General features: G+C 45.5%; 1 protein-coding gene and 2 long non-coding RNA genes across 3 annotated transcripts; all 3 read right to left on the bottom strand.

The window, feature by feature from the left end:
- Window positions 1-30,583: 30,583 nt before the first annotated feature.
- Window positions 30,584-34,666, bottom strand: LOC114675997 (uncharacterized). The gene is made up of 3 exons (XR_003726827.2): window positions 34,167-34,666; window positions 32,358-32,541; window positions 30,584-31,699 (listed from the first exon to the last, which is right to left on the bottom strand). It is a non-coding gene; the product is annotated as an uncharacterized LOC114675997 (long non-coding RNA).
- A 791-nt stretch (window positions 34,667-35,457) lies between these two features.
- On the bottom strand, window positions 35,458-61,032 carry LOC100423288 (centromere protein I). Its single transcript, XM_077971030.1, is given in 11 exon segments — window positions 35,458-35,579; window positions 35,928-36,141; window positions 45,027-45,087; window positions 45,089-45,111; window positions 45,113-45,244; window positions 45,377-45,390; window positions 45,393-45,424; window positions 47,222-47,346; window positions 48,297-48,430; window positions 55,865-55,982; window positions 60,946-61,032. Coding segments are annotated over 11 exon segments (1,062 nt in total).
- A 1,650-nt stretch (window positions 61,033-62,682) lies between these two features.
- Window positions 62,683-66,934, bottom strand: LOC106995682 (uncharacterized). The gene is made up of 3 exons (XR_003726829.2): window positions 66,788-66,934; window positions 66,205-66,352; window positions 62,683-62,797 (listed from the first exon to the last, which is right to left on the bottom strand). It is a non-coding gene; the product is annotated as an uncharacterized LOC106995682 (long non-coding RNA).
- Window positions 66,935-72,089: the final 5,155 nt, after the last annotated feature.

The raw sequence follows: 72,089 nt of genomic DNA, 5'->3' as shown, positions 1-72,089 counted from the left end.
AGCAGCCTGGCCAACATGGTTAAACCCCCTGTCTACTAAAAATACAAAAACTGGCCAGGTGTGGTGGCGGGCGCCTGTAATCCCAGCTACTCAGAAGGCTGAAGCAGGAGAACACTTGAACTCGGGAGGCGGGGGTTGCAGTGAGCCGAGATCGCGCCATTACACTCCAGCCTGGGGAACAGAGTGTGACGCCTTCTCAAAACAAAACAAAACAACAAAAAAGCCTATTCCAAAAGAAAAATAATGAAAATATTTATTTCTTCAGATGCTTCTTTTATCCGGGTCAGGTTCCACCCAGATTCACCTCCTACTGGCTCTGAGAATGCACTGACTCCAACCTTGGCCTCAGGTCACAGGCCCAAGCCGGTAGCTGACCTGCGCATGCCTACTCCTAGGCCCCGGCGGCCACTCCCTGAAGTCTCAGGAGCTCGGGCAGTGGGCGGGGCGCGTGGTCCTCAGGGTCACCGGGTTATTTCTTGTAGGTTTTTAGGACTCTGAACTTCACTTCTCACATGTATCTGCGGTCCTGACTGTTCCGTCTTGGACTGCATATTCCACCGGCGACGGAGAAATCTTGGACCTCTGGCTCCCTCTCCAGGACCTCTGGTGACCTGGTCCCACCTGAGGAAGAAGGCGGTGCGAGTAGCCCAGGGAGCTTCTGCAGCCCCAGCCAGCAGCCCGCCTGGGACCCTGCTTGGCGGTGAGAGTGGAGCTGCAGGAGACGCTCAGAGAGTGGAGGCCTCGGGCGCAGGCCGAGGTTTTCTCCCGCCTCCTCAGGTCCAGGGGTGTTGGAGCTGCGGAGGAGGGTGCTCATCTCTAGGGAGACAGGCGGGGAATGTCTCCTTTGTGACGTGGGGACTGAGAAGGGTGCGTGAGTATCTTGTGTGACCGGGACATAGAGTGAGTGTCCTTTGCAAAGCCTGCTTTGCTGTAGCTCTGTGGTGTCACTGACCCGTGGGTCCAGAGTCTCAGTTTCCCTGTCTCCTCTGAGCCTAATATGACTGCCACAGAGAAATGATGGAAGCGGGAAATGAGATATTGAGCCTTAGATGAAGGTTCCCAGGGAGGAGAAACAGATAGGATGGGAAGCTTAGAGCAGGAATTGCCCTAAAAACGATGTGATAGACTCTGTTAAAGAAAAAAATGTTCAGTCACACTTGTTAAAGCATGCAAAGGAAGACTTGATTCAGGATCATCATGATAGGTATTGAAAGCACAGCAGTGAGATTTTGCAATGGGTACAAGAGATTGGGTTCAACTCCAAATTGAGCATGAACCAGTGGGAATTTATAGTCAAGGAGCAGGTTAGGGATCACTGAAGGACGAAATACTGAGAGGAAATGTCTGGGATAAGTAGGATTCTGGATAAACGCACCTGTTGGGATTCTTTCTGGAGAGAGAGACCTGGGTGATAAGACATCATCACCTGGGGGATGGTGGGGGATGAAGATATGGGGGCAGAGGGTGCCTGCTAAACTGGCTTAGAAGGGGTCTTTGCTATTGTTGGATTTTACAATGAAGTGTACAGATTGGCCCAGGAGAAGGTGTAAGAGCCTGAGTAAAGTTTGGTCAAGCAGAGTTTGTGTAGGATTCCTTCCTGGAAGGGTTGTACAGTCTGCCGCCATCTCCCGGTTCTTGGAGTTTCATTTCCGTGTTTAAGAAACCGGCCTTCTTGAATTCTGACCCCAGGAACCTGCAGTGACAGAGGATTGGAGATTCCACCCACCATACTTACTTCTGGTTATGTGTATGAAATTATGCACCTGTAGTCTTGGAGGGGGAAACAGAAACACTATTTTAAGGCGTTTTTGATCATTCCGTTTTGGACTTCTTTAGATCAAAAGCAACAGGAATATGAACTCTTTGTGATGTGTCCTTGCAAACGAAGGAAGTGAGCCAGAATTTAAGTGTTCTAAAATAGGAGTTCTTAGTCAACGGGTCCATTGTCTGTTTTTATGGGCATACAGGGCACAACAATCCCCCTGAAACTCTATATATACATGTTTGTTAATTTCCATTTTTCCAGGGTTCCATTGCCCAAATTATTTAGACTTGAGCTTTAGATCTGGAATTAGAGTGTTATACCTTTGAATGGTTTTGCAGAAAACTAATGATCAAGATTATGAGAATGGTTAAGAAAATCATACAACATCCATGGGATTGGACATTATATTGATAATAAAATTTACATTTATAAAATATTTGTGAATAGCTGCATACCAGGTATCAGGAAAACAAAACATAATAAGAATTTGTCATTAATGGAAAAATGCCTATGATCTTCATAGTTGTACGTGGCAGTTCTCAAAATGTATTCAGCCCATTTTTAAAAAATGGAAGTTTAGAAAACCTTTTGCAAGGATTGTATGTAATATGACCATTTTATTGGTTTTTCAGAAAAGAATAGAAGGGGAGAGGCCACATTTATTGAACATCTAATGTATACACAAAATCATGTGGTCTGTTTTCTGTATCTTTTCTCATTAAATGTGCAAAGGCCATTTCCCTGTTAATTAAGGGAAGTATCTTTATAGTGAAATGTTTCTAATTATGTAGAAGTGGCACAGCTAAAGGCTATTCAAGAAAACACAATGTTACATGTTTCCATCACATTGATATTTTTTAATTCTAGGCCTAGTATTTAGGTTTCTTTTAGTGACAAAAATGTACCCTCGTCCCATAATGATAGTTTTAAATGTTTAATACTTCGAAATGTATTGATATTCTATTTGTAATGATGGAATTAAGGCAGACTCATTGCAAAAATGTCATTACCTAAGGAAGTTATGAAGAAGAAAGATCAACTCCAAATCCCCCCGCCCATAGAAAATCACTTAAAAAATTTTTGTGTATCTGTTTCTAATTTTCATGTATGAGCATTTGTGTGTAGTTTTGTCACTGCAGAAGAGAATTAATAGAGACACAAAGACTCCAACTGTTAGTTTGAAAATGGAATCTACCTTAATTGTTTCTGTTAAACCAAAATTATGGTATGGTATTGCTTTGGACTGAGCTTCTGCACTAGGCTTCAACACACCAGACCAAACCAAAATGAAGTCACTCATGCTAAATGCCACATTATCACACTGAAACTTTAAGGGGGCAGATAAATCTCAAAGTGAGTCTATTTTTCCTGAAAATAGGAGATTCCAGTCTAAATAACTTGATGTTCACCAATCCTTTCTTATTTTTATTTTTATTTAAAAAAATTTTTTAAGTGTTCCTCTTGCCTCAGCCTCCCACATAGCTGGGACTACAGACATGCACCACCAGGCCTCAGTTCATTTTTCTCTAGTTCTGTTATTTGTTCCTACCTTACACAAAACCCACTGCATTGCAGAAGGGCTCTCATTCTGTTTTATACAATGGAGGCTGCTTTGTTTGTGAATCCCAAATAAAAGTTCATGACATCTATAAGTCAATTTATTGTAACTGTGTCTTTTGACATGGGTTTCCGTATATCTATGCATCTTAGGAGGAGAGGGAAGTACCAGGGACCACCTGAGGTGAAAAACAAGCATGTATTTACATATTTTAGATATTGAAAATGTCATTTAACACTCCAAGAGGGCACAAATTAGGAAGTAAGATATCCTCTCAAAATTAATATTTTATGCTGGGCTTATGTTTGTAAAATCCCAGCACTTTGGGAGGCTGAGGTGAGTGGATAGCTTGTGGCTGGAGTACAGTGGTGTAATCTCAGCTCACTGCAGTCTCCATCATCCTCCCAAGTAGCTGGGATTACAGGCACCCACCACCATGCCTGGCTAATTTTTGTGCTTTTAGTAGAAACAGGGTTTCACCAGGTTGGCCACGCTGGTCTTAAACTCCTGAACTCTGGTGATCCGCTCACCTCGGCCACCCAAAGTGCTGGGATTAGAGGCGTGAGTCACTGTGCCTGGCCCAGTGATGTCTTTTGAACTCTTTTTCTGAGTCATTACACTATATATTTGTGGTGAGCTTTATTTACTTATTTTTTAGTTTTATTTAGTATTTATTTTTTGAGAAGGCTGGAGTGCAGTGGTGTGATCTCGGCTTACTGCAACAGGAGACAGAGTAGCTGGGACCACAGACATGCACCACCACACCTGGCTAACTTCTGTGTATTTAGTAGAGATGGGATTTCACCATTGGCCAGGCTGCTCTCAAATTCCTGGCCTTAAGTTATCTGCTTGTCTTAGCCTCCCAAAATGCTAGGATTACAGGCTTGATCCACTGCACTCAGCCCTATTTACTGTTTTGAGACAGAATCTTACCTGTCACCCAGGCTGGAGTGCAGTGTGGTGATCACAGCTGTTCACTAAAAGTACAAAAATTGGCAGGGCATGGTGACCCATGCCTGTAATCCAGCACTTTGGGAGGCCAAGGCATGCGGATCAGCTGAGGTCAGGAGTTTGACACCAGCCTGGCAAACATGGCAAAAGCCCGTTTCTACTACAGATACAAAAAGTAGCTGAGTATGGTGGCAGGCACCTGTAATCCTAGCTACTCAGGGGGCTGAGGCAGGAGAATCACTGGAAACCAGGAGGTGGAGGTTGCAGTGACCTGATATCATGCCACTGCACTCCAGCCTGGGTGACAGCACAAGACTCTGTCTCAATAAATAAATAAATAAATGACAAGATCATACAAATTCTAGGCCTTACAGGTCACATGACCTCTGTCACACCTACCACACTCTGCTGTTGGATAGCAAAATCAATCTGCAAATGAAGGGGTGTGGTGACTGTGTTCAGACAAAACCTTACAAAATTAGGTGGCTAGTTCGGCAGTTGTGCTAACCCCTGAGGGTGAGGAAGAGACACCCAGGATAGGAAATCCCAGTCAGAGCCGACTGCAGTGGTCTCCCCCAAGAGGCGGTGGGGGTCTGAGCCAGAGGCAGCAGGGAGCCAGAGCTAGCAGGGAACAGCACAAGGATGCACAGGTCCAACAGAGAGATGCCACAAGATTTAGTAACCAGCTGTTGATAAAGCTGAAAAGGGACAGCAAGGTTTCTTTTGTGTCAGTGGAAAGTGGGGAGAGATTTTGTGTCTGAGGCAAACCCAGGCCAACGTTACTCGGCTTTCCAGGAGAGAAATAAAGATGTTACTGGTTTTTGTTTATTTGTTTGTTTGTTTTTGGACAGGGTCTCACTCTGTCACCCAGGCAGTGGTGGGATCTTGGCTCATTGTAACCTCTGCTCTCCAAGCTCAAGCAATCCTCCCACCTCAGCCTCCTGAGTAGTTGGGACCACAGGTGCACGCCACCATGTCCAGCTAATTTTTTTGTATTTCTGGTACAGACAGGGTCTTGCCACATTGCCCAGGCTGGTCTCAAACTCCTGAGTTCAAGAAATCTGCCTTGAGCTCCCAAAGAACTGGGATAACGGGTGTTATCCCAAAGAACTGGGATAACGGGTGTTATCCCAAAGAACTGGGATAACGGCCACCACATCTGTTGCTGTTTTGATCACAAAAATTCATTCTTTAAATCAAACACTCCATGAGACAGTGGAGTGAAGAACGTAGTGAAGCAGTTTATAGTAATGCCCAAGTTAAAATAAAATATATACACCACCTACAGGATTCCTCAGAATGTCCATAAAATTCCTACTACATTCAACCTACCTTTTCCACATGAATTCTACCACCCAAGAAAGGGGCACAAAAATCCTTTAGAAAATACCTTAAACAAACAAACAAACAAAAAAATGTTGGGCATGCTGTCTCATTCCTGTAATCCTAGCACTTGGGGAGGCTGGGCGGGTGGATCGATTAAGCCCAGGAGTTTGAGGCCAGCCTGGGCAACATGGGTTGTCTGGAACTGTCACCCTGCCTGGCACAGAGAAGGGCCTAGTGACATTTGTGGCATGAACTGAGAATTCTCCTGTTCACTTACAGGGTGTCTTCCGTTTGAGGAAAAGTAGCCACTATTCCCAGGTTTGATATAGGCTTCATGGACTGCCTTCTTCCCCTTCTCTGGCAGGTGGGCATTAACTACCAGCTCCCCACGGGGGTCCCTGGGGAAGACTTGGCCGAGGTACAGTGGGCTGTGTGCATGCTGAACAACACTACGGCCATCACAGAGGCCTGGGATGCCTGGACCATAAGTTTGATCTCATGTATGCCAAGCAGGCCTTTGTGCACCGGTATGTGTGAGAAGGTATGGGAGAAGGGGACTTCTCTGAGGCCCGTGAGGACCTGGAAGCTCTGGAGAAGGATTATTAAGAGGTGGGCATGGATTCCGTGGAAGCTGAGGCTGAAGAACGTGAAGAATACTGAGAGGAGGGTGTGATGGGCCCTCGCCTGCCATCCCCAGGATGGCTGCATTCAGGATGTTTGCAATTAAAGGTTCTGTATAAAACCAAGACCTCTGTGCGGTGCTGCTTCGCCCTACCTGCAGGAGCAAGTGGGATCCCAGACCCTGCATGGACAGTGGTGGGGTGCCGGCCTGCCATGCTGGTGTGTGGTGGGGTGCAGCAGGACGGTACATAATTAAGGAGCTGCCATGGAAGTAACTTGATATGGAGAAAACTGTTTCTTCAAAGCCAAGTGTTCAGTGTATAGATTTCCTAAATTCTAGGAAAGCAGAGTCAGGGTTTCAACTGAAATTGCAATTTTGGGGCCTTCTCTATTGATGGGCAATGCTGGCTAAAAAGAGGAGCCTAGAAGTGGAGTGTTTAAATCTGAGGTCTGTAGATGGGGCTTGTCCATGAAATCCCTAAAGCTGTGGGTCAAATGTGAAAGGTCAGAACATTTTAGAAGGAGGAAAAATGTTACTGTGTTCTGCACAGCATTTGTGACCCACGAAAGGTCATAACACACCCATCCTTCCACGGTAAGCTGGAAGACAACATTTGCCCTCTGTGCACACACACGGGCACTCTGCCCCTCAGCACTGTCAAATCAACGGTATTGGTAGGAAACCTCCCACTTTCACTTCAAGTGAAGCTTGCTGATGTCTTTATAAAAGACCTGGCAATCCAGATGCCTTTTCTCAGAACCCATATTAGGTCCAGGAAGTTGACCCATGGTGAAGGGACCTGGTTAGTTTGGCTGTGGCAAAACCAGGAATGGCACAAAAACCTCATTCTAAATCTGTGCCTTAATATTATCAAAAAACAGTAGAGAACGTCTGACCTGGACCCTCTGCATCTCAGAAAGATTTATTATCAACCAAAGGAAATAACACATAGCCTTTGCTGGGGTAAGTGATGTGACAAGGCTCTGCCCCATCCTAGGAGCTGCCCCATGTAGGGTTCTTCCCACACCTGCCCCCACTTGGGCAGCCTGGGAGCACTGGGCTGATACGGCATCCTCTGGCTGGATCCTTTATGGCTGCTGCATTCTGCCAGGGCCAGCCCTCCCCTGAGAGCAGTGCTGTCTTTTTCTCTCTCTGAGGAGACACAAAGCACAATGATTAGGAATGGGCGAGCCCCATAACTGCAGCACCTGCTGTACTCGTGTTCCTTGAGTAACAGTTGTGTCTACACATTTCCATCAAGGCTGCTTCATTTAGAGGCCCTGCATCAGACCCGAGTCCTGAGGCTCAGAACCACTAAAGACAGGTCATGCTCCAGAAGCCCCTGGCAGTGTGCAGGGGATCCTTTAGGATGCGTCCCAGGAATGATGGCATGCAAGGAGCACACTGCCAATGGAATGGTTTGAAAGGACACATGCCATGGGTCTATTTAGGGAAAGATAGGCATGGCTGGTCCATACCTCGCATGGACAGCAAACCTGGTCTGCCCTGACGGTGCCAGCAGTAGCAGGGGCTCGCCGACTCATCCTCCAGGTGTGTTCACGCTGGACCATACATCTGAGCTGCCCCAGATGGTGACAGGAAGTATTGCAGTCACCAAGTCCTGGAATTGGGATTCTGATTTTGATTTTGGAAGCTTTTACATTGTTTCCTACCTACCTGGGTGTTATGCCAATAGTGGTCAAGTCTCTTGCTCTTGGGTTTAACTGCCAATTCCATGACTGGGTTCCTGCCATAGTCTGAGTGCTTGAGACTTTCCTTATGACCACAAGAGTCTCATTTGGATGAAGGCCACTTGTTCGGAGTTTCCTTGATTTGTAATTTGTTTATTTTATTCTTTTTTGTGAAAAGAATGATCTGCAACCACACTTGGGCCAGCGCTTTGCTTTAATGGGATGGATTTCCCTGGGCTCAGGGTGATTCCCCTAGCATGGCTACTTTCAAGTTGGTTGCAGTTAAAGGTTCTGTATAAAACCAAGACCTCTCCCGGCACTTTGGGAGACCAAGGCATAAAAAACACATTAACCAGGCATGGTGGTGTGCACCTGTGGTCCCAGCTACTTGGGAGGCCTAAGTCTAGGAGGCTGAGGTTGCAGTGAGCTGTGATTGCATCATTGCACTCCAGCCTGTGCAACAGAATGAGACTCTGTCTCAAACAACAACAACAACAACAAAATGATAATAAGGGTTTACTGGGAATATGTATGGCAGATTTGTAATTATCACTAGCATTAATATCCACTGTTGATTGTCTCATTTTTTCAAATTAATTTTGAGACAGGGTTTTGTTCTCTCACCCCAGGATGGAGTGAGGAGGTGCGATCTCGACTCACACCACCCTCAACCTCCTGGTCTCAAGTGATCCTCCCGCCTCAGCCCCCCAAGTATCTGAGACTACAGGCAGGCATCACCACACCTGGCTAATTTTTGTATTTTTTGTGGAGACAGGGTTTTGCCACGTTGCCCAGGTTGGAAATTCCTTTTTTTTTTTTTTTTTTCAGAAACAAGGTCTCGATCTGTCACCCCAGACTTGAGTGCAGTTGGCAGGATCCTACGTCACTGTGGCCTCAACTCCTGGGACCAGGCCATTCTCCCTGCTCAGCCTTCTAGGTAGCTAGGACTACAGGCAGATGCCATGATGCCCAGCAATTTTATGTTTTAATGTTTTTGTTGAGACAGGGTCTCACTGAACTTTGTTGTCCAGGCTCATCTCAAATGCCTGATCTCAAGAAATCCTGCCTCGGTCTCCCAAAATGCTGGGATTATAGGTGTGAGCCCCCATGCCCAGCCTCACTGTTGATTCTTGACCAAATCAGCTATTAATAGGGCAGCTGCCAAATGCTGGTTCTCTAACTTCATCCCTCCTTCATTAATTACTGGGTCAGTGGCCACTCTGTGGTAAGGAAGACTTCTCTCTTTGCTATTTATTTATTCAGGTATATCAGTGTGGATCGGGGGCTAGTGGGGAGGGGCATTGTGCTATTCAACAAGTTGTAATCTGTCCCTACTGTCATTGGTTTTGATGTCCAGATTGCCCCAATCTGGCTAGGCCAGTGGGAGCCTGTAACTTTGGCCTGTTCTGTCTCCCTCAGGACACCAGTCATTCCCTTTGCTTCCTACAGGCTCCAGCACACTAGCCTCCTTAAGTGACACATCTGTCACCAGATGTCTGTGAATGCAGACCCCACCTCCCATGAGATCTGGAGGTCAGAAATTCTGCTCCAGGTGAGAGCTGAGCTGGTCTGTTTCAAAAGAAACTGTTCAGCCAGCTGGGCGCAATGGCTTATGCCTGTAATCCCAGCACTTTAGGAGGCTGAGGTGGGCAGATCACCAGGTCAGGAGTTCGAGACCAGACTGGTCAACATGGTAAAACCCCGTCTCTACTAAAAATACAAAAATTAGCTGGGCATGGTGGTAGGTGCCTGTAGTCCCATCTACTTGGGAGGCTGAGGCAGGAGAATTGCTTGAACCCAGGAGTCAGAGGCTGCAGTGAGCTGAGATTGTGCCCCTGCACTCCAGCCTGGGTGACAGAGCAAGATTCCATCTCAAAAAAAAAAAAAAAAAAAAAAAGAAGAAGAAAAGAAAAAGAAAAAAAAAAAGAAGTAAAAAAAGAAAAAAAGAAAAAGGAAAGAAAAAAAGAAAAAAGAAAATAAAAGCTGTTCAGCCACCTTCCACTATGTGGGGCAGAATCCCAGAGATCGCCCCTCAGCCAGGGGCTGATTCTAAATTGTTGGTATTTTCCTATGACATTCAGAAAACATGAAAATAAATCTGCCCACCCTTCTAACTTACAGGTCATTGATGATCTTTTTCATCCCAGGATCCCCTGTCCATGAGAGTAGTTTCTTCTTGCCCGTGGTGATATAATTGTTAGTCTTTTTGTTTCCATCTCCCTTGTTGTTGGAGATGTTTCCTGTGATTACAATCATGTGGATATTAAGCCCTGCCCCAGTAACATTTTTATGACATTGAATGGTTAGGGATCTGTGCAGCATCCACAGGCCTTCCATCAATTCAAGGCATCCAAGTAGTAGGTGACAGAGTCCTTTGTCTGCCCAGAGGGACTCCAGCCTCTCAGGATGGTATGGGCTGGCTCACTTCCTGAGTGCTGGCCATCTCCCATGTCCTGGCTATGTCTTTGAGGCACACCTCAGAGAGATTCAGCAGGTGCTGCTTCTGACACTGGATCCTAGGGCTGACCTGGTAGCCACAGCCTCACTGTTGACAGCCTGGCATGTAGATAAGATAGGATTCTTTCTCCCACCTTGTACATAACTCTTCGTATGCGGGGTGCTGCACTTTTTGAAGCCTCCATGCCATTTCACAGCTTCCTCGAGGAGTGGAATGGTAGGAACCATGACCCCTGTTCAGAGGGGACCATGGTGCCCAAATGGCTCTCGGGTGTGTGGACTGTGGGCTGTGCTGGCCATGAAGTGGGCAGGAGACCACGACACAGGCTTACAGAGCAGAACTGGAAGGTTCTGCTGTTTTCTGTACCAAAGTATTAATGCCCTTTTTTTTCAAATTTTTTTTGAGATGGAATTTCTGTCACCCAGGCTGGAATGCAATGGTGAGATCTCAGCTCACTGCAACCTCCACCGACCAGGTTCAAGTGATTCTCCTGCCTCAGCCACCCGAGTAGCTGGGATTACAGGTGCCTGCCACCATGCCTGGCTAATTTTTGCATTTTTAGTAGATATGGTTTCACCATGTTGGTCCAGGCTGATCTCAAACTCCTGACCTCAGGCAATCCACCTGCCTCAGACTCCCAAAGTGCTGAGATTACAGGTGTGAGCCACCACACCTGGTCCTTTTTGTTTTTTTTAATCAAGAAAAAAATTAATTCTAAAATATACATAAAATGTACTGTCTTAACCATTTCCAAGTGTACAGTCAGTAAAGTACATTCATGTTGTTGTGCATCCCATCTCCAGAATGCTTTTCACCTTGCAAAACTGAAACTGAATCGGCCAGGCCATGGGGGCCTCACATCTGTAATCCTAGCACTTTGGGAGGCCAAGAAGGGAAGGATTGCTCAAGGCCAGGAATTCGAGACCAGTCTGGCCAACATGGATCCCTATCTCTGTAGTGAAAAAAAAGAAACCAAACCATTAAACAATTTCCCACCCAGCCCCTGGCAACCAGTATTCTGCTATGTATTGGACTCCTTTATTTAGAATATTTATCTACAGCACACAGTACTTATTTGTGTGTGACTAACATGTTTCACTTAGCATGATGGACTCAAGTTTAATCCATGTTACAGCATGTATGAGAATGTCCTTCCTTTTTACGGCGGAGTAGTGTTTCATTATGTGGATGTAACACATTGTGTTTATCCACTCATCTCTCAGTGGACACTTCAGTTATTTTTTCTTCGAGATAGGGTCTCATTCTGTTGCCCAGGCTGGAGTGCAGTGGTGCAATCTCAGCTCATTGTAGCCTCAAACTCCTGGGAATAAGCGATCTTCCCACATCAGACCCCGAAGTAGCTGGGACTATAGGTGTGTCCCACCACACCCAGCTAATTTTTGTATTTTGTAGAGACAGGTTTTCATTATGTTGGTCAGACCTGTCTTGAACTCCTGGCCTCCGTCTCTCAAAGTGCTGGATGACAGGCATGGCCACCACACCTGCTGGCTGCCTTACTTCATCAGTAGTATCTTTTGATGCTCAAGAGTGTTGATTTTGATGAAGTCTAGTCTATTTGTTCCCTTCATTGCCTGTGCTTTGGGCATATCTATAATTAATCATTGCATAATCCAGTGTTATGAAGCTTTCTCCCATGTTTTCTTCTGAGAGTTTATGGTTTTAGTTCTTATCCTTGAGTCACTTAGTTTTTGGTGAATGTGTGAAGGAAGGACCCAGCTTCATTGTTCTGCATGTGGCTATTCTGTGTTCCCAACTCTCTTGTTGGCAGTATTGTCCGTTCTCCACTGAACGGCCTTGGCACAATTGTTGAGAATAATTTGACTAGCTAATGCTTTTTGCGGTTTTGTTGAAATGTGGCTTCACCAGTATTCCTTGGAGATATGCCAAAAAATGCAGTCCCCTCCTGCCAAGGTATGTTTCCACAATTTTCTTCCCATCTCCTGCTTCTGACTCTGCTCACCCTACTGCTTCTTATCCTGCCTCTGAGTGAAGTTTGCACAGGCCGGTGGCGAGAATAGAAACACACCACCCACCCCTCACTCAGAAGTCAAACAACAGGTGGCCAAAGTTCTCTAGTTCCTGGTTGAGGCGGGAGGGGGGCCGAGTGTTGCACTGTGATGTGCGGATACTTGAAGCCTGGAGGTCTGGCCTCTCCGGAAATCCCTCCCTGGCAGGCAAACAGATGAGGTTGTGGTGCTCTTGCTCTTGGGGTCAGGGAGCTGGGATGTCTCTGGGAGCCATGTTCTCTTCTGTCTCCTGACCAACAGTTCCTTTGTGTTCTCCCATGGTTGCCTTGGGGCAGACCCCTGCTCACTATGGTGACCTTGAGCATCCCTTGCCTGTCCACCCCACTCCCCCCACCTCCCCCAGAGCATGAGCAACAGCCCTTCTCATGGTGGGTGGGGGCTGGTGCCCTCTTGCATGAGGCCTGGCCTGCCTCCTCTCCCTCCGCCTCGCCTCTCCCCGCTCCCTCTCTGGGCTGCACACTCCTGGCAGATGCATGGAGGTGGTGGAGGCCCTGGGTCGCTCCTGCTGTTGCAGTCCCCAGAGCTAGCAACCCCCTGGACTAATCAGTGCAGATGCAGCTGTGGACTGTAGATCTCCAGTCTATCACCTACCATGGAGTGGCTTGACTCACGCACATCTGGGACCCTGCCTGAGGCGGCATCAGCCAGGTAGTCTGGTGCCCATGGTGTCTGCATCACTGTGCTTGGGAAACTTTGGCTTTGTCACTGACAACATTCTTGAGAGCTTCCTCCAGGATGAAGGCTCTGCTGATGAAGAGTTAAATTTCAGAGGAGCATGCTAACACTCTTCCTATGGTTCTGGGGAAGAGCTGTGGGTCTCCTGCCACAGTCTCTGCAGCCTGTTCCCTGGCCTCAGGCTTTGCTGTGTGGAGGCTGTCTCAGAGTACAGGGTCCCCCAAATCTTCACCCTCAGCATCACATGAGAGGAAAAGGGGGAAAGGCTGAGGATCCCATCTTGGGCCTCCTGAGTCGCAAAGCACCCTTCCTGCTTCCAGCACAGACTTGCTTCGTGTGCCTGGCCTGCACTTGAGGGCCAGTTTATTCCCAGGGTGTCCTCCTGTGGGCTCTGGGATGCTCTCAGTGCTCCAGCATGTGCTCATGGCTCGGCAGGGGCAGGAGCCGCTGCACTGCATTGTGTTCCTGTTGCTCCTTCTGCCTTCTGAGTGAGTGAAAACGCACCTACAATCAAGGGCCAGCCAGAAAGGCTCTTCTGGGCTGTCACCTGTGAAGATTCCGTGTCCTTGCGGGTCAGGGGGAAGAGCAGGTGGCTGTCCCTGTAGAGAGCAGGAGACGCCTTTCCATTCTCTACATTCACTTACTCTTGGCCAGACCTTGAGGTGGGTGAGTCCTGCTCAGAATGACTTGCAGTGGCAGGACCAAGTACGCAGAGATGCTCCACTCTTTGCCTCTTCCAGTTGAGGTAAAACACAAAACGTGAGAAAACTGGGTGGGTCAAAGCCAGGAAAAGGCAGCTGTGGAGGTCCGTGTCCTCCAAGGCCCCTTGCCACTTGTCTGGGCCTGTGCTGTACTTGCCATGTAGAAATTCCTGCCTGTCCGTCCTAGTACTTATTTTCAGATGCAAGAAGTGAGGCTCCGGGGGTACCTTCCTCACGCAGGTTGAGTCCAGAATGTGTGCTTGCTGCCCAACGGCCCTGTAGGCAGTAAGGATGGCCATGGTGCTGCAGGCCACTGTGTTCCCGCAGGCGAGGGCAGAAACCACACTGGGTAACTGTGTCTGACTCTTCCTTGAGCCCCAGGTCTGACACAGGAAGGTTATGGAGGACAGCACCTCCCTGCCCCGCTTCTTCTCTCTGCCGTCTTGGTGTCTAGCAGGTGTATTCTATTTCTCCTGACGTGGAGCACAGTAGGCATGCTGCTAGGGCAGGAGGCATGGTGCTCTCTGGGCAGGATGTGTGCCAGGCTAGCTCTGGCTGTGCTGAAGTCATGATTTGGCAGACCATGGTTCTGTGGGGTGTGGAGGTTGGAGGATCCTGGCTGGGGTCCAGCTCAGCCTCAGGTTCCTGCTGCCTCTCGGTGTGTATGACTGTGGCCATATCCTTGCGGGCTCCTGCTTTTGGAAGCCCATCGTATCTGGAGGGTGGGAGTTCCTGGTGCAGTAGGAGAGGCTGCTCCAGGAGTCAGAGCTGATCTGCACACCTCCTCAGCTGACCTCCAGACTGGGGGGGTGGAGGGCAAGAGCTGGTGGCCTGGGCCTGTGCTCATCTCTGTGCTATCCTTGGGGACCTGTCCTCCTCCTTAGTTTTTAAAGAACCACTCATGGTGGGAATATTGATTGGGTTTTAGACACACAGCGATTCATCATGTCATACCAATTTGGTAAATTTCTCAAGACAACCCAGGGAAGTTCAGTCAATTGACCCACGTGTCTCTTCTGGGCAGTCTTCCTCCTGGAACACACTCCACTGGTTTCTTTTCTGAGCCTCAGGATCTGAGGTCTTCATGGCTGGCAGCATGTCCCAGCGTGAGCCCTGGGCTCTTGGACCACTGTGGTGTGCACGTGCCACAGTGTGGCCTCAGAGTCGCTGGGGAGAGTGGGTCCCATCTGGAAGGGTAGTAAGTCGGGCCCTTCCAATGAGATAGAGACGCATTTGGGCCCCAGTGACAGTGGCCACCCAGGTGACCTAGGTCTATTCACCCACGTCTCCAAGTCCAAGTAGAGTGCAGCCACAGCCTTGGCCTGCCTGTGAAGGGGGGGTGTGGGTGCTGCCCTGACCCGTGGCTGCTGGGACTGCGATTATTTGGATTGTGAATACGCTTTTGTTTTTCCTTCTCACTTATGGGCTTGTTCTCATTGCTTTCTCTCTCAATTTCCCCTTCCCATGCATGGTCCCATCTCTCCCCTTCCCTACTCCATCCTCTTGTCCTCTGCTTTTCTGTATCTTCCAGCTTCTGTTCATTGTCTTAGCTGGAGATTCTGCACTACTGTCTCCAAATCCCTGCACAGCCCTACCCAACCCAGCCTCCAGGCTCTCCACACCTACGAAGTATTAGCTGCGCTCTTTCCTTCCTTTCCTCCTGCCCAGAATGCATGTCTCTACTTCGCAAAGCAAGAGGCAGGCTGCAGGTGACTCAGAGGCTAGTTCCGGAAAGAATGAAGCCCGTGTTGTAAGGAGGCAACCTCCAGCTGAGCCTGGTCCCTGGCTTTGCAGACTAGCCTGATTTGAGTGGGAGTCTGGCTGTGAGGCAGGAAGCATGGCGCCCTGGCTGGCCACTGCAGGTGTCACAAGCTCTCTGGCGTTGGAGGCCCTGTGCTTGGCCTTGGTTTGAAGGGCTGGAGTCATCAGACCTCTGCAGTGGTCACGTTCACCCCCGCTCTGCAGGGTTTGGCACTTCGGAAGATACAGAGACCTGGGACTTCTGGGTGGTGTAGTTTGTGCTTTTTTCAGAAGTATGTCACCCAGCCTGGAGGTGCTGTGACCCACAGCCTGTGTGCGAGGCAGTGGGGTGGGAAGAACCTGGGGCTTGACCCTATAGCCCACAGAGGATGTCAGTACTTGACAGCCCAGCTGGGGCATGCCAGCCTTCACCTGGGGAGCCTTGGTCATTCATATACACCTCCAGGGGCAAATGAGAGTACGTGGTGACCTCATAGAGATTGGGACTGCATAGGCAGAATGACAAGTGCATTAATGGATCTGAGATTAGTGAAGCGGAGTTCAGACCTGTAGGGGACTTCACGGATGGCAGAATTAACCAGTCTGTGAGAGCTGGAGATGAGCTGTGCTCGCAGCCCCGCGTTTGTCCCATTCACCTGCGAAGGAGCACACCAGTGAACAGGAATTTGAGCACAAGATGAGAAAACGTGTTGACCCCCAAGTGCCAGTGGCCTGGGATGGTGGCCACAGCACATGGGGACACCATTATGCAAGAGCCACTGCAAAGGGAAGGACCTGAGGATTTGGGCCAGGGAGAGAGAAGTGTCTAGGAAGCTTGTGGCAAACCCCATGGGGGGAAGGGTGACCAGCAAGGCCCAGGCGGGTTTGCTGAGGTTCTGTGAGGCTCAGCCCAGTGGGAAATGGTGGGGCTTTGGGGACACATCCTTAAGAACCAAGCAGGTGTGACTGTGGCCAGGGACGCCATGGGAAACATGGCCCAGGAGGGATGCCGAGCTGAGGGAGAAGTTTAGCTCTGCAAACCTGTAAGAAAATAGCCTGAGAGAGTTCCACGTGACTGCCAGGGGGAGAGGCAGGCTCAGGGGCAGACAATGAGCCCTCCAGACCCTTTGGAAGGACTAGGTAAGGCAAGTGCACCAGCAAGGCAAGGCAAGTCTCTAGTTCCCATGTGGAGGCTGTCCCCTCCCCTGAGCTGCAGGGAGAAGGTCAAGATTCAGGATCCCAGTCCAGGATCAGAGGGAAGGCCAGCGCTGAAACTGGCAAAGGACCCCGGTCTAACTTCCTACCCAGCTGGTGCCCTTGTAGTCGGGCGGTATAGGTACAGCTATTATATTTCATGTTTTTCTCCTTTTTTATTATTCTTTTTCCTTTTTTGAGAGGAGGTCTCCCTCTGTCGCCTAGGCTGGAGTGCAGTGACACATCTTGGCTTATGGCAACCTCCACCTCCTGGGTTCAAGCAGTTCTCCCGCTTCAGCCTCTGAGTATCTGAGAGTACATGTGCATGCCACCACACCAGGCTAATTTTTATTTTTGTAGACACAGGATTTCAACCTTTTTTGGCCAGGCTGGTCTCAAACTCCTGACCTCAAGTATTCTGCCTGCCTCAGCCTCCCAAAGTGCTGGGATTACCGGCATGAACCACCGTGCCCACCTCTTCCTTCCAAAACAATGTAAATTAAATTGCCCAAAGACTTGAAGATACAGATAACTAGAAGTAACAGTCTGGCACGGTGGCTCATGCCTATAATTCCAGTGCTTTGGGAGGCTGAAGCAGGCAGATTGCTTGAGCTCAGGAGTTTGAAGCCAGTCTGGGCCAACAACGGCAAGACCTGTGTCTACAAAAAAAAAAAAAAAAAAGTACAAAAATTATCCGGGTGTGGTGGTGTGTGCCTCTGTTCCCAGATACTCCAGAGGCTGAAGTGCAAGGATCCCTTGAGACCAAGAGGCAGAGGCTATGATGAGCCAAGATCACACCACCACACTCCAGCCTGGGTGACAGACCTTGTCTCAAAAAAGAAAATGCCTCCCACCCCATAACTCCATCCTGACTCAGCCACTGATGCGTGGGGTGCCACCTGGACCTGTGGGGACATTTTCCTGACAGGGAGACTTGAGTGGATGGTGATGTGGGCAGTGTCCCTTGTGGGGTCTGCATCATTCCAGGATACACCCAGAGGCCGTGCCCTGCACCAGCCTCAGCAGCACAGATGTGTTGAGGCCCAAAGGGTTGGGGGACAAATGTGGAGAGGTGAACACGTCCACTCAGACTCAGTGTCCTGCCCTCAGTGCCCCCATTCCCCTGCTCTCATCCACTGGATGCTCCCACCTGCCCTTTACAATACTGAGCAACCACAAGTCCATGGCCAGCAAAAAGGCTTTCCTCTCACGCTAGGTCTCCAGGACCCTACTTGTAGGTTGCAAATCAAAAGTTTGGCCTACATGCTTGACTGTGCTTCTCTGAGGGTTTTCCTGACCACAAATTCATCAGCAACAGAGTGATGCCCAGGGCTTCTACTGGACTGAGCCTTTGCCTGGCTGTGTCCAGGAAGAGTAGGAGGTGGAAAGAATTGGGGAGATAAGCGAAGCCACGGTGTTATTTTTAAATAGGGTCTTACTATGCCGCCCAGGCTGGAGTGCAGTGGCACGATCCTGGCTCACTGCAGTCGTGAACTCCTCAGTTCAAGTGATCCTCTCACCCTAGCCTCCTGAGTCACTAGGACTACAGGTGTGCACCACCACACCCAGCTCACTTTTAACAATTTGTTGCAGAGACAAGGTATCCCTGTATTATCCAGGCTAATTTCAAACTGCGGGCCTTGGTGATCTTCCTGCCTTGGCCTCCCAAAGTGCTGGAATTAAACCTCTGAGGCACCGTGCCTGGGTTCCTTGTGCTTTCTGTACACATTCGGGAGGCCGGTGGGAGACCCTGGATCCAGAGATTGGGGATGATGCTGGCCTTCTCCTACCCTGAGGATCAAGCAGTGCACAAGGGCACAGCCTGGAAACCTGTGGCCTGTATCACCCACTGCGGGTGCACAGCGGTGTAGAAGCAGGGCTAGGAGATCCCCTGCAGATGTGTGTCTTAGTGAGCCCTCTGCAGGGTGGGCTGTGTGGGTGTTGGGCCAAGTACTTCCCTATCACAAGCTGGTTGTAGTTCAGACCAAGCAGTACAAGGCACGTCCACTGCGTGCCAGGCACAGTGGTACCCCAGAGGGTGGTCCCACTGTTGGCCCGGCTCATGCCCTCCGTGGGGAAGCAAAGCCACCAGCCTGGGGCGGGATGTGGTCAGACCTGGAGGCTGAATGCTGTGGGTCAGCAGCCCTTCCCAACCCTGACCCTTCCTCCTCCACCTAGCAGTGGTTCAGGCCCACTGAGGAGCACTGCTGGTGTGCCTGCTGCTGAAGCACCTGCGTGCTTTCGGAAACAGCCTGAAGCCAGAGCACACCTCACCCACTCCCATGCCAACAGGTCCCTGGAGGAGTTCAAATGGTGGGTGGCCCCTGTGGTTTCCCGCCACTGCCATCTCCCCTGCCTTCCCCTCCTCAGCTATTGCCCACAAGGATCTCACCCCAGGGAATAGGGAACAGGGTAAGTCCCTTCCTGTTCACAGAGCACTTGAGGCCTCTGGAGCGCTAGGCAGGTGCCTTATCACCCTGACCAGCGGGCTCCCAGAGCCTCTCTCCCCGGACTGGCCAGAGGCCTCATCATGCTGCCATCTCTAGCTCCTCCCTACCCCTATCAGAAGAGCTGGTGTGGCTGACTCCAGGCCCACCAAAGTGGGCTGTTTGTGTAGGACTGAGATGAGGAGCACGCGGGAGCTGCACTGGCTCAGCTGCCTGTGTGCTGTGTCTCCTTGGGATGTTCACTGGCCTCTCTGAATCTTGGTTTCTTCCTCTGAGAAACAGGGGCTGAAGCCAACTCTGATCTCCTGGAGATCCCCAGTGCTCTCTCCTGTCAGAGCTGACCCTCGTTGATGGGAGCTCTGGGCTCATCTATGAGCAAGGCCTCCTTACTGGGCAAGCAGCAGGTGACCCTATTTCCTGCAAGGCCCCGTCCCAAGGTTTGTCCAGCAGAAACTTGACCTTTTTGTGCAGCATTGCTTTGGCCACTGGCCCCTGGACACATTGTTCAGAACTGTGAGTGTTGCCCCGTTACACATCTGTGTTCTCTGTGTACCCCAATGAGAAGCGATCCCCTGTGGCAAATGAGAACAAGTATAGAGAAGGTGGAGGAGGAGGTGGAGAAGAGGGTGGAGAAGAGGGGGCTGTTGGAAGGCCACATGGTTCCGTTTTAATTTCCAAAGCAAACCCTCAGGTACAGGAAAGCCCTGCCCTGTCCCAGCTTTCTGGTGCCAGGCAGGTTCCTACCCTTACCTGTCCGGGGAGCACTGAGCCTTTTGGGCTGGGAAAAGCCCACCCACGGCCCTGGCTTCTAAACGGCCAGCAACAGAGCCAAACCTCACAGGGCTGTGCACATCTCTCCTGCACCCTCTGGGGGATGTAGGAAGAGCCAGCCCCACCCAGCTGCTAGCTGGGACACCGACTCCAAGCCACTAGAGGATTTGGCCCCCAGCCACCGGACCCTCAGCTCACACCCGCTCCCACAGGTCCTGGAGATGTGGCCGACCTACCTGCAGCCATGGCAGCATGCTCCCTGACAAGCAGGTTCTGGGCAGTGACAGTCCCACTGACTCCCAGTGTGTGTTGGAAAAATAAGCCTCAGGCCCACTCCTCACAGTCATGCCACTGGCTCCTGGGGATGGATGTTGCTCCTGTGGGTCAGGAAACGAAGCCAGCAGCCTATCCTGGGGTCAGCCTGGTCCTGGCCCCAGTGGCCTCCTGTGGTCTTCTCCCAGGCCTTCCCTAGTGGAGCACAGACCAGCCCTTCCTAGACTCAACCTTATTAGGCCCTAAAACTGCTTTCTCAGGGAAGCAGTGCACCGGTGACCCATCCTACCCTGTCCCTTCCCCCTTCTGGTCCAGATAAACATTCAGCAACACCCAAACTATCCCTTGACCCTCACCGGCACAGAGCGCAGAGCAATGGCTGTCTTCCCCTCATCCCCTGGTTGATCCTCGTGGCAGACCTCCAGGCTAACGTGGCACCTGGCGTGCCCACTGACCTCTTCCCTTCTTGCCCAGGCCCTTCCCCTTTGGATCCTTCCGGGGATTGTCCCTTGGCCCCCACATGCTCTGAGCCAGCCTCTGCCATGGCAGTCTCAGTCCTCTTGGAAAAGGGCCTCAGCCTTGCTAACAATGCAGTGTCCTCAGAGGGCCTGGGTGTCACCTGCCTCTGGCCTGCCCTCCATGCCCACCCACAGCCCTCTGAGCTATCATCTATGACATCTTATCACCTTGGCCAGAGAGTCTGGAAGCACAGGGATGAGCAATGGTCTTAGGGGCATGGAGTGGTGCAACCCCTGCCTCCAGCGAGAGGGCTGATCCCAAATTGCCACTTCAGTCCCCAGGGCACCCTTTGTCCAGGAGAATCTGATGTACACAAAGCCGTTCCTGGTCTTCCTGAATGCGAGCTGTGCAGAGACTTGGTCAGCCCCATACATGCACTCATGATGTTGAGTAGTCAAAGTCTTTGCCCAGCCCAACTTGACTGAGATAATCCAGGTAAGTCCTCAGCCTGGGCCAGTCTGGCAGACCCTGACCCAGCCAGACCAGGCCAGGACCTTAGCTGGTGGGTGGCAGGTCTGCAGAAGGGAACCAAGTGCTCAAAGTGGGCCCCAGCAAAGGGTGTTGTGGAGACTCCTGGGAAACATCTGCAAAGTGAAGTGTGAGACTGGCTGGATCCCTGCCTGCCCTGCAGCTACCAGGCACTGAGCGAGGGACTGCAGGTGTGCCCATAGAGGGCAGCTGCACAGTCCAAGCTGCAGCCCCACTTTCTCCCTGATGACTCATGGCAGCTGCCTCAGGTCATGGTGAGCCAAGTCACTGCTGTGTGTTCATCCTGACTGGATTGGACACTGGCTTCTGTCACTCCTCCTGGTATTTGCCACCTACAAACACTGCTGGAAGCTCTGTGAGCCACCAACTACCCCACCCACCCTCCCAATGTCAGCCACCTACTGCATGGGAAACGCTATGAGCCAGGGCCTCAGGAGAACACCCCTGAGTCATGGCTCCCCAGACGCCTCGGGGGAAACCCAGAATTTTGCAAGCAGCAGCCGGGTACTCTGTGCCCCTGGAAGTGGGCACCAGGTTCGTCTCCTGCCTTCCAGGTGACTAGCTGTTCCTGGAGCCAGAGCTTGTCACCTCTCCACCACCAGCACTGACTCTTCACGGCCCCCACGTTCACCAGCAGTTTCCTGTCACTGTGGCTGCCAGAAATCACTGATGCGTCCTTCAAGGTGAAGAGCCACGTCTACAGCCTGGAGGGCCAGGACTGTCAGTACACTCTGATGTTTGTGCCAGAGGCCCACATCCTGTTGAGTGGTCACCAGTGACCATCCTCAGGAACCCTGCAGCCATGGGGCTGAACAGACCCCGGGGAGTGCTGTGTTCTGGTGGGAAAGGTCAAGGCTGGGCTTAGAATTCAGGCTATGTCTCCTTACCCCCTTTCAGTAAAGTCTGATTTTTCCTAACAAAGGCAGTGTTGTTTGGAAAATTTAACATTCAGAAGATCATCCTTTAGTCTTTAAAAGTCCCCTGGCAGAAGCTGCTCCTCCTGGCACTCAGCAGTTTGGCTGTGCATTGGTCTTGGGGCCCCCAGCCGGCCTGCCTGGGTGGTAGCACAGGCCAATCTGTCAGTGACCTGCCTGCACCTCCCTCACAGGCCCTGCACCTTGCTCAGCATATCATACAGGCCAAGCACATGGTCAAGCCCATCTTGGACCAGTGTGGAGAGCGCCCTACAGCTGCTCCTTCCTGTCGTGACTGGGCTTTGGCCCCATGAACCTCAACGGCTCTTATCCAGCCAACGACCTAGACAAGATAGGCCAGGATGGTGTCCAACAGACAGACGAGTACCTGGAGGCAGCCCTGGAGTACCTGCAACAGCTATTTCTGGTATGAACTATGGGGACTGCCCCACCCACAGCCATCAGGGTCCCCTTCCTCAAAGGATTCGCTCCCCCTCAGCCTGTTGTCAGCCAAGTGCCAGTCCCAGGCCCCACTCAGAGGGAGCCATTGTTGTGGGAGGCAGAGCCACACCCCATCGCCTTGTTGGCACTGTTACAGGCCTGTGGGGTGAAGATCGCTCCCCTCCCTTCACCTTGATGCTCAAGGCAGAGGCGCTTCTCTCTGGCAACTCAGTGAAGTGCAGCCCACACACTTCACACTCGCCTCGGGCACCACCCAGGATGAGAATGAAAAGCAGTAGCTCCTCGACTGCATCACAAGTGAGGATGGACTCATTCTCCCAGACCTGGGTCAGTACCAGCTGAGAGGTTCCTGTCCCAGAGGTGTATGGGCTGGGCCCTGACCTGTCCCCAGCTCCCTCCTCCCCCGTAGCAGAGGCAGCTCCGCTCCTCTCAGTTGTGTGCGAGCTGTGTTTTCTGACCTGTCCCTGTAGCCTGGGTTTCGAAATCATCAATGTGCTGTCAAAGTTTGAAATTTTAGTACCAGGGGAACCCAGAGCTGCAGTCCATGTTAGGCTACGAGATTGCCAGCTTCGTCTATATGCTCTTCTGGGGTTATCTGCCGTCAACTGCAATGACTGGGCAGAACGAGCCTGGCTTCTTCAGAGAATTCTGGATGCTCCTGCCCAGGGTGCAGTCCCAGGGTGGCCTGTGGGGGTGGGGTGCTGTTGTCCTGAGGCGCATCAGTTTGCAGGCCAGATGTTGGGGGACTCTGCATTCCTGGGATGACTTCCTCAGCAAGTTTCTACCATCTCACCAGCCTGTGCTGGCCAGCAGGCACCTGGTAAGCCCCATGGGTAGAGATTGGCCGCCAGCCACTCCCATGACCCCAGGTTCAGCCTGCACCTCCTGGGTAGCTACTGGATGATGCTCTGGCTGCTGCTGGCCTTCTTTGAGACCTGTTTTGAATTGGGCCCTCTCTGGCACTGCTCCTTGCCCTGGGCTATGTTCTCTATGCCTCAGACATGAGGCTGCTGAGTGGGGAAGCTGCAGCAGCCCTGATGGTATTGGCCGCTGTGTTCAGAGCAGGCTGGGGGTACTTGCCACACAGCCAAGCCCTTGGGCTTGGGAGGTGATGGGAGCACACCCTCCAGTGACTCTGCAGCCACATCTATGAAAGCCCACCACACTTCAGCAGTGTGAAGTTCTCACCTGCCAGCTGTGGAATGTCAACATCCAGCAGGCCCAAGAGGTGAGGCCCTGGGTGGTGGGGGTGGCTGTGCCGCCTGGCGCTGCTGCTGGCCCCACCATGCTGATGTCCCCATCTTTCAGCTGCAGTACCTCAAGTCTGAGTAATATTAGTACTGGGGGACCCAAAGCTGCAGCCCAAGGGAAAAGTGCCAGAGGCCCCGGGTGGCCCCCAAAGGAGGCTGGATCTAGCTCTTCTAGGTGAATGCCCAGTCACCCCTTCCCCATCCCTGGGACCTGTTTGAGGCCCGTTGCTGACTCTTCCTTCACCCAGGGACCAAAAAGCCATTCAGTTCCCCAAGGTCTCCACCAAGAGCCTTTCCAAGAAACGGTAAGTCCCATGGGTGTGGGAACAGCAGGGCAACCCTGCCACCTGGGCCCCAGGAAGGGAGTGGTGGAGGGGTAGCAGCACAGCAGCAGAGGCGGCCATGGCCTCACTGGGTCCCAGTGAGAGTCATGCAGGCCCTACTCCCAGCACGCTCCACTCCTGGGGACACTCAAGGTGACAGTCTCTCTACCCACCCCCAGCCTGCTTCTGAGCCCCATGCCTGTGGCAGCACGTGCCATTCTGCCCGCGCTGAAGCAGACCCTGAAGAACAACTTTGCCAAGTGGCAGAAGAGGCTGCAAGCTCTGCAGAACTGGCACCTGTACTGCTTGGTGCTTTGAGATGCCTGCATCTGTGCCCGCAGCTGGTCAGTGCCAGGCACACCTACCTGCAGCTGGAGACTGGCTCTCTATAGAATTTCCTGATAATTCCACTACTTTTAAACCCAGCTAAATTCCAAGACAGATGACACTCAAGATGAGAAAAGTACTTCATCTCCAAACTGACAAAACTGTTTACGTTCTAATATTTTGCTATTTGCTATTCACACAAAAGAATATGATGAAGTTAAGTATCACTCTACCTGTTGAAAACTGAAAATAAAGCTTGTTTCTTTCCAAGTCACGTGTGTGCCTTGTTCCTCACCGGCTATCAGGCATTTCTTCCCAGTCCCTGGCCCCTAGCCCAGCCCCTGCTGCTTCAGGGACCTTCCTGGGCAGCCAAGGACTCTTGCTCATCCTGGGACCTGGCAACTGCCCTGGAAGAGAGGCATTGGCAGAGCCGCACACACCTCCCTGGAGGCGGGAGAGCCTCCTGGTCCCCTAGGCTGGGCTGGAGTTGCCTTCCAAACACAAGATCACTCTGGGTCTCCTGCCCAGAATGTGTGCTCCTGGGGGTAAGACACTGTCCTCTTGCCCTGACATAGCAGCCGTGACAGGGGGTCCGGCCAGGCTCACCTTTCTCCTCAGAGGGCAATCTTTAGAGTGCTGTGGCTACAGCCACACCAACCCTCCCACCACAACACAGCTGTGTTCATGGTCTCAGAGTAGCCAGCTCAGTACCATCCTCACCCGGCAGCACAGTCCTCCCAGGCCCACGGTCCCACTTTCTTGGCATTAATCTCAGCCTCTTCCTGCTTCAGGGAGCAGGAACTTTGCCAGGAAGCTGGAGAATGAACCAGGACAGTATATGAGACAAGGATAACTGAGGTCTGGGCTGACCAGGGCCAGACTGGACAGTGCCAGCTCCAAGGCTGACAGCATTCAGACAACAGCAGGCCCAGGTTCATGGAGAAGTGTACACAGTGACAGCTACTGATGAACACAGAAACAATTGTAACAATCACAGATGGGGTAGTGCACAGAAAGGGGGGACCTCTCATCAGCAGAGGGCTGCAGTACCTCAAGTACCTCCGGTGCCCAGAGTGTCGGGCAGCAGAGGGAGGCACTCACTGCCTGGCCCTGCCAGCCACCAGGCCCACTCTTGATGGGTGGTGCAGTGCAAGGTGTTTTGAGGACACGGGTCCTGAAGACCTTGCTCTTCATCCCTTTACAGCGGGGACATGGTCCCCATGTGAGCAGCACAAGTGTGCCTGCAGCAGGATCCCTGATGCCACTGACCCCCGGGTGCCCTGCAGTGCTCAACAGGAATGCCACGAGGGCTGAGGCCCAGCTGGTGGTGGGAAGCCAGCAGTGCCCACAAGCCAGCCCTTCCTCTGAGGGGCAGCCTTTGTGTTATGGACTTGGGCTTCCCCGGGGAAGTGCCCCACTTGCCTAAAGCAGCTCTGCCTGGACTCAGAACTGTGACGAGAAAATCACATGCACGTTTCAAGGGTTTCCTATGCCCTGTGTTGTCCTACAAAAATGAGTAGGAGTGTGTTGACCACACACAAGATGCTCTAACACCACCGAGTACACCCTCACACAGTTGAGATGAACCTGGACCGTGGACAGGCCGAGTGGCCCAAGGATCTGGCTCCCTGGAGGAAGTTACATGGACAGCCTTCTCTAAGAACCTGGCCAATGCCTCCCAGACAGCCTGCTCCACTGCCTCTGTTCCAGTTCCGTCCAAGCGTGGGATTTCATTAAGCAGGAACCAGGCAGCCCCAGTAGTGCCCTCTACCCAAGGAAATCACGCTGTCCTGACCTGGCCATCAAGCAGACAGACCTGTTATCCATCACCTTTACTGGTTCCATTAAAATACATAATTAGTAAGTTGGCTGATACACAGTTCACCAACTTAAAGCATGACATTCGTTGGTTTTTGGTACTACATTCAGAATTGTGCAGCACTATCAAAATCAATCTTAGAACATTTTCTTTTTCTTTTTCTCTTTTTTTTTGAGATGGAGTCTCATCTCGCTCTGTAGCCCAGGCTGGAATGCAGTGGCATGATCTCAGCTCACTGCAACTTCCACCTCCCAGGTTCAAGCGATTCTCCTGCCTCAGCCTCCTGAGTAGCTGGGACTACAGATGTGCACCACAGCTCCTAATTTTTGAATTTTTAGTGGAGGCAGGGTTTCACTACGTTGGCCAGGCTGGTCTCAAACTCCTGACCTCAAGGGATCCACCTGCCCAGGCCTCCCAAAGTGCCGGGATGACAGACGTGAGCCACTATGTACACTCCCATTTTACAACATTTTCATCACGCCAAATGAAAACTCCATTTTCCCCACAGCATCTTTGGCCCTTGACAATCACTCATCAACTTTCTACCTGAAGTAGGCTAAATAACAGTACTTAGATCAGGTCCTATTCCTTGAAACCTGTAAATGTTACCTCATTTGGGAAAAGGGTCTTTGCAAGTGTGGTGAAGTTAAAGATCTTGAGACAGAGTGTTATACAGGTGGACCCTAAGTGCAATTGCCACATAAGAGGGAGGCAGAAATTCGCACACACACAGGAGAAGGCGATGTGAAGATGGAATATAGAATGAATCTACTCTGTGATGCTGGCCTTGAAAGACTGGAGTGATACAGCCACAAGGCAAGGAGTACCAGCAGTGACCAGAAGCTGAAAGATGTGAGAAACAGATTCCTCTACTATAGCCTCCCTGCTGCCACTGTGATTTTTGCCCATGGTACTGACTTTGAGAACTTCTGGTCTTCAGAATTGTGAGAGATTAAATTTCTGTTCTTTTAAGTCATCAAGTTTGTAGGAACTTGTTAGAGCACTCACAGGAAACATATGCATTTTTTTCCTACCAGGAGTGGGGTGCCTAAAAATGTGGCAGTGGCTTTAAAATTGGATAATAAAGCAGCGATGGTAGAATTGTGAGAAATCATGATAGAAAAGGCCTAGGTTGCCTTGAAGAGGCTGTTGGTAGACATGTGGATGTTAAAGACTCTGTCACCCATACTCTGCCTTAAAGGAATTGAGGAACTTAATAGAAAGCCTGTGTGTTATTTTCAAGAATACATACTGTCATAAACAGAATATTGGTAAACACATGAACATTAAAGGTGATGATTCTAAGGGCACAGAGGAAACAAGGAACATGTTACAGGAAACTAGAGCAAAGATGTTCTTTGCTATAGAATAGCAAAAATTTAGTTGGATTGTGTCCTACAGCTGTGTGGAAGGCAGAATCATAAGCAATGAGCTTGCATATTTAGCTGAGCAGACTTGCAATCAAAGCACTCAAGACTCAGCTTTCTTTTTCCCACTTATAGTAAGTGCAAGAGGCAAGAGATAAATTGAGGTAATGTAAAGAATTTAAAAGTACAACGAAATAGATAAACTGAGGGAAGAACTCTTATGCCAAAAAGAACCTAGACTTGATGATTTGGGAAATTCTCAGGCTATTCACATTGGAAAAAACCAAAATGCTAAAACTAGGAGATCCAGTTAGGAAAGCGTGTTCTGTAGAGAATGCCAATGGTGTGACATGCCTTGCAAATTTTCCTAGTGCCAAAGATATTAAACATGGGACTCATGAATCCCCTCAATCATCTCACAGAAGTGAAGCAAAGAGACTAAATTATCTAGGAAAGATCGGTGGAGAAACCTCATCTAACGCCATGAATTCCATCATATACGCAGAAATTCTACAAGGATTTTAGAATGTTCTATGAGAAGAAACACTGCCATCTTGGACTACAAAGTTTACAGACTAGACAAAATCATAGAAAGTTTAGAGACTAGACAAAACCAAAGAACTCCCAAAATTTAGAGGCAGAAAATAGGCTGATAAAACTACTCAGCCTCAAACACGTGCTACTCTTTAAGGAAAGATGACCATGAGAGCAGAGTCATGGGGCTCAGAGGCCAAAGCCATGGACCCAGAGATAGGAGTCTCCAACTTTATGGTATCTTGTTATGGCAGCCATGGGAAACTGAAACAGTATTATAGAGAGTATCCACCTTTGGCTTTTTTTTTTTTTTTTTTTGATGGAGTCTTGCTCTATTGCCCAGGCTGGAGTACAGTGGTGCAATCTCGGCTCACTGCAACCTTCGCCTTCTGAGTTCCAGTGGTTCTTTTGCCTCAACCTCCTGAGTAGCTGGGACGACTGCTGTGCGCCACTATGCCCGGCTGATTTTTGTATTTTTAGTAGAGATGGGGTTTCACCATATCGGCCAGTCTGGTCTCAAACTCCTGACCTCATCATCTGCCTGCCTTGGCCTCCCAAAGTGCTGGGATTACAGGTGTGAGCCACTGTGCCTGGCCTCTTTGGAAATTTTATAAAAACGCAACATGGTCTTTTGTGACTGCTTCATTTATGTAATGCTTTAAAGCTTCATCCATGTTGTAGCATGTGTCAGTCATACATTCCTTTGTGTGGCCATATGATATTCCATTATGTGGAAATTCGACACACTGTTCATCCATTCAACAGCTAATAGACATTTGGATTGTTTCCACTTTGTGCTATTAGGAATGATGTTATAATGTACAACAGTCTGTGTATGTTTTTGTGTGGACATGGTTTCTTTCCTCTTGAGTATACACCTAAGAGTAGAAAACGTCTGGGTCATACAGTAACTCTACATTTAATTTCTTGAAGAATTGTCATACTGTCTTCCACAGCAGCTGTACCATTTCACATTCTCTCCAGCAATGTATGAGAATTCCAGTTTCTCTGCTAAGTGTGGTGGTTCACACATGTAGTCCCAACACTTTGGGAGGCTGAGATGGGTGGATCACCTGAGGTCAAGAGTTCAAGACCAGCCTCGCAAACACGATGAGCCCCCATCCCGGTCTCTAGGAAAAATACGAAATTAGCTAGGTGGTGTGTGCCTGTAGTCCTAGCTACTCGGGAGGCTGAGGCAGGAGAATCACTTGAAGCTGGGAGGTGGAGGCTGCAGTAAGCCAACATTATGCCACTGCACTCCAGCCTGGGTGACAGAGAGGGGCTCCATCACAAGAAAAAAGAGAATTCCAATTTCTCTACATCTTTGTCAATACTTATTATTGTCTACCTTTTTTTAAATCACAGCCATTACAATAGGTACGAAGTGGCATCTCATTGTGGTTATTTGCAATCCCCTAATGATGCTGAGCATCTTTTCATGTACTTCTTGGCCATTTTTATCTCCTCTTTCTTGGAGATACTTATTCAAATATGTTGCCCATTTTTCAGTTGCATTTTTTTTTTTGGTGTTGAGTTGGAGTTGTTCTTTACGTATTCTGGATATTAAACCCTTACCTGATATGTGAGTTGCCAATATATTCTTGTTTTCCTTATTTTGACAATGTCTTATGATGTACAAATTTTTTTTTTTTTTTTTTTTTTTTTTTTTGAGACGGGAGTCTTCCTCTGTCATCCAGGCTGGAGAACAGTGGCCGGATCTCAGCTCACTGCAAGCTCTGTCTCCCGGGTTTACACCATTCTCCTGCCTCAGCCTCCCGAGTAGCTGGGACTACAGGCACCTGCCACCTCGCCTGGCTAGTTTTTGGTATTTTTTACTAGAGACAGGGTTTCACCGTGTTAGCCAGGATGGTCTCGATCTTCTGACCTCATGATCCGCCTGCCTCAGCCTCCCAAAGTGCTGGGATTACAGGTTTGAGCCACCGCGCCCAGCCGATGTGCAAATTTTTAACTTTGATGAAGTCAAATTTATCTACATTTTTTGTGGCATGTGCTTTTTTGGCATCACATCTAAGAAACTGCTGTTGCCTAATCCAAGGTCATGAAGATGTATGCCTTTGCTGTCCTCTAACATAGTTTTAGCTTGTAAATTTACATTTTTCACCCATTTTGAGTTAATTTTATGAAAAAAAAGTTGAAAATAATTAGCCAGGCATTGTGGTACACACCTATAGTCCCAGCTACTCAGGAGGCTGGGGTGGAAAGATCACTTGAATCCAGTAATTTGAGGGTGCAGTGAGCTATGATCACACCACTGTACTCCAGCCTGGGCAACAGAGCAACACCCTGACAAAATAAATAAATAAATAAATAGCTGAAGGTAGGAAAATATCTCCATTCATCAGAGGCATGTGAGCATCTTTGTCCTCTCTTGCTCTCCTGGGGAACAGTTGGGCCTATCTTTTTGTCCCTTGATTCTGGCTGGTTGGTGGCTCAGCCCAGGCCTTCCTCTCTGATAAATCCCAAAGTGGCTGCCGTGTTCTGATGCCGTTTCAGCCTCCCTAGTCCCTGAGTTTCACCTTTGTTCTCTAATTAGGGTTCAATTCTGTACAAATAGTTTCCAAACTGCAAACCAGAAACACATACTACTTTTCCATAATACTATGTTAAGTGCAAAACAGGTATTTAATTTTAAATGGCCCAAGTAAGCAAATGTCCAGAAATACATCCAGTTCCCGTAAATATATCTCCACACTGCCCCTCTAGGTGCTGACACAGAGGTGCCAGGACCCCTGTCTTCTCATTCAATGGGTGCCAAATCTTCTTGAACCTTCCCTTCAGGAAGTTGGCTAGAACGTTTGGAGATGCCATTATCACTATCGCCTATCACCCCCAGGCATAGCTATTTTTGTATCCCTGAGTCTCCCTTAGACAGAGAGTAGTCCCACCCATAGAAATTAAGGTGTTAAGGAATTAAAGTGAGTGTTGGGTATCTTTTGCTTTCAAAGGTTCGGGAGTCAGTAAGAGATGTGACTAAGAGCGTGGGCTCTGTCATCAGCAAAGTGACATCCTGAGCAAAACAGTATCTTCATGCCTGAGTTTCCTTGCCTGTAAACTGGAACGAATGGTATTGCAACTGAGTAGAGATCAAATGAGTTCACACGCATGAGGCATGCAGAACAGGGCCTTGCAGGCAGACATCACTGTAGAGTGCACAAATGGGGTCCGGCTGTGAGAACTGGAGCCAGGCAATGAGACAATAAGGAGGGCTTTAACTTGGGGTGCTAACACCCACGCTGAAGGCATGAGCTCACTCCAGACAATTTCGTTAATTCCTTTAGACAAGTACACACAAGGCTTTCTTTGCTTTGGGGTATACACTAGACAGCCTGGGGTGCCCATTAGCAGCCTGGTTTCTTTTGCGATGGGCACCTCTGGACTCCGAAGCCTGCCAGGATTGCAATGGAAGGTCATCCTCCTCCTCCATGATCCACAACCTCCCAGAGTTTCTTGGGATCTGGAAACACAGAGAAATTACTTCTTCCTATCCTCTTCCCTGCTCATGGGTTTCACGTTTTACATTCATTCACAGTTGTTACAACAGGGTCTCAGACAGCAGGGGCACGTAACAAGTGTGCCCCAGCTGCATCTGACCCAGAGCGTGTCCTACCACAGTCCACCTGCTGAGCTGACCCTCACAGCACTAGCTGGCATTCCCTCCATGTGGAGCTTGAGCAGTAAGTATAAAGATGGCCACCAGACAACAATATCCCAGTAAGATGTCTGTCTCTGTAAAAGTGATGTAGAACATTTCCAACACAGCTCTTATAAATACTTGTCTTCCAATTAGACAGAGCTTCTTCCTGGAGTTAGGAATTTAGAACCAGCTTGATAAAAGAAAATGGACTAAAATCATTAAGGCACAGTGTGTGGGCTGCAGTAATTTGGGGGCCAAAGCAGAGCAAGCTGTCATGGGGAGGGGTAGGAGTTCTGCTTGATGCCTCCTTTGGGAGAGAAAGCTTAATCCTCAGGTGGTGGGAAGGTCTCTGTGGTAGCTAGTCTCCATGATGCTCCCAAACTGATCAACGGTCTGCCTGTACCTATAGGCTGCTGCTCTTATCAAAAGGTGGAGGTGAGTTACCCTCCCCTGAATCTGCACTGGCCTTCGAACTTACTGTTTTCAAGTGTTGTTCTAGGAGCTGTGAGGACTGGCAGCTGCCACTTCTTCCTCCTCTTGGAAGCCAGCTGCCATGTTGTAGGGAAGTCCGGCTACGCTGCTAAAGATACCACGTGGAGGCTGTGTCAGGAAAGTTGACGTGCAGCCACCTGAGTGAAGGCTATTATGGCCCTCCCGCCTGGCTGGAAGGGAAAACAGCCACATGGGAAGTCACAAGTGAGACCGGAAGAACGGCCCTGCCATGTAATCCCAGCTGCCCCAACTTCTGACCCACAGATGCAGGAAAAATAGTAACTCACTGCTTTAAGCCCCTAAGTTGTGGGGTAGTTTGTTATGAAGTAATTAACAATGCTGGATAAGTAAGTCTGCCTTTCAAAAATCTGAGATAGTTTAATAAGTCCTTACAAAACGTCATTGAATTGTAAGAAAATACCAACTAACAAAAACAATTTAAAATGTTATATTTTTAAAAAATAGAGACAAAAAAACCAGAGTCAGTGTTGGCCAGGCACAGTGGTTCAAGCCTGTAATCCCAGCACTTTGGGAGATCATGGCAGGTGGATCAATTGAGATCGAGTTCTCTACTAAAAATACAAAAATTAGACTGGCATGGTGGCGGGCACCTGTAATCTCAGATACTTGGGAGGCTGAGGCAGGACAATCACTTGAACCCAGGAGGCGGAGGGTGCAGTGAGCTGAGGTCTGACCACTGCCCTCCAGCCTGGGCAACAGATCGAGACTCCATCTCAAAAAAAAAAAAAAAGTCAAGAGTGAAGGTCTCACCGTGTTGCCCAGGTTGGTCTTGAACTCATAGGCTCAAGCAATCCACCAGTCTTGGTCTCCTAAAGTTCCGGGATTACAGGAGTCAACCACTGCGCCTGGCCAAAAATTGTTAAATTTTTAAATTAAAAAATCCCCCAAAATAGGCCAGGCACAGTGGCTCACACCTGTAATCCCAGCACTTGGGGAGGTTGAAGAGGGTGGGTTCTTTGAGGCCAGGTCAAAACCAGCCGGGCCAACATGGAAAAACCCCACCTTTACTAAAAATACAAAAATTAGCCAGGTGTGGTGCTGCAGGCCTGTAATCCCACCCATTCGGGAGGCTGAGGCAGGATAATCGCTTCAACCTGGGAGAAAGAGGTTGTAGTAAACTGAGATCACACCACTGAACTCCAGCCTGAAAAACAGAGCAACTGTCTCAATTTAAAGAAAAATTCCCCCAGATAATTTCAAATTACATATCTAATAAGAGACTTACATCCAAATGCATAAAGAACTATTAACAACCCAACAATGAAAAGAGTAACAACCCAATTTAAAAATGGACAAAGGATCTGAACAGACATACTTTCAAGAAAATATACAAATGGCCAAAAAGCACATGAAAAGATGCTCAACATCATTAGTCGCTAGCCAAATACAAATCAAAGCAATGAGACACCGATTCAATGGCTACAGATAAACGGTAACAAATACTGGAGAGGATGAGGGGAAACTGGAACCTCATTTAAGCTGCTGGTGAGAATTTAGAATAGTGCAGTTGCTTTGGGAAACACATAGCAATTCCTCAAAAGGTTAAACACAGAGGTACCGTATGACCCGGCAACACTACCCCAGGTATATACCCGAGAGAAGTGAGAAAACAGCCCCCACAAACACTTACACAGCAACTGTTATTCTGCTTATTCATAATAAGTAAAAAGTAGAGACAATCCATATATCCACCAACTAATGAATGGCTATAATAAATGTGATATACACATTCATACATGGAATCTTTGACAATAATAAGGAATAAAGTACATACCAAACATGCTTCATGGACCTTGAACCTTGAAAATATTATGTTAAGTGAAGTAAGCCAGCTGTAAAATAAAAACATGGACTGTACAATTGTATTTACATGGAAAATTCAGAATAGGAAAATCCATGCCAGTGAAAAGTGTAAGTGGTGGCTGAGAGTTGAAGGAAAGGGGAGTGTGTGACTGCTAACAGTTACAAAGTTCCTTTAAAAAATGCAGACTGGGCCAGACGCAGTGGCTCTCATCTGTAATCCCAGCACTTTGGGAGGCCGAGGCAGTCAGATCACCTGAGGTCAGGAGTTTGAAACCAGTCTGCCCAACATGGTGAAACCCCATCTCTACTAAAAATACAAAAATCAGCCGGGCATGGTGGCATGTGCCTGTAATCTCAGCTAACCAGGAGGCTGAGGCAGAAGAAATGCTTGAACTCTGGAGGCAGAGGCTGCAGTGAGCCAAGATGGCGCCACTGCACTCCAGCCTGGGTGATAGAGCAAAACTTAGTCTCAAAAAAAAAAAAATGCTGACTGGTCATGGTGGCTCACACTTGTAATCTCAGTACTTTGGGAGGCAGGAGGATAGATAAAACCTGGCAACATAGTGGGACTCTGTATCTACAAAAAAAAAAAAAATTAGCCCGGTGTGGGGGTACATGCTGGTAGACCCAGGCCTGGGATCATGCCACTGCACTCCAGCCTGGGTTACAGGGACACTGTCACCAAAAAAAAAATAAAATAAAATAAAAAATAAAGTTGTAAACTTAGGCTGTGTGGCTCACACCTGTGACCCCAGCACTTTGGGATGCCTAGGCAAAAGGTCTGCCATGAGGCCAGCAGTTTGAGAACAGCCTGGGCAACACAGTGAAGCTGCACTTCTATTTATTTATTTATTAATGAATATTCCAAAATTAGATTTTGATGACAGATGCAGAACTCTGTGAATATCCTAAAGACCACAGACACGTAAACCTTGAAGTGTGAATTACATAATGCTCTTAAAGAAAAAGCTTATCACATGCATGCATAGACAGAGCCCACTCCACCCACCTCAGCCCCTGTGCTCTTGCAGCTCTATCTTGCACACACACGGGAACACAACTGCTTGTATGTTTCATTCATTTCTGGTAAAACGGTTCTGTTCCAGGGAGCACACACAGATGAAGGGAAGTGGTCACATCGGGCCCTCAGTGTGGTGCTGGCCCAGGGAGAGAGCCTATGTGGTAGAAACCCTTATCCTCTACTCCACCCGGGATGAATTATTCTAGATAACTTAGCAAAAAGGGACAAGGATGCTTCTGGCTCATGCTTCAGGGCACTGTGGGGCTTCGGTAAGGACCCCTCGGAGGGGCTGAGAACAAACGAGATTCTTGCTCACGACACTGATCCCTTCCACAGGAGCAACTGGGGGTCTAAGTGAGCTCTCTGTAGGATTCACAGGGGCTCACCACAGATGGAAGGTGCTGGCTGTGAGGTCTGGGGCCAGAGGCTGGGCCTGCATCCCAAGTGTCCTCCCTGTACCATGGACACACAGGAGCACCCAGAGTGCTGCAAGCAAAGCCAGCTGTGCCTGTGATCAATGAGCAACCACCCCACTCCGACTCCTGGTGATCAACCAATGTGCAATGCCCCCACCCCGACTTCCTGTGATCAATCAATGAGCAACCACCCCACCCACACTCCCTAGGACCCCCCAGAGAAGGATTCCAGAGTCTGTGACACTCTCCTTTCCAAGCCTCTCTGGCAGAGGGGCTCCACCCGCTAAGGTCTTACTTGGGGCTTGGCCTTCAGGAACATGGCTCTCCATATCGTTGCTGGATTTACTGTGCTCCACGCTAGCTTTCCTCATGGCATTCTCGCTGAAACACAAACAGAGAAGAGAGGTGTGGTTACACCAGCGAGTCCAATGCTGCGGGGCCCTGGCCAACAGGTCCTGCAGAGCAGCTGCTCCTGGTAACAAGGTGCTGTCCTCAGCACACCAGTCTGGCTGAGGTCCAAAAGAGGCATGAAGAAAGGGGCACTCAACAAAGAGCAATGACAGGCCGCTGAGCCAGGGAGAGTGACCAGAATGACGAAACAGAAGGGACTGGAAAAGTGGTCACCATGGAGCAAAGAGGGAACCATGGCACGAAGGGGTGGGGGGCTAGTCCCTACATGATGAAGGAGGTATGCATTAGACTACGGCGGCAGCTGGTCTCTAGTTCCTGTTCTCTTGAGTGGCCTGGATCCCCACCAACTCTGCCAGCATGGTAGGACCCAGATTTCTCCTCTGTAAAATAAAGGGGCCACGAGAAGTCATCATTCAGTCCCTCCCAAAGCAAGGGTTTGACCCTGTGTGGGACAACGCAGGTTCTATATGTGGGATCAGAGAGAAGCCCCAACTTCAACACCTTCTAGCTGGGAACAAGAGGAGAAAGAAGACAGAAACATGAAACGTTATCTTCAATAACATTTACCAACAATTCTGTACTGAGAGATGGAATCCTATGAAAGGTTTTTCATCACACTTCTGCTCCGCAGAGACAAAGAGCCACGTGCGTCAGTTAAGCTGGAGCCAGCTTGAATGCAGCCCACATTGCCCCTGACATTCACAGGGCAAGACGGGAACAGGAGTGCATCTGTTAGGAAGGCCTGGCCTGTGGCTCCCAGGGACTGGCTGCCCTGGTCTGCTCATGGCCTGCCTTCTTCCCAGGAGGAGAGGTCTCTTCCCTGCCTGGTCTCCGTGCAACAGCTTTGAGGTGGTGGGATGACCAGGTTGAAGAAATGTACTTGGTGAGCTGAAGGCAAGGCGGCACCAGACACCAGTGGATTTGCTGGTGGACAAGCGCTGTCCTCTCCTGGGTAACATCACAGATGACATGCACACTGTGGGCACCAACTGTCAGCAACACTGGGCTTACTGATAAAGAAACAAGCGAGTGTGCCAGGGCTCGGGGGCCTTGTCTCGGAGTGAACTGAATAGGCCCAGTCCAGCTGGTGCTAGAAATAATTCTGATCACTCCAAACAGTAATCAACCAACCCCAGGAAACAGAAGGACTGTGCACACGGGGCTGCAGCAACACAACTGTGATTCCTCAAGACATCACAGAAAGGAGACTCAATGCTGAGACGCGCACACATCTGTCTTCATGTGAAAAGAAAAACAAAGCGACACTGTCCTACCCCTGCTCAATTTAAAAAGCATGCTTGCAGCTCCCACCTCCCTGGGTGCTTTCTGAAGCCTCAACTGAGGCGACGAGGCAGCAAGAGGTTCCTGCTCACCAGGCATCCATGGGTGAAACAGAAAAATAAGGGGAAAGGTCACTAGGGCCACAAGAGATGAGAGTTATTAGTTCAGGAGGATGAGAACCAGCTCACACACAGTGCAGGGTCAGAGTCCTGGTGAAGCCAGGCAGGGTAGGCAGGGAGGACCCTGTGCACATGGTCTGGGGCTGGCAAGGGGCAGGCTCTCCAAACCCAGAGGCTGAGAAGGGAGCTGCTAGGCCCCAGGAGTCACTGAGCATTTCTGATAGAAGTGGCTGCACAGGCCTCTTTTCTGAAGGATGCCTCACCTGTGCCCCTCCCACCTCAAGAGCATACCTGTCTTTCTTCCCACCTTCCTTTTCTCTTTTGTTTTTTGAGACAAGGTCTCACTCTGTCACAGGTACAGCACAATGGCACAAACAGCTCACTGCAGTTGTGAACTCCTGGGCTCAAGTATCCTTCCACCTCAGCCTCCCAAATAGTTGGGACTACAGGCATGCACTACCACGCCTGGCTAAGTTTTTTGGTTTATACTTTTTATTATTTATTATTATTATTTTGGTAAAGACAGGGTCTTGTTTTATTTTCCAGCCTGGTCTTGAACTCCTGGCCTTCAGTGATCCTCCCAACTTGGCCTCCCAAACCACTGGGACCAATAGCAAGACTCAGGAGAGAGCAGCAGAAACAGCAGCAAAGCGGGACAATATAAAGGTTGGCTGTGTGAGGAGTGGGGAGGCCGTGGGGCACATGTGGCCAGGAGTCAGAGAGGGAGAGGGGTGCACAGGAGTCTGAGGGTGACATCCAGTTACACAGATTGGCTCTATGACCTACAGCAACAATCACGGAAGGCAAAGCCAGGCCTGATACAAAAGCAGTCTTTTCAAGCTGCTACTGGCTATTTTTGAGTGTGTCCGCACACTAGCAGTCCCCAGTCTTGGTGCAGCAGAGACGCCTGGCACAGTCACAGAGACAAGATCCAGAAACACGGCTTAGTGCAATAGCTTTGGGGTGGTGGAATGACCAGGTTGAAGAAACATGTTTGGTGAGCTGAAGACAAGCTGGCATCAGACACCAGGGGATGTGCTGGTGGATGAGCCCTGTCCGGTCCTGGGTAACGTCATAGATGACGTGGACACTGGGCACTTACTGTCAGCAAGTGAAAGCCTGAGGAGCATGGAACAAACTGGAGGCCGGAAACAGGCATGTCTTGACAGGCCAACACCAGGAAAACCCAGCTTATGTCAACGTCCAGTCCTGGCTGAGCTTCAGCGGGTTGGAGTGGGGCTGAGAAGCAATAGGTGATCGTCCTGCAAGGCTGCGGCTCTAAACAGCAGCACCGTGCCATGTCACTCGCATGTCCTCTATGCAGCATTCACCCAAGGAGGCCCTGCAGGTTTGGTGGCTGGTAAACAGACACCCTGCACCATTTTCAATTCTGTGAATAATATTTTTGAAAATGTCTTTGCTCTTGTTTCTACTTTGAAGATCGTGTGCCACAAAACAGACACAGTGAAAAAAAAGCACCCAGATACCCTGCAGTGAAACCCCCACACTTCCCCGTGGATGCTGCCCTCTCCTCTTCAGCTAGCCCAGCGCTTTCCAGAGGCATCCCTTGCCTGGACACTGACTCCACCAGGGCACTCATTTCACATTCCTGCTGAGATCCACTCCCCCACCTCCTTCCTTCCTCAGACCTAACATGCCTGCTGCAGGGGCCCACTTTCAGAACAGCACCAACTGCTCCCAAAGCCCCCTTCTGATCTCAATGAGCTGGGCTCTGCTGCCAACCCCAGAATGCCTTCCTGAACAGTCAGACCCGACTGGCCACTCCTCAGCCTCGGTTTTGTGAAGACAAATTCCCTTCGATTCACTGTCATGAAATGAAGGAAAACGATTGTACGAGGAGACAGCTCCAAACACGGAGCAAGGAGTATAGCTTCAGACAAAGAACAGAGAACCAACCTGTCATGGTGAGCTTTGCCTCCACCCAAGCAAGCTTGGAAAACGAAGGTCTGCCCAGCCAGGGGCGGGCAGCGAGCAGACTGGTGTCAAGCTCAATGGCTGTCCTGCCATAGTCCCGTCCAACATAAGCAACAGGCTCGCAAACAGTAGGAGCCTATAAGGCAGCCACCAAGGAACCCCAGGATGCCTGGATAGTGCTCACACTAGCTGAGGAAGGGGGCTGGGGGGTCACTCCCTGCTTGCAACCAACCAGACCTCTGGACACAAGGACTGTCACCTGCTCAGAGCACACAACCACTTGCCGTGACCTGGGCTCCAGTGCTCTGCCTAGGGCCATGCTCTAGCTGGCTGCCATGGGCATGTCTGTGCACCCAATCAGGGTTCAACTCGTATCTGGTTTAAAGCGAAGCCTCTCCAGGGACCTTACTGTCCAGAACTGTCCCCAGAACATGGTATGTCTCAAAGGCATTGCCTGACCCTTTCTGAGCAGCCTGCAGGGACACACTAAGAAAAGCTGTTGGTATTTTCATCGCCCAGCACCAAGTGCCTATGCCAGAAATCTGCGAACCCCCTTTACTTTCTAACTGCCACCTCCAATTCCCCAAGTTCACATCTCTGCCACAACTCCCACTGAATCTGTGGCAATTCCTCCCCCTGGGCCTGTCTCCAGTTCCCCTTCCTACCCCCACACCCTTCCCAGCACCCCAAGTCACAGGACTGCCAGTGAGCGTGGGAAGCAAACTGGGCCATATCCCTGCCTGCCTCGAGGTCCTTGATCCTCACCTCTCACCAGGAGGGCAGGCAGCCTGTCCTGGACCCCACCAAGGCTGCTCCTATGCCTGCCTGCACACTGCCCCCAGGACCCTGGGGATGGTGACCTGCTGCCTCGCACACTGCCTGACCATCCCATCAGGACTGCATAGAAACCCTGTAGCCACCTCACCCATGTCTGTGGCACCTCCTGGAGAGATCACTGGTTCTTGTGTACCAGTCCCACTATACTCTGAACACCCTGTGAGTAGAGACAATGGCTGTTCACCTTTGTGGGCAGCAGACAGGCATCACTGCCAGACAAAACTACTGGCTCTCTTTAGCACAAGGAGTGGAACCGCCATGCATTTTGATGAGACATGATGTGCAGAATGAAAAATCAGCATGGCAGCCATAGGAGCAAACCAGGCCTAAAACAGGCATCTCCTGGCAGTGAAGACCAGGGTGCCCAGGGAAGGTGTGTGCTGGGGCAGGCAGCTGGGCCTGGCAGGAAGCAGAGAAGGGAAGAAGGGCCTGGGCTTAAATTCCAAAGTGGCCACTCACCAACTCTGGGTCCTGGGAGAGGCACTCCCTCCCCCAAAGCATGGCCCCTTCATAAAGGAGGACTCTGAGGGGCTGTGGCCAGGATGAAGGTTCACAGAGAGGACCAGGCAGTGAGGACAGAGCCAGCGTTGGCTGGGTCTACAGGGCTACTGTCCAGCAGGGGCTTGTGGTTCCTCACCTCCTTCCTGTACCCAAATTGGGAAACTCTATCAACAGAAGTCCACTCTCAGTCTTTACAATCTGAATGAGACTAGGATAAACCAAAAACCTGGCAAACTGAGTACCCTAGGGAAGGAACACAGGGCATCAAATGCAAAGCCTGCTAAGGTCAGCGAGGCCCAAGGCAAGCTGCCCCGTTTGCCCTCACCCAACTGGCAGTGCCTCCCCGTCCTCCCTTTGCACACAGGGTGGGGACAGTGCTGACCTCACGCAGGGCTCTGAGGTTAATTATCACTTAATATTATAAGGCACTGGACACACAGGAAGTGCGAGGGATGCATTAAAGAAATAAGTCAGGTAACAGCCTGCTGAACTGTGCAGTAGGACAGCATCCCAAAACACCTCTGCCACGCATTGAGGTTACTGTCACCCCCTCCACAGCAGATGATGGAGTGGTGAGCACCAGCAGCTTCCTGAGGCAGAGCCACCCTTCCACTGGAGCTCTGAGTCCCCTGCAGTGTACGGAGGCCAGCTCTACAGCCCGCAGGAAGGACGTTCACACAAACGTGGAGGAGGCCTGAGCTGGCCTCCCCGCTCCCACTCCTGCTCCATGCCCTGACTCTTCCTTCCACAAACACCCTGGTTCCCACTGAGGACCCTCTCTCCTCTCAATGAGGCCTCTCCCCGGCCCCACCCTCTTCACCACTGTACCCCCGCCACACTGCCAGGCCCCTTCCCTGGTCTAACTGCTTTCCCTTTGCTGAATGAAGGCATGAATTCCCAGGACAGCCAACTCCTCCGTCCTCCTGTGGTGTCCTAAAGAAGGGGAGCTGCTTTCCTCCCTGGGTCACAGACTCACCCTCCTGACCTCAGGGGGACAAGATGATACCTCCCAGCTATTTGTGGGACAGATTTATGTTCTGCTCAAAGGAAACTTCTGTGGGTTTCTTCTAATTTTGAGAGGCACAACACCCACTAATCAAGTGAACTCTCATGGGGCAGAAGGAATTTTTGGCAGCTCCACTTTGCCCCACCCAAGAAGCCTCCTGGTAAATTGCTGCCTGTGTGTGCAGACAGTCTGTTTGCCCACCTGGGACAGGAGTCCACAGCTTGTAAGTGGGGCCCTTTACCCTGTGTGTTCACAAACCTAAATCATAGAGGACCAGAAGACAACAGAAGAAGAGTTACACAGTCTCAGGATGAAAAATATTTCCTAAGCATGTCACCAGAAACAGACACCATAAAAGAAAGATTTTCCCATACTGAAGATATGGGTGGGGCGCAGTGGCTCACACCTATAATCCCAGCCCTCTGGGAGGCCAAGGCAGGTGGATCTCGAAGTCAGGAGTTCGAGACCAGCCTGGGCAACATGGCAAGACCCCGTCTCTACTAAAAATACAAAAATTAGCCGTGCATGGAGTCTCGCTCTGTCGCCCAGGCTGGAGTGCAGCGGTGCGATCTTGACTCACTGCAACCTCCACCTCCTGGGTTCAAGCGATTCTCCTTCTTCAGCCTCTTGAGAATCTGGGATTACAGGCATGTGCCACCACACCGGGCTAATTTTTTTATTTTTAGTAGAGACGGAGTTTCACCATGTTTGCCAGGCTGGTCCCGAACACGTGACCTCAGTTGATTCACCCGCCTCGGCCTCCCAAAGTAATAGGATTACAGGCATGAGCCACTGCGCCCAGCCTGGATTCTTTATGGAAATTGATAAGCTGTTTCTAAAATTCATACGGAATTCAAAGAACCAACAATAGACAAAACAATCTTGAAGAAGAACAAGTTTGAGAACTTACATTTTCTGATTTCAAAGCTCGCTACAATACAAAGCTATACTAATCAAGACAGCATTTACTGGCAAGATGATAGACATATAGATCCATAAAATAGAACTCAGAGTCCATACATTTATGGCCCATTGATGCTAAGACAAGGGTCAAAACATTTTAATGGGAAGGAGTAGCCTTTTCAACAAATGGTGTGGGTGCATTTGTGTCCTCACACACACACAAATGAAGTTGTATACTTAAACCACAACATATACAAGAGATAAAATTGATTTTAAAAACCCAAATGTAAGAATTTAAAACTGTAAAATTCTCAGAGGAATAAATCTTTGTAACCTTGATTTAGGCAGTGATTTCTTAAGCTCTACCAAAGCATAAGCAGTAGGAAAAAAAAAGGGGTGAAGTTTCATTTCATCAAAATTAAAACCTTTTGTAAATCAAAAGACACTAACAAAAAATTGACAATCCATAAAATTGGAAACAAAAATTGCAAATTACTTATTTGATAAAGGATTTGTATCTAGAATATAAAAACTATTACAACTGAATAATAAAATCACAAACTCATTTAAAAATATGCAAAGGGCCAGGCGTGGTGGCTTACACCTGTAATCCCAGCACTGTGGCAGGCCAACCCAGATAAGACTGTTTGAGCCCAGGATTTCCAGACCAGCCTGGGCAACATGGTGAAACCCTTTCTACAAAAAAATGAGCCAGGAATGGTGGCGTGTGCTTTTAGTCCCAGCTATTCAGGAGGCTTAGGTGGGAGAATCAATTGAGTTCTGGAGTTCGTGGCTGCAGTAAGCTGTGATTGTGCTACTGCCCTCCAGCCTGAGCTACAGAACGACCATCTCTATATATATATATATATATATATATATATATATATATATATATATACATATATATATCGACATACATACATAGTGTATTTAGATACACACTAAAGAAATTTATAAAATCTTAAGAATGAGCAAAGAATCTGAATAGGCATTTCTCCAAAGAAAATACATAAATGATCAGTAAGTACAAGAAAAGATGCTAAAAATCAACAGCTACCATGGAAATGCAAATCAATACCACAATGAAATACCACTTCACATCTCCGGGATGGCCAGAACCAAACCAAACCAAAACAAAACAAAACAGATCAGATAGCAAGTGTTAGGAAAGAGGTGGAGAGAATGGAACCATCACATACTGCTGATGGGAATGTGAAATGGTGCTGTTACTTTGGAAAAGTATGGAAGTTCTTCCAGTGGTTAAACAGAGTTATCATATGATCTAGCATTCCCACTCTTAAGTACATACACCCAAGAGAAATGAAAACGTATGTCCACACAAAACCTTTTACAAAAATACTTACTCATAATCACCAAAAAGTGAAAATAACCAAAATTTCTATCAACTGATAAATGAATAAAATGTCATATCTATACAAAGGAATAGTATTTACAAGTAAAAGTACTGATACATGCTATAAGACAGCTGAACACTGAAAACATTATGCTAAGTGAAAGAAGCCAGGCTGGGCACTGTGGCTCATGCCTGTAATCCCAGCAGTATGGGAGGCCGAGGCAGGTGGATCACTTAATGTCAGGCGTTTGAGACCAGCCTGGCCAACATGGTTAAGCCTCATCTCTACTAAAAATACAAAAATTAGCTGGGTGTAGTGGCAGGTGCCTGTAATCCCAGCTACTCAGGAGGCCGAGGCAAGAGAATCGCTTGAACCCAGGAGGCGGAGGTTGCAATGAGCTGAGATTGCACCACTGCACTCCAGCGCGGGCGACAGAGCGAGACTCCCTCTCAAAATAAATAAATACAAAAAAAATTAAAAAAAGAAAAAAGAAAAAAAGAAAAGAAAAGAAAAGAAAGAGACAGGGCTGAGAGTGAAGTACTGAAAGGATACACACAAACATACACCCTCCTCCCCCTGCCTGCATATTGGTATCATTCCATTAAATCAGCAGTCTTTGACTAAGGTTGTAACTCTAATTGTAATATTATCTAGCCTAAATTTTCTATCTTTTCTAGAAGGATTTTCTGAGAGCTTCCACGTCTATGAAGCTTTTCCTTACACGGCACCACCTCTACCCAGGCAGCACTGAACTGATCACTCCCCCATCTTTCTCACAACTGAAGCTTTTCACATTTTGCCACATTGTATTACAGTGATTTGTTTACAAGTCTGTCTCTGCTACAAGCCCAAGCTCTCTCAGAGGACAGAAACTTAAATTAACTGGAATCCCAGACCCTAGCAAAATGCCCAAAATTTAGTTGTTACTTAAAAAAAAAACTACTAAACACGTCTTACAGTTCAGACACATTAAATGTACAGCAGTTCCTATTTCTGCCATCACAGTATTATTACACAAAATCTAAACATTCTTTAAATACCCTTACCTGTAGCAAAACGGAAACAGCATAACTCAAGAAGGAAGGATGAATGACTACATTTAAACTTTTTATATTCAGCCACTCCAGTTTTTTTCTAGGATTTTAGGGTCAATACATATTCCTTTCCTAAAGGGTTTGGATGTCCACAGGCAACCAACCATGGATATTAAATAGTGATTAAATTCTTGATAAGTCTTGCTGCTGAAATCAAAACCTGATTTTGTCTAATGGGAAAGAAATAAAAAAATTGTCACTATCACCTATTTTCCCTTTCCTCCTCCTTCCCATCAGGTCACGTAAATCTAGACTTAATTTTTGAGTAACAGTGATTTGACACAGAGCTTTCTCATTCATACCTTTTGTACCAAACATTTTTCTTTGCGGCAGTCAGATTTTTACGATACCTAACAGAAAAAAACAAACAGAATGAAACATTTAACATACCTTTGAATACAATGCCTTTGACATAGTAAAATACAAAAATACACTATAAATGTAAATATATGCAAATACGTACATACACAAATATCCAGTTGTCTAGTTAAGGATTTTATCCTTTTGTGGTACATTCTCAAGTGAAAATAAATAGAGGCTCAATAAGTTGTACACTTAAGATGCTTACTTCACTAAATAAAAAATAAACAATAAAAAATGCTTTCAATGTTTCACTATTAAAAAATTAATAAAGTTCTGGCTGGGTGCGGTGGCTCACGCTTGTAATTGCAGCACTTTGGGAGGCCAAGCTGGGTAAATCACCAGGTCAGGAGTTTGAGACCAGCCTGAGAAACATGGTGAAATCCCGTCTCTACTAAAAATACAAAAATTAGCTGGACGTGGTGGCGTGGGTGCCTGTAATCCCAGATACTCGAGAGGCTGAGGAAGGAAAATCGCTTGAACCTGGGAGGCAGAGGTTGCAGTGAGCCAAGATCGCAACACTGCACTCTAGCCTGGGCAACAAGACCTAGATTGCATCTCAAAAAAATAAAAATTAATAGAGTTCTCATTCATAAGTAGGGGTTGAATGATGAGAACACATGGACACAGAGAGGAGAACATCATACACTGGGGCCTGTCGGGGGTGAGGGGAAAGGGGAGGGAGGGCATTAGGACAAATACCTAATGCATATGGGGCTTAAAACCTAGATGACAGGTTGATAGGTACAGCAAACCACCCCATGCCACATGCATAACCATGTAACAAACGTGCACCTTCTGCATATTTATCCCAAAACTTAAAAGTAAAATGAAAAAAAATTAATAGAGGCTCAAAAATGGTCACTGATGTAAAACGTACTTTCTTAATGGAAAGAAAATGATGCAGCAGAAAGCACAAAAGGGAAACCTACAAATATGTTTTTCTTGTCTGAGAACTATTAACTAATTAGTTTTTAAACATTTTAAACTTGACATAGTCCTACAAGTTACACCAACAAGGTCTGCACTTAGCCAGGCATGGTGACTCATGCCTGTAATCCCAGCAATTTGGGAGGCCGAGGTGGGCGGATCACCTGAGGTCAGGAGTACGACACCGGCCTGGCCAAAATGGTGAAACCCCGTCTCTATGAAAAAACACAAAAAATTAGCCTGGCGTGGTGGCAGGCACCTTTAATCCCAGCTACTCCGGAGACTGAAGCAGGAGAATCGCTTTAACCCGGGAGGCAAAAGGTGCAGTGAGCCGAGAAGGTGCTGTTGCACTCCAGGTTGACAGGAGCAAAACTCTGTCTCCAAAAAAAAAAAAAAAGTTTACATTTATGGACTGAGAAAAGTAATTTCAGTCCACAAGTTACAGAATTAGAGGAGACCAGAAATAATACTTACAGTTCCACATAATTGGCAACAGCTCCCCTTATCTCCCAGAAAATATTTTTATCAGAGAAGCTACAAATACTTAAAGCAGTTGTCAGCAAATGACTAATTTTTCCTGAAGACACGGCAATTAGAATGAACAATGCTGAGTGCAATAGTACCACTGCACAACAGGTCCTTAACTATGATTTTTTTTTATTCCGTAGCCACACCAGTGGAGAATTTAAATACAACACAGCTGTCATGGCCCCATATTGGAATCGCATGTCCGATAGCAAGCCCGATTTCCAGAGGCTTTGGCCAAAGACAAGTAGGAATATTTTTTGTATTACAGCTGAAAGACGAAGAGAAAATTATAATATACCATATCATAAAATGGTAAAAAGGCTTTGTACCTGCATATAATGAAACACCTCTGGTTCAGGATGTTGGCATCCAGGCTGAAGAGTGCAGAATATAAGATCCCAGGAAGAGACACCACCACTAATGGAAGGTTATAATTTATATATATGTCACACACCTTTGAGAAGGAAAGATAACATCAGTATATAGACTATTCCCCAGAACTTCTCAACCAAGTTCACCTGAAGAATCATCAGTATAAGATAATAATGTAACGTTAGCTTTGGCCATGCCTGACTCCTAAACAAACAGATAACTGTAAGCTTGCTTAACACAGACTTCGCCAAATATCAGTCACACTACAGAGGGTAATTTCTAAAAGACCATTACTTAAATCTTTCATTTCTTCTAGGGAAAGGTCTTACAGTTAGGGGGACAGGGTAAAGGAAGGAAGGATTTCTTTCCCCTTAAGTCCCATAATACTTATTTATCACATGAGTTAGCCCTCAACCTAGAAAACAAACGAGCATGTTTCTAAGCAAATGCGTAACACAAGACAACTAGGTATTAGTAGAGGAAGCTGGGAAAAGTGAGACTATCATGGATACTTCATGGCTATTAAGTTGCTGCAAAAGTAATTGCAGTTTTTGCCATTGAAAACAATAACAAAAACCACAATTACTTTTGCATCAGCCTATAGTTCTGCCAGGTTATATACTATAACACAATAAAAGGGTACTAGGTACCAAGAGACGTAAGGCAGTTGAAAGGTAGACATGGAGATCTGAAGAAACAACAAGAAATTTTTGGTTTCCACCAGGAGTTAGGAATGAAAAGAACAAAAAATAATGCTAACAACAGACTTCTGTCTAGGACCAGTGTTAACACAGGGTAATGTTGTGGTGCCTGGACCTTAAAAAAAAAAAAGCATTTGTTTTTCCACGTGGTTTATGAAAGTCAATTGTTCTGGCGAGAAAATAATCATGAACTTCAAAATGTAAGATTATTTTAATGATGTTAATGAGATCATGGCCTACCTTAATATTTGTGCATAAAATTTAAATAATATGCCAATAAAGTGAATAGCTTTCACAAAAATCCCAATGGGGAAAACGTAACGTGTATTACCTTCTCACAGAAATCCAAAATAAAGTGCAGTAAGAAAGTTCTGTTGCTCTCCACGTGCACTGCAGTAGTGGACAGCCACCCTACATAGTGGAGCAGTTTAGACACAGAGCTCATGGATCCGCCCAGTTCTCTCTCTGCAATAAGAAACCATAACATTCAGATACAGAGTAGCAAAAGTGTTCACAATTTCCAAGCTAAAGGTGAATAATATAAAGGAAAAAGTTGGTGAAGATTTTAAAACTATCAGTGCTCCAATGTATAATTTACTTTTAAAAAAATCAGTGATTAATCATAAAACTACACTTAGCCTTCCAGGGAATCATTAAGATGAATTCATAGAACATTCTAAACAACCAGAATCTACTAGTAAATAACAGATAAATAAAGTATTAAGCTCCAAGCAGTTATGAAAATTCTCAAGTGGGAGATATAAAAACCACTAGAAATATAGGTATTTCATTAACAGTTAAGGGGAGAAAAAGGTTCCCATAAAAGTGACATGAAAAATTCATGGCCAAGCACAGTGGCTCACACCTGTAATTCCAGCACTTAGGGAGGCCAAGGCAGGCAGAGTTCTTGAATCCAGGAATTTGAGACCAGCCTGGGCAACATGGCAAAAGTTCTTCACAAAAAATACAAAAATTAGCTGAGGTGGCGGCACACACTTCTAGTTCCAGCTACTCAAGAGGCTGAGGTGGGAGGATTGCTTGAGGCCCAGAGGCAAAGGTTGCAGTGAGCGAGATTCCACCACCACACTCTAGCCTGAGTGACAGAGCAAGACTGTTTAAAAAAAAAAAATTCAGGCCATGTGCAGTGGCTCACGCCTGTAATCCCAGCACTCTGGGAGGCTGAGGAGGGCAGATCACTTGAGGTCGAGTTTGAGACCAGTGTAGCCAACATGGTGAAACCCCGTCTCTACTAAAAATAAAAAAATTAGCCAGGTGTGATGGTGGGTCCCTGTAATCCCAGCTACTTGGGAGGTTGAGGCAGGAGAATACCTTGAACCCAGGAGGTGGAGTTTGCAGTGAGCCAAGATCATGACACTGCACTCCAGCCTGGGCAATATAGCAAGACTCTATTTCAAAAAAAAAAAATCAGAATGAAATGTGAAAATGGACAAAATGATACAGTAAACTAGGAAACAATGACAACTAACTTATTCCAACCAAATCAAATGTGGTTTAAAGGAATAAACATTAAAATGACTTTAGGAATCGTTTCCTATACTGTCAGTAACATTGTAACACAAATGCATGGAAACCTACGCTACACAAATCAAAACTCTGTTTTGCCTGAATTCCCTAGCTTTATAAAATGCTGTTAAACATATTTTCACTTGAATTTGGTATGGCACAGTGACTCATGCCTGTAATCCCAGCACTTTGGGACGCTAAAGCAGGTGGATCACTTCAGGTTGGGAGTTGAAGACCAGCCTGGTCAACATGGTGAAACCCCAACTCTATTAAAAATACAAAAATTAGCCTGGTATGGTGGTGCAAGCCTGTAATCCCAGCTACTGGGGAGGCTGAGGCAGAAGAATCCCTTGAACCCAGGAGGTGGGGCTGGCAGTTAGCCAAGATCATGCCACTGTTAAATGGATTAGGAAAAGACTTACAAATGTGAATTCACAGCTTTACTCTCCTATCTAGGCAGTCAACAATGGTTATGCACAAGGAAAAGAACATGTATAATCTTAGAATTTCAGAGATGGTGACGACTCTACTACTGCCCACCACCATGATAGTTCAGTGTCAGGACAATCAATGATGATCAGGAGACCATTCAAATATGCAAGCATCTACATACACATAGCCAGTTGGCTACTTGCAAAACTAAGTGGTTTTTTTTTTTTTTTTTTTTTTTTTCCCCCCGAGATGGAGTCTTGCTCTGTCGCCCAGGCTGGAGTACACAGGTGCGATCTCAAATCACTGCAACCTCCTTCTCTGGGGTCAACCAGTTTTCATGCCTCAGGCTCCTGAGTAGCTGGGATTACAGGCGTGTGCCACCACATCCAACTAATTGTTCTATTTTTATTAGAGACAAGGTTTCACCATGTTGGCCAGGCTCATATGAAACTCCAGACCTCAAGTGATCTGCTGGTCTCAGTCTCCCAATGTGCTGGAATTACAGGCGTAACCGTATCTTAACTATGATTTTTGGTAGCACTTGGCAACTGTGTCAAACAATTTGAAACAACGACCATTGCTTCAAACAGCCTCTTTTGAAGTGTTTTTCCACATGACACTATTGGCATTTTGGATCAAATAATTCACTGTTCAGGACTGGCTCTTACTACCCACGCAGCCCCTGAAGCACACTGAGCATCCCCACCTCCCACATACTAAATTACAGTCGCAACCTCTTCCCGGTCACCATGACACCAGAAATGCCCCCTCCCTTCAAGAACCACTGCTGAGAAGTTTTCTACCCTTCTCTTCTTATGATATATAACTACAATTTACTCCCTTTTTGACAGTGATATGGCATATGGTCACATGACAGAAATATGGCATTACACCTATATTTACTCAATTATTGAAAACTTGAGCTATACTATATAATGCCAAATATTGTTATGACAAGCAAAGTTATCCACATGTATGTCCATTAAATTTTAGAAAGCAGAATTCCTTTTCAAATTGTCTCCCTTATGATACTAATAAAAGGAAAGATAATACAGAAACTGTAAGGCAGCTATTTCAAGGGTACTGGAGACTTACACTGCAAGTTGGCCAAATATTGTAGATGCAAACATACTGTTTTGCTCAATCTTTTGCTCATCTGGGGAATAGAGAATGAATATACATGGGTCCAGGCACAGCAGCTCAAAGAGAGGAATGCAGGTTAGGGAGAACCACAAGTAAAAGAGAAGAATTTCAGGCTGGATGTGGTGGCTTATGCCTGTGATCCCAATACTTTGGGAGGCCAACGCAAAAGGATAGTTTGAGCCTAGGAGTTCAAGACCAACCCAGACAACACAGTAAGACCTTGTCTCTACAACAAAAATTAGCCTGGCATGTTACACTGGTGCATGCTCTTGGTCACAGCTACTCGGGGGCTGAGGTGGATCGCTTGAGCCTGGGTGGTCGAGGCTGCAGTGAGCTGAGACTGCGTCACTGCACTCCTGGGAGACAGAGAAAGACCCTGTCTCACACAAAAGCGGAGAGAGGTAATTTCAAAGGTACAGTTCTGGATGTAATTTAGGTAGAAGAGGTTAAACATTTAAGTGGAGTTTCTTTCAAATAGTGGTTCTCAAACTTCAGCATGCACCAGAATTATGGTAGTGTTTAATTACAGAGCCCCAACTCTAGAGTTTAATTCAGTAGGTCTAGGCCAAGACCTAAGATTCGCATCTCTAACAAGTTTCCAGGTTATGCTGATGATCCAAGGACCATATTTTGAGAAGCATAGCTTTACAAGATGTTTACTACCCACTAACGCTCCATTTCCTTCTAAAAGTGATCAGGTGTATCTGGAAACAATTTAATAATGAATATGAAGAATTATAAACAATTTTCCAGGCCTAAGTAGCTTCTATTCTCTATTCTACCAAAGTAGGAAACCACTATAGGGATAAGAACATACAGAAAAATGAGTCTGGGCTCATCTGTTAACCAAGCTAACCACCAGCTATTTACAACTGAAGCTAAGGGGAATTTGAACATTGGTTAGATATTTAAAGATACTAAGAACTATTGGCTGGGCACGGTGGCTCATGCCTGTAATCCCAGCACTTTGGGAGGCCAAGGCGGGTGCATAATTTGAAGTCACAAGTTCAAGACCAGCCCCGGCCAACACTGTGAAACCCTCTCTCTACTAAAAACACAAAAATTAGCTGGGTGTGGTGGCACATGCCTGTAGTCCCAGCTACTCGAAGGCTGAAATACGAGAATTATGTGAACCCAGGAGATGGAAGTTGCAGTGAACTTTCATCAACCCACTGCACTCCAGCCTGGGCAAGGGTCAGACTGTCTTTAAAAAAAATAAAAAACTACCAATTTTTTAGGTGTCATAATAGTACCATATTTTACAGTTGAAACGGGACCTGAGTTTTGCTTTAAAATAATGGAAAGGAAAGGTGAAAGGTACTATAGATGAAAAAAGGTTAACCAAGAGTTGCTAACTGTTGAAGATGGGTAATGGGCACAGACGGGGAACACTGCAGTATTTTCTCTACTTTTGATTGTATTTGTAATTTTCTATAATAGTTTTTCAAACGCCAAAAAATTATGTGACTGATAATAGAATTTACGAGAAGCAGCCAGGCACAGTGGCTCACACTGGTAATTCCAGCACTTTGGGAGGCCAAGGCGAGCAGATCACCTGAGGTCAGGAGCTTGAGACCAGCCTGGCAAAAATGGCAAATCCCCATCTCTACTAAAAATACAAAAAACAAAACAAAACAAAACAAAACAAAAATGTAGCTGGGTGTGGTGGCACATGCCTGTAATCCCAGCTACTTGGGAAGCTGAGGCAGGAGAATCATCTGAAGCTGGGAGGTGGAGGCTGCGGTGAGCCAACATTGCACCACTGCACTTCAGCCTGGGCAACACAGCGAGACTCAGTCTTAATACAAAAAAAAAGTGTAAGAGAAGGCAAAAAACTAAGTAGAAAGAGTCAAAACAATCTGACTATGCAGTTCCTTGAAATTTAGACTTTTACTTTGAAGGTAAAGCACACATTTAACAAAAATTTAAGATTCTTATTTTAAACTCCAAAGTTAAGATAATTTAATGCATATAACCAAAATACAGCATAGGAACATACTATCCAGCTACCCTACCCTGTATTTTTTTTTAATCTTCTCATATCTCTGCTGTCTATCACTTGGAAGCTCATCCAGATTCATTGAGGAGCTTAGAACTCTGCATCATGTCCTGCCATCAACATCTCAGTTACACCAGTGTCCATGCAAATGATCCCAACATTTCAGTTTCAGTTTCTTGACTTTGAATCAAATAACCTTCACTCCACCTTAGTTACCCAGTCCCACAGATACACACTAGATTCTGTCATAACCTGAACTGAACCACACCAAAATATATTATTTTGTTGTTGTAACTTTCTATTCCAGCTTTATCGCAGACTCAACTCCAACTATAGTTACTCGTTTCTCAACGTCAAAGATACTCAATCCCTTAATTCCTTTTTTGCAGTGATGTGATGTTGGGTCACTGCAACCTCCACCTCCCAGGTTCAAGCGATTCTCCTCCCTCAGCCTCCCAAGAAGCTGGAATTACAGGCACACATCACCACACCCAGCTAATTTTTGTATTTTTAGTAGAGATGAGGTTTCACTATGTTGGCCAGGCTGGTCTCAAACTCCTGACCTCAAGTGATCTGCCCATCTTGGCCTTCCAAAGTGCTGAGATTACAGGCATGAGCCACCACACCCAGTCAATACCTTAATTTTTAATGTCCTTTTTCAGGTTTATCAGCCTTCTCCTGGCCTTATTTTCCTATCTGGACTAGACCACACAGCCGATCACAACTCTCTTGTACTCCATTCAACCAGCAAAACCCAAACTGATTCAGTCTAATAAATTGCTTTCTCTTCTCCAATACGTAAGTGGAAGAAAAACACACAACTGCAAAGATTCGCGCCATTCCAAATTGATGATCGCCAACTTTTGCTGGGCCCTTAATGACACTCAATAATCCTTTTACTTGTCTTTAACCAGCTTGTTCTTGCTGGCTGTCCTAAGCAGTTAATGCCCTCCTGGAGTGTCCTACTTAGATATTCTGTAAAACATGCTTCTCATTTTGAGTAATTTAACATTCTTAGGCACAAAGTACTTCAATGTCTTACCCTTTCTTCTAACTTTACAAATATATATCCACCCATCCATGCAGCCTCTCCCCAGTCATAGATGATAAATGGTGCCTCCGAATTCCTAACCACCCATTCAAGTAAATCTCGCGACCTACTTTTAACCCAATACCTTCATATTTCTTCTGGAGCCCTGTACCTTCACTTATCCCCAATCTTTTCTCCAATTTCAACTTCTCCCTCTTCTCCACTGGCTCCTGTGACTCTATGTATAAACACAATCACATTTCTCTCATTTTAGAGGCAAAAAAAAAAAAAAAAAAACCAACTTCCCCTGGTTCACAGTCCCCCTATAGTTCTTTCTCTACACTTTTTTTTGGTCAAACATTTTGAAACATATTCTATACATACTGTCTTCACTTGACTTTTCACTCACTCCCCCACCCACACAATCTGACTTCTACCTCCACACTCCACTGGAACTACTCAAAAAGGAAGCCAAAACCTTTATACTGCCAATACTTAAAGAAAATTTTTGTCCTTATCTTTCTGGACTTTCCTAAGATACTTGGCAACATTATTCCTTCATTCATTTTGACATCCTATAGTCTATTTATTGTCTTGGAACTATCATTCTGGTTCTTTTTATACACCAATTTCTTTTTAAGGTTTCTTCCGACTGTCCTCCTCCTTGGCCTGAGAATTAAATACTGTGTATTCCCGAGTTCTACACTTAGCCTACTGTCTGCTCCTTTCCTTCCTTCCTTCCTCTCCCCACCCCTTTCACTCTCAAATATACACGTGTATGAAAGTGTATATGTATATTAGGTTGAACCTCAAATTGCCAATCATTAACCATCTTTGACCTACCAAAAAATGGTAATTTTCTATGGTCCAGCCTAATGTTTAAACAGCTCTTTAGCATGGAAGAATAAGAAACAACAACAACAACAACAAAGAATAACCCAATTAGAAGACTGAGAGAGAACTGCAAAAAAAATTCAAACTGAAGTCTCTGAAATGTTAAAAAGAAAGTTACAAAAAATTACTTAATTGCACCTCTTTTAGAATAGGAGTAACCACTCTGTAAGAAAGTGGTTCTCAAACTCATTCAGGTAGAACTTCTGGAAGCCATACTGATCTTCTTGGTGACCACCCCCAAATACTAACATATTATAAATAAGGTTGGAACAATTTTATTAGCAGAAAACCACCATTATAATAAATATAGAACATGAATGCCATGGGGAGTTTTGTTTGCTTTGGTTACTACTGTATTCCCAGTGTCAAAAAGCGTATATAGTAGGTGCTCAAAAAATATTTCTGAAATGAATAAATGTATCTACAAAAATATAAACCACAACAATCAAACTATTTCTCAATTTGTTTTTATTAATATGCATTTGCCACTTGTTCATTCACTATGTCATTTGCTACAAGCAGAAACAGGTCAGGAAAACTATGCAACACAGCCATAAAAAAGGAACATTCTATGCATTAACTTTGAGTTGAGTGATGCAGCACCTCAAAGCCCAGGTGCAAGAAAATCCTGTTATAAAACCATTGCCGTAATGTCAGTTTGGAATTGTGTACCACTAGCAATAGAATAATACATCCTGTTAAATCTAAGCAAGGCAAGTTTTTGTTACCCTTGAATAAATGGTTGATGTAAAGAGCTGTGCTAGATGGTCAAAAAGAAGCGGTTTCACCTCCAGGAATTAAAAAAAAAAAGATTTATCAAAATCCATTCAATTATAGCACACTGAATTAAATGACTCCAAATGTTCATGATACATACCAGAGAAGCTACAGCAAATAATCCAGCTCACAAGCGGAAGGAACTGTGACTGACAACAGAGGTCATCCCAGAGAGAAAGGCTCTTATATAGGAATGCTTCACAGCAATAAAACCCCTCCTGTAACACAAATGAACAGTAAATCCTTATGTAGAAAGCTTCAGTCACAAAATTATGCTCTATATAACAAGTTTATTTTGGGCTATAGTTGCTTCACTCTTAGACTAATTTTTTGGCATCAATATAATGAAAGCCTTAGGTTAGATGCCAGACTTCCTCAGAAAAAGGTAAAATGATTAGTATTTACTTGCAATACTATTTTTATTAATATAGCTCTCAAATACCATAAAGCTTCATCAATTGGAAAGAAGGCTAAAAGTTATCCATTTTAAAAAATTTATTACCTTGGGTACAGTACATGCAGTAATTTGAACGGTCAGTAAAATGTATACAATGTTATGTTATAGGGCTAGAATGCCATTGGAGGCCACAGACCAAATCCCAATTCTGAGCAGATCCTTCTTTAGAGGCTCAAATGTCTAGGTTGCTTGTATTTCCACCAGAGTGAGAATCTGGGACTTCTCATTTTCCTTTTGTCACCTAAGCCTTACATAGCGACATGCACCAGGACTCTAAGACCTTCCTTTCATGACATGAATTATCTGGACAGTCTCATCCACATCATAGCTAAAACTACCACTTTTAACATGAGGGGTCCTAAACCTGTATCTCCAGCCCAAATCTCATTCCTGAGCTTTAGACTCATTATTTTACTGGGTACTGGGTATGACTGCTTTGATGTCCCACTGGCATCTCTTAAGTGAAACATCTTTCCTTCCCAGCCTGCTCCTCTTATATTCCTTTCCTCAGTGAAAGCCATCCATCTTCCCAAGTAGGAAACGTAAACGTCAGCCTAAATCGATATCCTCACTACCATCGTCTGAACCCAGCTTCCAATTAAATGGTTTCACAACACATCCCTAAAACTTGGGCTGGGTGTGGCGGCTCATGCCTGTAATCTCGGCACTTTGGGAGACCAAGGCAGAAGGAATGCTTAAGCTCAGGAGTTGGAGACCAGACCGGGCAATACGGCAAAACCCCGTTTTTACAAAAAAAAATACAAAAAAAAAAAAAACCCCACAAAACAACAACAGAAAAGACTAGCCAGGAATGGTGGTGCACATCTGTAGTCCTAGCTACTAGACTGAGCGGGGAGGATCAATTGAGGCCATGACATCAAGGCTGCAGTTAAGCCCTGATTGTGCCAGTGAACTCTAGCCTGGGTAACAAAGTGAGACCTTGTCTCATTAAAAAAAAAAGTCAAAGAATTACTCCACAAACATTTATCAATTAAGCTGAACATTTATACATGAAGAAGAGTTAGACATGGTTTCTGCCTGCTGGGAGCTCATAACGAGTGGAAAAAAGGATGCTAAAAGTGTCACGATAGACGTAAGCACAGGCAGCCATGGAAGCACATAGAACAAGGAGCTAACCCATACTGGGCAATAACTGAAGGCTCCTTGACGGCGCTGATACCTAAGCTGCAGCTTAAAATACAACTGAGGGTTACCCAAAGAGTCCATTGGCTGGAATTTATTTGATGCTCAAAAAATGTTTGTTGATTATAAGAATATAAGTAGTGACCTTATGAAATTTACATTACTAATTCAATTAACTGAATACATTTAATTGTATCTTCAGTTTGTCCTCCTAAACTACAGGTTTTTCCCTTTTATTTGCACAATATAACATATTCTTTCTTCAAATCCAACAGTATAAAGATAAAAGTCCAACTCAGCTTTCTTTATAAAGAGTTTCAAATTGAACAAATATTATTTACAAATGATGTCAGGTACTTAAAAAATGTTTTTGTTGTTGTTTTTGAGACAGGATCTCACTCTGTCACCCAGGTTGCAGTGCAGTGGCACAACTACAGGTCACTGCACCCTCGACCTCCTGAGCTCAAGTGATCCTCCTACCTCATCTTCCTGAGTAGCTGGGACAACAGATGTATGCCACCATGCCTGACAAATTTTTGTATTCTTTGTAGACATGGGGTTTTGCCATGTTGTCCAACCCGCCTCAGCCTCCAAACTGAAACTGCAGAGATTACAGGTGTGAGCTACCACACTCGGCCAAGAAAAAGACTGTCAATGGATATCTCAATAAATTTTAGTAAAGAGTGGTAGAGTGTGGAAGCAGCAAGTGAAATCTTGTAAGAAGGACTCTGCCCTCATGAAGTATCCAGGAAGTTGGTAAACTCTTTTCCATGTTCATAATTATTCACCTTGTACCAAATACATTCTAGAGCAGGAACACTAAATATAAGCATCTAGCTATACCACAATAAAAAAGTGCACAAAACAAAATTATCACCAAAGTTACAAATAAGTGACAAAGTAAAAAAGCCATTAGTCTCATACATCCTAATTCATAATGTAGACGAGAACAGATAGATGGAGGTGACAGTGAGATGTCCCTCAACAACAATACAGGGAAAAGCTTATAGTGAAAGAACGGAGGGAATTCACATATAATGAATAAGATAAACTTTGTATCACATAGTCATCCAAGCAAGTATAAACACCTGAATTGAAAGTTTTAGAACACTCTAGACTTCAATTAGGGTAGGCTGGGTATAACGTAAGAAAGATTGAAATTTAGTAAGGGGAAATCTAATAAACTGTATCATATTCCATTTAAAAGATTCAGAGTAGAAGAAGAATTGGCCTGGAACCAACCAAAAGCAACTTTAACCACCAGAAGAATCAGGAGTTGCTTATCCAGTAAAGAAATACTCAATTTGGTCAAAAGAAATGCTATCTTCCCACCGCCCCACACCACTGGAGGAATGAAATGCCCAGGCTTTACTATGGCCTGGATGAAAGACTTCTCACTGCCGTTTCCTTTAATTCTATAATTAAGAAACCTTCTACTGACAAATCTTGTTCCATATATGCAGATAGCACAGAGGGGATATTCTAGTTGGCAGATATGAGCATTTTGCTTACCAGAAATAATTCATTTTATAATAAACTGATATTCTGGCTTATACATTAGTCTCCTCTGAGTTTCATTACCATTAACGGGATACTCTGGGGGCCTAACAGCAAGTTTCTGGACATACACAGATGAAAAATCCTTGGATTGTGATAGTCATCAAAGTAGAGCCACCCAGTGAGTTTTGGTGGCTATCCAGTAGTGTTTCCTTAACATAATCCCTTTCCCTTCTTACTACCTTAAAATTACAACAGAAACATTCATGCTCTAAATATATGATTACCACAGACATAATTACAGCATACGAAGGCTCCTCTTGTCTAGAATTTGGCACACCCTTATAAAAGAAATCCATTTGTAAACTATCTTGTCCCATCCTCCCTCAATTCTTACCTTCTTGTAATGTTTGACTCAACCCGTAGAAAGACCTCAGCAAGACTGACTCATCTATGACACAGTCAATATACTGAAGCAGCAGAGAGTTGTTTAGCACTGAGCCTATCTGAGAAGGCAGCTGCAGTAACAGAACCACCGATCAACATCTGAAAATAAAGAAAATATGTAACAAAAATAGGCTAGCATGGTGGCTCATGCCTGTAATTGCAACACTGTGGGAGGCTGAAGCAGGAGGATCACTTGAGCCCAGGAGTTTGAGACCAGCCTGGGTAACATATTTTTAAAAATTTTTTTTGTGTGTGTGTGTGTTTTTTTTTTTTTTTGAGACAGTGTCTCACTCTGTCAACCAGGCTGGAGAACAGTGGTGGGATCTCGGCTCACTCCAACTTCTGCCTCCCAGGTTCAAGCAATTCTCATGCCTCAGCCTCCTGAGTAGCTGGAAGTACAGGTGTGCACCACCATGCTCAATTTCTGTATTTTTTGGTAGAAATAGGATTTCACCATGTTGGCCAGGCTGGTGGTCGTGGTCTTGAACTCCTGACACCTCAAGTGATCTGCCCGCCTTGGCTTCCCAAAGTGTTGGGATTACCAGCGTAAGCCACCGAGGCTGGCCTGGTATAATTTTTTTGAAAAATTAGCCAGGCATGGTGATGCACATCTATAGTCCCAGGTACTTGGAAGGCTGAGGTGGAAGGATTACATAAGCCCAGGAGTTCAAGGCAGCAGTGAACCATGACTGTGTTACTGCCTGGGTGACAGAGTAAGACCCTGTCTCAAAAAAACAAAAACAAAGGCCATACAAGTTCAAACAGAAAATGCAAAGAAGCACATGGTCCAGTCACACACCTCTAGGCAATGGATATTCTGTAAAAGTTGGGGAAAGCTTTGAGGCTGTTCTAGTGGAAATGATCCACTTCTATTCAGACAATCAGAAAGACTCACCTCTTTTTTTCCATATTCTTTAGTGTAACTACTGGAATTGAGCACTGGTATAACTGAGAGAGAATTCAATTTCTAAAGATAAAACAATCTATAAATGGACAAAACAAACTACAAAGCACAAATATAAAAGCAGCTGTTAATGTGTTTCAATTAAATGGGAATATGGTTTACACAGAATCCTGGGTAACTGACATGTATTTAAATATCTATAATCTCCTCTAAGATCTGAATGGTTATTATTTGGATTTAACAAAAGAAAGCCATGCAACTTGTTTGGGCTTTAGATACTACTTTTAGAGGACGAACACTAGCTGGACCCAACATCAACTTCAGAGGTTCTGGAGAAGGTTCCTGGTTTCTTCGCTTCATGGCAAGCAGAGCCATCTTCCATACATTCTCTGAATTCTTAAAATAGATCTATAAATTTGGATATAAAGTACAAAAGAGTAGGTACCTATAAACTGGAGCGACGTGAAGTCTAAAACTGCTCATTAATTGAATATATATTATGAATTCCTTTACATACAAATGCATTTATTTTTCTGATCAGCAATCTATTAAATGCACCAAACGGGACCAACACGAAGTGCCAATCCCTAAAAAAAACTTCCCCAAAGCAGTACCACAATACTAGATAGTAAAACAGTAGGCTGTAAGCATTTTAGTTGAAATCTATAAGTTAACTTTAACAAAAATAACATATTTCAATCTCAATATGATTTCTCTCTCCTTAATCCCTTACCTTTTTCCTAACAGGCAAAGATACAGAAATCAGAGCAGAAGCAAAGAACCTATACAGCGACAACAAAGCCTGAAGATGAAGCTGCATTCCCCGAAATAAAATAGGTTTTCCATTTTCAATTCTGTGGCTACTAAGAAACTGAGGAAACAAATACCAATAAGAAGAAAGTAAGTATATTCAGACCATAATTTCACTATGAGATATAGCTATAGGAAGATGCTATCAAAAATCAAGGAAGGAGTAACCAGACATTTAAGTCAACCACCATAAAACAATTCTCTCCAAACTGTGATCATCTCTCTTACTACCATTACTGACTTTACTTCTTTCTCATATTTTCTCTCCTCTTCCTGTACCTTAGGCTTAACAGTCATACTTACTAGCATTGTAGAGCTTATTCTCACTGGTAGCATACTCAGGACTCAAAGTTTATTCATCCTTGATTTACACATCAAGGAGATACGACCAAAAGAGAAGCTAATACCTGATTATTATAGTTCTAGGAAATTACAATTGGCATGCCATAATCAAGCAGCTTTGACATAACTAAAATCTTAACAAAGCACTAATTTTACAATGAAAGAAGTCATTACTGCTAGATACCCACATCTGACTATGCACAGAAAGCACACCACTAAAACGAATTCCGAGGAAGTAACCAAATTGTTTTGTAATACTAAAATTTTATTATATCAAATACTGTACAAAGTAAGGCAGTAAATGAGGCCTAGAAATAATTTTTTTTTGAGATGCAGCTTTACTCTTTTTGCCCAGGCTGGAGTCAATGGCATGATCTCTGCTCACTACAATCTCCCCTTCCCAGGTTCAAGCGATTCTCCCACCTCAGCCTCTCCCAAGTAGCTGGGATTAAAAGCACACACCACCACACCCAGATAATTTTGTATTTTTAGTAGAGATGTGGTTTCACCATGTTGGCTGGGCTGGTCTTGGACTCCTGACCTCCAGTAATATACCCGCCTTGGCTCAGAGAAGATGCCTATGACCTAGAATCAGGTACACGCTGGAAAGAAGCTCAGAGCATGTGCCTATTACCTGGAATCAGGGCATAGGCTGGAAAAAAGCTGACATGCAAAGGCAGGTGCTGCCTCTGGGGAGAACGGACAGAGTAGGAACCACTGTAGTTTCTTGCCTTTACAGTTGTGTACATATACTACTTTGATAAAATTTAAATTAAAAAATTAAAAATTAAATGAGGTCGAATGTGATGACTCATGCTTAAGCCCAGGAATGCAGGACCAACCTGGGCAATATATTGAAACTCCATCTTTATAAAAAATACAAAAAATTAGCCACTCATAGTGGCATATGCCTGTAGTCCCAGCAACTTGTGAAGAGCATCTGCTATCAAATCTAATATACAGGCAGTGAGCTCCTGGGATATGAACCATTTTCTTTAAATTTACAGTTGTCTCTGCGTAGCTGGACTGTTTCCAGACTTTCCAGCAGTCCATGAGGCAGGAATCTTTAAACCCATGAGAAAGCCTGGCTCTTCCCTCCTCTTCTAACATTCCTTTTTTTTTTTTTTTTTTTTTTTTAAGACTAAGTCTCATTTTTGTCACCAAATCTGGCTGCAATGGTGCAATCTCGGCTCACTGCAACCTCTGCCTCTCAGGCTCAAGCGATTCTCCTGCCTTAGCCTCCCAAGTAGCTGGGATTACAGGAACCCACCACCACGCTCAGTTAATCTTTGTATTTTTAGTGGAGACAGGATTTTACCATGATGGGAAGGCTAGCCTTGAACTCCTGACTTCAGGTAATCCCTGCCACCTTGGCCTCCCCACAGTGCTGGCATTATAGGCGTGAGCCACTGCACCTGGCCTCTTTTAACATTCTAAAGAGAAAAAGAGAAAGCGATTTAGCCTAGCAGCCAAGGAAAGAAAAAACAACGTATACATTAAATTGCCCTTTAATTTTTTTTTCTTTTAATTGTACTTTAAGTTCTAGGGTACATGTGCATAACGTGCAGGTTTATTACATATGTATACTTGTGCCATGTTGCTGTGCTGCACCCATCAACTCGTCAGCACCCATCAACTCGTCATTTACATCAGGTATAACTCCCAATGCAATCCCTCCCCCCTCCCCCCTCCCCGTGATAGGCCCTGGTGTGTGATGTTCCCCTTCCCAAGTCCAAGTGATCTCATTGTTCAGTTCCCACCTATGAGTGAGAACATGCGGTGTTTGGTTTTCTGGTCTTCCGATAGTTTGCTGAGAATAATGGTTTCCAGCTGCATCCATGTCCCTACAAAGGACACAAACTCATCCTTTTTGATGGCTGCATAGTATTCCATGGTGTATATGTGCCACATTTTCTTAATCCAGTCTGTCACTGATGGACATTTGGGTTGATTCCAAGTCTTTGCTATTGTAAATAGTGCCGCAATAAACATACGTGTGCATGTGTCTTTATAGCAGCATGATTTATAATCCTTTGGGTATATACCCAGTAATGGGATGGCTGGGTCATATGGTACTTCTAGTTCTAGGCCCTTTAATTTTCTTTCTTTTTTTTTTTTTTTTTTTTTTTTGAGACGGAGTCTCGCTCTGCCGCCCAGGCTGGAGTGCAGTGGCCGGATCTCAGCTCACTGCAAGCTCCGCCTCTTGGGTTCACGCCATTCTCCTGCCTCAGCCTCCCGAGTAGCTGGGACTACAGGCGCCCGCCACCGCGCCCGGCTAGTTTTTTGTATTTTTTAGTAGAGACGGGGTTTCACCGTGTTAGCCAGGATGGTCTCGATCTCCTGACCTCGTGATCCGCCCGTCTCGGCCTCCCAAAGTGCTGGGATTACAGGCTTGAGCCACTGCGCCCCGCCGGCCCTTTAATTTTCTACAGCTTGCTTGCAGTATGGTAACACTACTGGGGCTTTTAAATGCTTCATATCAGTGGTGATCACAAACATTTTAAAATTCCTCTATTTAAGGGTTTTTTCTTTGTTGTTAGATATATTTGCTTTTGTTTCGTTTTCGCCTTTTTCTTGGACATGAAGCAGAGATATATTTTCATTTTTCCCTATTTTTTCAAGGGAGAAGCCCAACTGATATTCAGGAAAAGACCTGACCAATTCTCATTTAAAGTTACGCAAAAGGCTGGGCGCGGTGGCTCATGCCTGTAATCCCAGCACTTTGAGAGGTCGAGGCAGGCAGATCACCCAAGGTCAGGAGTTTGAGACCAGCCTGGCCAACATGGTGAAACCCCATCTCTACTAAGAACACAAAAATTAGCTGGGCATGATGGCACATACCTGTAACCCCAACTACTTCGGAGACTGCGGCAGGAGAATCACTTGAACCCGGGAGGCGGAGGTTGCAGCAAGCTGAGAGCATGCCATTGCACTCCACCCTGGGCATGACAGAGAGACTCTGTCTCAAAAAAAAAAAAAAAAAAAAGATACCATGAAGGGACTTTAAGACTGGCCACTTCCCAAATCCCACAGGATAAGTATCCTGTAAAAACTTGCTTTTGTTGATAGGTACGTGAAAACTCCAGGATTCGACATATCTACTTTTCCTGTAATTTTTACTAAACAAAGGTGCCTTTAAAGGTTCTCTAACCTGCTATAATTGAACTCTCATGGAGCTTGAGACTGTGGAACACAAACTCTTTTAAGACTTTAGCTGCCGTGGAATTCTTTTATGCTTTCACAGCCCCACTATCCAATACAGTAGCTACTAGTCACATGTGGCCATTTCAATCAGATTGAATTTAAACGAAGTAAAATTTAAAATGCCTTCTCAATCACATTAGCTATATACATGGCAGGTGCTCAAAAACAACCTGTGGCTCTGGCACTAGGCAGCACAGTTTTCTCCTCACTGCAAAAAGTTCAATTCCACAGCACACTGCTCTAGAGAAACCCAGGAAATCTTCCCTTTTTGACCGACTTTTTAAAAAGACAGCTTTAGTGCAACATTATTGATATGATAAATTACACATATTTAAAGCATACAACTTGATAAATTTGGACATTTGTGTACACTCATTAAGTTTCCTTTTTCTTCTTCTTTGTAATCTCTGTTTCTTCCCCAGGTGATCATTTATTTGCTGCCTGCCACTAGAGATTAGTTTTATATAAACAAAATAACATAGTATGTGACCTAAGGGGAAGCGGCTTCTTTCACTCAGCATTAAGTATTTTGAGATTATATACACGCTGCTCTATGTAACAATAGTTCATTCCTTTTCATTGCTGATTAGAGTCTTTCCTTTGACTATATCACAATTTGTTTATCCATTCTCTTATTGATGAAGATTTAGTTTGTTTCCAGTTTGGGGCTCTTCTAACCCAAACTGTTATGAACATTAATATAAAAGCCTTTCTAAGAGCTATGCTTTCTTTTCTCTTGTGCAAATACCTAAAACTGAAATAGTTGGATCATATAGTAGGTCTACGTTTAACTTTTTAAAAAACAACCAAACTGTCTGCCAATGTCATAGTATTTCACATCCCAACTATCAGCGTATGAGAATTTCAGACCAATTTTGAACTGAGCTCTTGACCCATGGGGAAATTTACTCTAACCAGTTCCTATAAATCTACAAAGCAATTCTACAGCTATCTAAAATTTTGACTCCCAAGTCTTTCTCTTTTCAGTTACATAATTCTCGCCAAAAATCATTGTCATAAAAGGAGTACTAGGAAAACAGTGTGGCGATTCCTCAAGGATCTAGAACTAGAAATACCATTCGACCCAGCCATCCTATTACTGGGGATATACCCAAAGGATTGTAAGTCATGCTGCTATAAAGACACATGCACACGTATGTTTATGGCGGCACTATTCACAACAGCAAAGACTTGGATCGACCCGAACGTCCATCAGTGACAGACTAGATTAAGAAAATGTGGCACCTATACACCATGGAATACTATGCAGCCATAAAAAAGGATGAGTTCGTGTCCTTTGTAGGGACATGGATGCAGCTGGAAACCATCATTCTCAGCAAACTGTCGCAAGAAAGAAAACCAAATACCGCATGGTCTCACTCATAGGTGAGAACTGAACAATGAGATCACTTGGACACAGGAAGGGGAACATCACACACCGGGTCCTACTGTGGGGATGGGGGAGGAGGAGGGATAGCATTAGGAGATATATCAACATAAATGATGAGTTAATGGGTGCAGCACACCAACATGGCTCATGTATACATATGTAACAAACCTGCATGTTGTGCACACGTACCCTAGAACTTAATTAAAAAAAAAAAAAAAAAAAAAAAAAGGAGTACTAGGCTCTCACCAGAAGAAAACAAGAAGAGGGTTCCTGAAAGGAAGCAGCATCCATTGCCTCTCATCAGGGAACAGCCTGCACTTCCGGTCTGGTGCACCACATGGGGAATAGCCCACCTCAGCAGAAAATGGACACTGGATTTCAAGCCACAAGCTGTCTGAAACACGAAACCATCATCATGCCTTCAATTATCTGAATGGTATGATAATTGAATGGTACTGTCAATTATCTGAATGGTATGAGAGCCAAACTTAAAATTCTCTCTGAAATCATCTTTTTATAATCCTAGTCTGCCCTCCTTCACTAAAAAATGCTATGCTACTTAAGACGCAACATTATTTTACTTCATGCTGGAATGGAATACACCATTTATATTAGTTACTATTAGCTGGCAAGGATTGAGGAGACAAACTAAAATGGTAGGTTTTTAGTAGCATTATGTATCAGCATTTTTATAGCTGATTGAAAATGAACCCCTGCTAAACGACTGCAGTTAGTCTCCAAATCCAGTTTACTTCAGTGAAAGCAAACAGTTGCCCTGTGAAGCGGGTTGGCAAAAAAGCAGTTCACTTTGGCACACCAAGGATTGTACCTGGCTGGTATACAGTCCCAGCTGCATTAACTGAGGCATCAGGGTATCGACCATGATCTGAGTCTGCAACTTTCAATGCGTCACAGAGGTCAGCAAAACTGGAAGAAGGTGACCGAGCATAGTAGCCTTAGTAACTTCTTCCAAGCCTTTTAACCTACAGAAAGTTCAAGAAAAACACTCAGCCTAAGCAATGCCCAACCACCACATGAGAAGCAACTAATGTCATCTTTATCTGACAAATTCTTTTAAACTACATCTCCTTAAACTAGTTAAGCACTTTCAGCAATAGTAATTCAGCCCACAATTTCCCACCTTCTGCCACTGATGAAGAGGGAAAGAGCAGAAAGCTATTAATGGACAAGCTATTAATAGATACCATCTCACACCTATCAGAATGGCTATAATTAAGCCGAAAAAATAACAGATTCTGGAAAGGTCGTGGAGAAGATGGAATACTTACACAGTGCTAAAGATGTGAATTTGTTCAGTCAGTGTGGAAAACAGTGTAGGAATTTCTCAAAGATCTTACAAAAGAAGTACCATTTGACCCAGAAATCCCATTTTTGGCTGTACACCCAAAGGAAAATAAATCTTTCTACATGATTAATGCATGATTCAGATACATATATATGTGTGTTAATCACAGCACTATTCACATTGGCAAAGACATGGAATCAACCGAAATGCCCATCGACAGTAGACTGGATAAACAAAAAGTGGTACACATACACCAATGCAGCCATAAAAAAAGAACAAGATCCTGTCCTTTGCAGCAACATGGATAAATCTGGAGGCCATTATCCTAAGCGAACAGTCATAGGAACAGAAAATCAAATACTGTACATTCTCACTTATTAGTGAGAGTTAAACACTGAGAACACATGGTCACAAAGAAGGCAGCAACAGACACTGGGGCCTACTTGAGGGTGGAGGATGGGAGGAAGGAGAGGATTAAAAAACCACCAATTGGGTACTATCCTTATTATCTGGGTGACAAAATAGTCTGTATGCCAAACCCTCATAACATGCAGTTTACCTATATTAACAAACCTGCACATGTACCCCTGAACCCAAAAGTTAAAAAATAAAAACCCCCCTCCAAAAAAGGAAGTGCCTTAAGTGCTTTAGAAATATTATCTTATTTGATCTAAACAATAACCCTGCAAGGTAGACTATTTTCCTCTTCACTTATGATGACCACAGAGATGTTAAGTTAACTTGTCCAAGGCCACACAAGTTACCAATGGAGGAACAGTGTTGGGGGTTGAGTTCAGACAATGCAGTTCCAGAGTCCGTGTTCCTAATCATTAAGCTATGCTGTGCTGTTTCTCAAAAACTGTAACAGGTCACACACACATGGCATTTACTCCATGCCAGGAATTGCTCTATGCACTGACACATACATAACAATGTAACCCCCAAGGTCACCCATGGGAGGCAGTACAGTGCTCAGGAAGGCTCCCCCATTGAAGTTGGGAAAGGAAGGGGTGGGAGGAGCAGACTCTCAATCCCACACTGATGAACACCAGTTTCTTAGACACTCACTTCATTGACTGTTTCTAAAACATTCAACTTCTTAATGGCACTATTTCTTGTTTTTTTTTTTAATTCCTATTTCATCAGTTATGGAAGATTTAATGGTATTATCACAATGGTAAGTACCAGTTATAATTAACAAACCGGTTTGGGAGCAAGGCTGACTCCTGGTGAGCCTGCAGCTCTCCCCTGGTGAGAGCAGCAGTGCACAGATGTATCAAGCAGAGCCGACCAGCCCCGTGGGTTCAGTGGGCCATGGCACTGGCCTGGACATTTTATTGAGTGAATGGAGAGATCTAATCCATCTGGCAAGTCAGTTAAGAGAGCTTCTACCATTTTTGTTGACATGTAACACTGTAATAAAACTCACTTGTAATACTGTAAAGCTCTGTAAAAAAATTTTAAACTAGCCTATTTCTTTAAAGGAGATGTTAAGCAATTTGTGCTCCCTTGAACCTCTTCATTTTTGCTTTTAGGACAGTAGAGCTCAGTAACACAATCAGTTACTAAACACAATCAATTACTAAAATAAATATTATCAACAGTAACCAAAAAATTCAACTTAAGGCTATCATACCCGAACTCAAATATCCAGAAGCCAATTTAAGTAATCCATGCCTCCTTGGCAAGAGTGTATGGATAATACCTTTTCTTTGTGATAGTAAAACCTACCTATTTTCTCACCTTACCCAGTATCAGGTTTTATGCATCTACAGATAAAGCAATCAACATACTGCATAGAAATCTTGAGCTCTTAATTGAAAGGTACACCAGAGTTATATCTAAATCATTAGCTACAATGATCTAAAACACAGTTACATCTAAATCTTTTGTAACTATGATCTAAAACCACTTCAGTTACATCCTAGTATTAATCACAGGATAAAAACTCTTACATTACCTTTACTTTCAGAACTATAGCCAGTGTTGCTATCTTGTGCAGGCAACATGTCTTCATAACCCCACAATACTATGTGTTTTCCCCCAAGTAAACAGGAGGGAGATCCAGACGCCCCTTCCAAAAGCAACAGCTTGGAGGACAGAAGAAAAATCAAAGACACTTAGACCATTCAATTCAGCAAGAAGTGAACCTGCCACCCCAAAGGGCAGAAAACAAAATCTTAAAATTAGTATTTTATATATTCATCTCAAGTTATTGCAATATTTTTAAACAAAAAATTACAAAACCATGTTTCCAAAAATGTTACAATAAAACTATATCTGTGTGTAAAGTGTATAGATTTTATGTGTACATCTGTGTGTGTGAGAGAGGGGGTTATGAATTAGGAAGCATATGTACCAAAACATTAGAAATATTTGGGTAATGAGATTATGAATGACTTTGACTTTCTTCTTTACACCCTTAATATATCATCATCTCAAAATTTACAATCAGAATTCATTATAAGCTATTGTATTTTTATTTATGTATTTATCTCTTTATTTAAGGATACGTTGTCTTACTCTGTCAGCCAGGATAGAGAGTGCAGCTGCGCTCTCAGCTCACTGCAACCTCAGCCTCCCAGGCTCAAACAATCCTCCCACCTGAGCCTCCTGAGTAGCTGAGACCAAAGTTAAGTTTTCCTCGGTTTAAAGTAACTTGTTATACTTATGTTGTTTAGCCTCATGGTAACCAGAAAACAAAAATCAATAAACACCCTAAACATAAAAAGTAAGGAATTAAAACACACACTACCAGAAAAATACTACTTCACTACAAATAAAGACAGGAAGGAAGGCAAGGAGGAAAGAAAAGAAAGGAAGAAAAAGAGATCAGAAAGAAGGGAAACAGGGGAAGGGAGAAATAAAAGAAAAAAGAGTAGCAAAACCACCATAAAACAAGTAAAAAATGGCAGTAGTCTGTTTTTACCTGTGATAATCCTGAGTATGAATGAATTAAATTAAGACACAGTGGCTGAATGGATTAAAAGACCCAGTTTTATACTGCCTACGAGAAACTCAGTTCACCTTTAAAGACATACACAGACTGAAAGTGAAGGGATGATAAAAGATACCCCATACAAATGGAAACAAAAAAAGCAGGAGTAGCTATACTTAGATAAAATAAACTTTAAGTCAAAAAATAGAAAATAAAAATTATATAATGAGAAAGAAGTAAACAGCTGCCTAACAATTATAAGTGCATGTGCAACCAACACTCAAGCACCTAAATACAGATGCAAATATTAACAGGCCTTAAAGGACAGATGGACTGCAATACAATAGAGTACCTCAACACTCCACTATCATCAGCACCCCACTACCGTCAATGGACAGATCATCCAGACAACAAAACGTCATCAGCTAAACTGTACTCTATACAGAATGGACCTAACAGACATTTTCACAGTTTTCCACTCCACAACTGCACAAAGCACATTCTACTGAGTAGCACGTGGAGTATTCCACAGGACAGATTATGTGTCAGGCCAAAAAACAAGTCCCAACACATTTTTAAAAACTGAATTCATATCAGGTATCTTTTCTGACCTGAGTGGAATCGTGTTAGAAATCAGTAACAGGAAGAAACTTTAAAAACTGTACAAATACATGGAAATTGAAATACATGCTCATGAGCCAATAAATAAAAAAAAAGGAAATTAAGTATTTATTGAAACATAACAATAGAAACACAATAAATCCTGTGGGATGCAGCAAAGGCAATTCTAAGAGGAAAAGTGCATAGCTATAAATGCCCACGTCAGAAAAATAGAAGGATCACAAATAGCCATCCTGACAGTACACCTCCAGTAATGAAAAAAACAAGAACAGTCAAATGCTAGAATTAGTGGAAAAAATACCATAAAGATTAGAGAAAAAATTTTAAAAATAGAAACAAAAAATACAAAAAGTCAATGGAACAAAGAGCTGGAGTGTTTTAGAAAAAATAAATTCAAAATTGACAAGCTTTGACTAGACTAAAGATATAAAGAAGAGAACAAAATCGTAGATAAAAAAGGAGACATTGCAATTGATAACGCAAAAGTATGAAGGACTGTGAGATTTAGAAGTGAATAAATTTCTAGACACAACGAATTCCCAAGATAGAATGATAAAAAAATAAAAATAAAAAAATCTGAATAGACCAATAATGAGTAATGCAATTAAAGCGGTCATAAAAAGCCTCCCGGCAAAGAAAAACGCTAGAATCATGGTTTCTCTGCTAAATTACCAAACATTTTAAAAAGAGATAATACCAATTTGACTCAAAATATTCCCCCTAAAATAAAGAGGAAGGATGGCTTCGAAACTTGTTCTATGAGGACAGCGTGACCCTGGTACAAAAACCAGACCGGGACACAACACAAAAAGAAAACCACAGGCAAATATCCCTGATAAACATAGGTGCAAGAAATTCTCAACAAAATAGTTGGAAATTGCATTTGACAACACAATAAACAGATAACCTGCCATGATCAAGTGGGTTTCATCCCAGGAATATGAGGACGATTCACTAAACACAAATAAATGTGCGACATCACATTCAGTAAATCAAGAACGAAAACCATATAATCATTTCAGTAGATGCTGAAAAAAATAAAAATCAACATTCCTTCATGATAAAAACAACATGAGTAACAGAAGGAACATATCTCAGCACAATATAAGCCATATATGAGAAACCCACAGCTAACATAATCAATAGGGAAAAATTAAAAGCTCTTCCTCTAAGCTCTGGAACAAGCGTGGCTACTTTTACACCACTTTTATTCATCATAGTACTGGAAGTCCTAGCTAGAGCAATTAGGAGAATGCAATAAAAGGC

This window comes from Macaca mulatta, chromosome 16 (genome assembly GCF_049350105.2).
Source record: "Macaca mulatta isolate MMU2019108-1 chromosome 16, T2T-MMU8v2.0, whole genome shotgun sequence".
NCBI classification, from domain to species: Eukaryota; Metazoa; Chordata; class Mammalia; order Primates; family Cercopithecidae; genus Macaca; species Macaca mulatta.
The sequence above is the reverse complement of the archived record's forward strand: the minus strand, read 5'-3'. Positions and strand labels throughout refer to the sequence as shown.